Consider the following 71,838-nt stretch of genomic DNA (forward strand, 5'->3'; position numbering starts at 1 on the left):
TACAGAATGAGGTGATGTGGAATAGGTAATGTACAGTACAGAGTACAGAATGAGGTGATGTGGAATAGGGAATGTACAGTACAGAGTACAGAATGAGCTGATGTGGAATAGGGAATCTACAGTACAGAGTACAGAATGAGGTGATGTGGAATAGGGAATGTACAGTACAGGGTACAGAATGAGGTGATGTGGAATAGGGAATGTACAGTACAGAGTACAGAATGAGGTGATGTGGAATAGGGAATGTACAGTACAGAGTACAGAATGAGGTGATGTAGAATAGAGAATGTACAGTACATAGTACAGAATGAGGTGATGTGGAATAGGGAATGTACAGTACAGAGTATAGAATGAGGAGATGTGGAATAGGAAATGTACAGTACAGAGTACAGAATGAGGTGATGTGGAATAGGGAATGTACAGTACAGAGTACAGAATGAGGTGATGTGGAATAGGGAATGTACAGTACAGAGTACAGAATGAGGTGATGTGGAATAGGGAATGTACAGTACAGAGTACAGAATGAGGTGATGTGGAATAGGAAATGTACAGTACAGAGTACAGAATGAGGAGATGTGGAATAGGGAATGTACAGTACAGAGTACAGAATGAGGTGATGTGGAATATGGAATGTACAGTACAGAGTATAGAATGAGGAGATGTGGAATAGCGAATGTACAGTACAGAGTACAGAATGAGGAGATGTGGAATAGGGAATGTACAGTACAGAGCATATAATGAGGTGATGTGGAATATGGAATGTACAGTACAGAGTACAGAATGAGGAGATGTGGAATAGGGAATGTACAGTACAGAGTACAGAATGAGGTGCTGTGGAATATGGAATGTACAGTACAGAGTATAGAATGAGGTGATGTGGAATAGGGAATGTACAGTACAGAGTACAGAATGAGGTGATGTGGAATAGGAAATGTACAGTACAGAGTACAGAATGAGGAGATGTGGAATAGGGAATGTACAGTACAGAGTACAGAATGAGGTGATGTGGAATATGGAATGTACAGTACAGAGTATAGAATGAGGAGATGTGGAATAGCGAATGTACAGTACAGAGTACAGAATGAGGTGATGTGGAATAGAGAATGTACAGTACAGAGTATAGAATGAGGAGATGTGGAATAGGGAATGTACAGTACAGAGTACAGAATGAGGTGATGTGGAATAGGGAATGTACAGTACAGAGTACAGAATGAGGTGATGTGGAATAGGGAATGTACAGTACAGAGTATAGAATGAGGAGATGTGGAATAGCGAATGTACAGTACAGAGTACAGAATGAGGAGATGTGGAATAGGGAATGTACAGTACAGAGCATATAATGAGGTGATGTGGAATATGGAATGTACAGTACAGAGTATAGAATGAGGAGATGTGGAATAGCGAATGTACAGTACAGAGTACAGAATGAGGAGATGTGGAATAGGGAATGTACAGTACAGAGTAGAGAATGAGGAGATGTGGAATAGGGAATGTACAGTACAGAGTACAGAATGAGGTGATGTGGAATAGGGAATGTACAGTACAGAGTATAGAATGAGGAGATGTGGAATAGCGAATGTACAGTACAGAGTACAGAATGAGGAGATGTGGAATAGGGAATGTACAGTACAGAGTACAGAATGAGGTGATGTGGAATAGGGAATGTACAGTACAGAGTACAGAATGAGGAGATGTGGAATAGGGAATGTACAGTACAGAGCATATAATGAGGTGATGTGGAATATGGAATGTACAGTACAGAGTACAGAATGAGGAGATGTGGAATAGGGAATGTACAGTACAGAGTACAGAATGAGGTGATGTGGAATAGGGAATGTACAGTACAGAGTACAGAATGAGGAGATGTGGAATATGGAATGTACAGTACAGAGCATATAATGAGGTGATGTGGAATAGGGAATGTACAGTACAGAGTACAGAATGAGGTGATGTGGAATATGGAATGTACAGTACAGAGTACAGAATGAGGAGATGTGGAATAGGGAATGTACAGTACAGAGTACAGAATGAGGTGATGTGGAATATGGAATGTACAGTACAGAGTACAGAATGAGGAGATGTGGAATAGGGAATGTACAGTACAGAGCATATAATGAGGTGATGTGGAATATGGAATGTACAGTACAGAGTACAGAATGAGGAGATGTGGAATAGGGAATGTACAGTACAGAGTACAGAATGAGGTGATGTGGAATATGGAATGTACAGTACAGAGTACAGAATGAGGTGATGTGGAATATGGAATGTACAGTACAGAGTACAGAATGAGGAGATGTGGAATAGGGAATGTACAGTACAGAGTACAGAATGAGGTGATGTGGAATAGGGAATGTACAGTACAGAGTATAGAATGAGGAGATGTGGAATAGCGAATGTACAGTACAGAGTACAGAATGAGGAGATGTGGAATAGGGAATGTACAGTACAGAGTACAGAATGAGGTGATGTGGAATATGGAATGTACAGTACAGAGTATAGAATGAGGAGATGTGGAATAGCGAATGTACAGTACAGAGTACAGAATGAGGAGATGTGGAATAGGGAATGTACAGTACAGAGCATATAATAAGGTGATGTGGAATATGGAATGTACAGTACAGAGTACAGAATGAGGAGATGTGGAATAGGGAATGTACAGTACAGAGTACAGAATGAGGTGATGTGGAATAGGGAATGTACAGTACAGAGTATAGAATGAGGAGATATGGAATAGCGAATGTACAGTACAGAGTACAGAATGAGGAGATGTGGAATAGGGAATGTACAGTACAGAGCATATAATGAGGTGATGTGGAATATGGAATGTACAGTACAGAGTACAGAATGAGGAGATGTGGAATAGGGAATGTACAGTACAGAGTACAGAATGAGGTGATGTGGAATAGGGAATGTACAGTACAGAGTATAGAATGAGGAGATGTGGAATAGCGAATGTACAGTACAGAGTACAGAATGAGGAGATGTGGAATAGGGAATGTACAGTACAGAGCATATAATGAGGTGATGTGGAATATGGAATGTACAGTACAGAGTACAGAATGAGGAGATGTGGAATAGGGAATGTACAGTACAGAGTACAGAATGAGGTGATGTGGAATAGGGAATGTACAGTACAGAGTACAGAATGAGGAGATGTGGAATAGGGAATGTACAGTACAGAGCATATAATGAGGTGATGTGGAATAGGGAATGTACAGTACAGAGTATAGAATGAGGAGATGTGGAATAGCGAATGTACAGTACAGAGTACAGAATGAGGAGATGTGGAATAGGGAATGTACAGTACAGAGTACAGAATGAGGTGATGTGGAATATGGAATGTACAGTACAGAGTACAGAATGAGGAGATGTGGAATAGGGAATGTACAGTACAGAGTACAGAATGAGGTGATGTGGAATATGGAATGTACAGTACAGAGTACAGAATGAGGTGATGTGGAATATGGAATGTACAGTACAGAGTACAGAATGAGGAGATGTGGAATAGGGAATGTACAGTACAGAGTACAGAATGAGGTGATGTGGAATAGGGAATGTACAGTACAGAGTATAGAATGAGGAGATGTGGAATAGCGAATGTACAGTACAGAGTACAGAATGAGGAGATGTGGAATAGGGAATGTACAGTACAGAGTACAGAATGAGGTGATGTGGAATATGGAATGTACAGTACAGAGTATAGAATGAGGAGATGTGGAATAGCGAATGTACAGTACAGAGTACAGAATGAGGAGATGTGGAATAGGGAATGTACAGTACAGAGTACAGAATGAGGTGATGTGGAATATGGAATGTACAGTACAGAGTATAGAATGAGGAGATGTGGAATAGCGAATGTACAGTACAGAGTACAGAATGAGGAGATGTGGAATAGGGAATGTACAGTACAGAGCATATAATAAGGTGATGTGGAATATGGAATGTACAGTACAGAGTACAGAATGAGGAGATGTGGAATAGGGAATGTACAGTACAGAGTACAGAATGAGGTGATGTGGAATAGGGAATGTACAGTACAGAGTATAGAATGAGGAGATATGGAATAGCGAATGTACAGTACAGAGTACAGAATGAGGAGATGTGGAATAGGGAATGTACAGTACAGAGCATATAATGAGGTGATGTGGAATATGGAATGTACAGTACAGAGTACAGAATGAGGAGATGTGGAATAGGGAATGTACAGTACAGAGTACAGAATGAGGTGATGTGGAATAGGGAATGTACAGTACAGAGTATAGAATGAGGAGATGTGGAATAGCGAATGTACAGTACAGAGTACAGAATGAGGAGATGTGGAATAGGGAATGTACAGTACAGAGCATATAATGAGGTGATGTGGAATATGGAATGTACAGTACAGAGTACAGAATGAGGAGATGTGGAATAGGGAATGTACAGTACAGAGTACAGAATGAGGTGATGTGGAATAGGGAATGTACAGTACAGAGTACAGAATGAGGAGATGTGGAATAGGGAATGTACAGTACAGAGCATATAATGAGGTGATGTGGAATAGGGAATGTACAGTACAGAGTACAGAATGAGGTGATGTGGAATATGGAATGTACAGTACAGAGTACAGAATGAGGAGATGTGGAATAGGGAATGTACAGTACAGAGTACAGAATGAGGTGATGTGGAATATGGAATGTACAGTACAGAGTACAGAATGAGGAGATGTGGAATAGGGAATGTACAGTACAGAGCATATAATGAGGTGATGTGGAATATGGAATGTACAGTACAGAGTACAGAATGAGGAGATGTGGAATAGGGAATGTACAGTACAGAGTACAGAATGAGGTGATGTGGAATATGGAATGTACAGTACAGAGTACAGAATGAGGAGATGTGGAATAGGGAATGTACAGTACAGAGTATAGAATGAGGAGATGTGGAATAGGGAATGTACAGTACAGAGCATATAATGAGGTGATGTGGAATATGGAATGTACAGTACAGAGTACAGAATGAGGTGATGTGGAATATGGAATGTACAGTACAGAGTACAGAATGAGGTGATGTGGAATAGGGAATGTACAGTACAGAGTACAGAATGAGGTGATGTGGAATATGGAATGTACAGTACAGAGTACAGAATGAGGAGATGTGGAATAGGGAATGTACAGTACAGAGTACAGAATGAGGTGATGTGGAATATGGAATGTACAGTACAGAGTACAGAATGGGGTGATGTGGAATATGGAATGTACAGTACAGAGTACAGAATGAGGTGATGTGGAATATGGAATGTACAGTACAGAGTACAGAATGGGGTGATGTGGAATATGGAATGTACAGTACAGAGTACAGAATGAGGTGATGTGGAATAGGGAATGTACAGTACAGAGTACAGAATGGGGTGATGTGGAATATGGAATGTACAGTACAGAGTACAGAATGAGGTGATGTGGAATAGGGAATGTACAGTACAGAGTACAGAATGAGGTGATGTGGAATAGGGAATGTACAGTACAGAGTACAGAATGAGGTGATGTGGAATAGGGAATGTACAGTACAGAGTACAGAATGAGGTGATGTGGAATAGGGAATGTACAGTACAGAGTACAGAATGAGGTGCTGTGGAATATGGAATGTACAGTACAGAGTATAGAATGAGGTGATGTGGAATAGGGAATGTACAGTACAGAGTACAGAATGAGGTGATGTGGAATAGGGAATGTACAGTACAGAGTACAGAATGAGGTGATGTGGAATAGGGAATGTACAGTACAGAGTACAGAATGGGGTGATGTGGAATATGGAATGTACAGTACAGAGTACAGAATGAGGTGATGTGGAATATGGAATGTACAGTACAGAGTACAGAATGGGGTGATGTGGAATATGGAATGTACAGTACAGAGTACAGAATGAGGTGATGTGGAATAGGGAATGTACAGTACAGAGTACAGAATGGGGTGATGTGGAATATGGAATGTACAGTACAGAGTACAGAATGAGGTGATGTGGAATAGGGAATGTACAGTACAGAGTACAGAATGAGGTGATGTGGAATAGGGAATGTACAGTACAGAGTACAGAATGAGGTGATGTGGAATAGGGAATGTACAGTACAGAGTACAGAATGAGGTGATGTGGAATAGGGAATGTACAGTACTGAGTACAGAATGAGGTGCTGTGGAATATGGAATGTACAGTACAGAGTATAGAATGAGGTGATGTGGAATAGGGAATGTACAGTACAGAGTACAGAATGAGGTGATGTGGAATAGGGAATGTACAGTACAGAGTACAGAATGAGGTGATGTGGAATAGGGAATGTACAGTACAGAGTACAGAATGAGGTGATGTGGAATATGGAATGTGCAGTACAGAGTACAGAATGAGGAGATGTGGAATAGGGAATGTACAGTACTGAGTACAGAATGAGGCGATGTGGAATAGGGAATGTACAGTACAGAGTACAGAATGAGGTGCTGTGGAATATGGAATGTACAGTACAGAGTATAGAATGAGGTGATGTGGAATAGGGAATGTACAGTACAGAGTACAGAATGAGGTGATGTGGAATAGGGAATGTACAGTACAGAGTACAGAATGAGGTGATGTGGAATATGGAATGTACAGTACAGAGTATAGAATGAGGTGATGTGGAATAGGGAATGTACAGTACAGAGTACAGAATGAGGTGATGTGGAATAGGGAATGTACAGTACAGAGTACAGAATGAGGTGCTGTGGAATATGGAATGTACAGTACAGAGTATAGAATGAGGTGATGTGGAATAGGGAATGTACAGTACAGAGTACAGAATGAGGTGATGTGGAATAGGGAATGTACAGTACAGAGTACAGAATGAGGTGATGTGGAATAGGGAATGTACAGTACATAGTACAGAATGAGGTGATGTGGAATATGGAATGTGCAGTACAGAGTATAGAATGAGGAGATGTGGAATAGGGAATGTACAGTACTGAGTACAGAATGAGGCGATGTGGAATAGGGAATGTACAGTACAGAGTACAGAATGAGGAGATGTGGAATAGGGAATGTACAGTACTGAGTACAGAATGAGGCGATGTGGAATAGGGAATGTACAGTACAGAGTACAGAATGAGGTGCTGTGGAATATGGAATGTACAGTACAGAGTATAGAATGAGGTGATGTGGAATAGGGAATGTACAGTACAGAGTACAGAATGATGTGATGTGGAATAGGGAATGTACAGTACAGAGTACAGAATGAGGTGATGTGGAATATGGAATGTACAGTACAGAGTACAGAATGAGGTGATGTGGAATAGGGAATGTACAGTACAGAGTACAGAATGAGGTGATGTGGAATATGGAATGTACAGTACAGAGTACAGAATGAGGAGATGTGGAATAGGGAATGTACAGTACAGAGTACAGAATGAGGTGATGTGGAATATGGAATGTACAGTACAGAGTACAGAATGGGGTGATGTGGAATATGGAATGTACAGTACAGAGTACAGAATGAGGTGATGTGGAATATGGAATGTACAGTACAGAGTACAGAATGGGGTGATGTGGAATATGGAATGTACAGTACAGAGTACAGAATGAGGTGATGTGGAATAGGGAATGTACAGTACAGAGTACAGAATGAGGTGATGTGGAATAGGGAATGTACAGTACAGAGTACAGAATGAGGTGATGTGGAATATGGAATGTACAGTACAGAGTACAGAATGAGGTGATGTGGAATAGGGAATGTACAGTACAGAGTACAGAATGAGGTGCTGTGGAATATGGAATGTACAGTACAGAGTATAGAATGAGGTGATGTGGAATAGGGAATGTACAGTACAGAGTACAGAATGAGGTGATGTGGAATAGGGAATGTACAGTACAGAGTACAGAATGAGGTGATGTGGAATAGGGAATGTACAGTACAGAGTACAGAATGAGGTGATGTGGAATATGGAATGTGCAGTACAGAGTACAGAATGAGGAGATGTGGAATAGGGAATGTACAGTACTGAGTACAGAATGAGGCGATGTGGAATAGGGAATGTACAGTACAGAGTACAGAATGAGGTGCTGTGGAATATGGAATGTACAGTACAGAGTATAGAATGAGGTGATGTGGAATAGGGAATGTACAGTACAGAGTACAGAATGAGGTGATGTGGAATAGGGAATGTACAGTACAGAGTACAGAATGAGGAGATGTGGAATAGGGAATGTACAGTACAGAGTACAGAATGAGGAGATGTGGAATAGGGAATGTACAGTACAGAGTATAGAATGAGGTGATGTGGAATAGGGAATGTACAGTACAGAGTACAGAATGAGGTGATGTGGAATAGGGAATGTACAGTACAGAGTACAGAATGAGGAGATGTGGAATAGGGAATGTACAGTACAGAGTACAGAATGAGGAGATGTGGAATAGGGAATGTACAGTACAGAGTATAGAATGAGGTGATGTGGAATAGGGAATGTACAGTACAGAGTATAGAATGAGGTGATGTGGAATAGAGAATGTACAATACAGAGTACAGAATGAGATGATGCGGAATAGGGAAGGTACAGTACAGAGTATAGAATGAGATGATGCGGAATAGGGAAGGTACAGTACAGGGTACAGAATGAGGTGATGTGGAATAGAGAATGTACAGTACAGAGAATAGAAATGGGTCAATGATTTAATGAGCATCCCTGCCCCTTGGTATACATCAGCTTCCTGCTATATAGGATGACAGGTCTCTGTGGTCATTTCACATGCCAACCCCCATACAGTTAGTAAACACTCACCTAGGCTCACATTTAACTCTTTGATCACCCCTAGGCTAACCTCTTTCCTGCCAGTGTCATTATTACAGTAACATTGCATATTTTTAGCACTGATTACTGTAGTAATGTCACTGGTCCCCCAAAAGTGTAAAAAATGTCAGTTAGGGGTCTGATCTGCCTGCCGCAATGTTGCAGCCCAGCTAAAAATCACATATCGCCGCCATTACTAGTAAAAAAAAAAAAAAAATAAGAAAAATGACGTAAATCTTTCCCGTAGTTAGTAGATGCGATAATTTTTGCACAAACCAATCAAAATACGCCTTTTGTGATTTTTTTTTACCAGAAATATGTAGCAGAATACAAACTGGCCTAAAAGGATGAAAAACTTTGAATTTAAAATGTAGTTTTTGGGGAATGTTGTATAGCAGAATGTTAAAAGGACATCAATTGGATTTGGGTACAGTGTGGCACGACCGCGTAATTTTCCGCTGAAGTAACGCAGTGCCGAATTGCAAAAAATGGCCTGGTCATTAAGGGGGCAAATCATTCCGGTCCAGAAGTGGTTAATTGAAAATCAAATATAATACAATTATATATAAATATATATATTTAAAACTGTCAATTTCAATTCAAGCACCAACATTTCTAAAGTGTAAACCATTTTCTTACACAGATTTGTCAACATAGGTGGTAAAAGGGTGAGGGGACATTTTTAAAGGTGTAGCCTGGAATTCCCTTTGAAGACCTTTCTGTCAGTGGCATCTCCACCAGCAGGAAAAGCTCTTGCCAGTGCCAGCCCTGAGGGTCCCTTGAACACACAAGGCATTCTATGACTCCTTGCACTTGACTACTACAAAGCCAGGAGCAGGCAGGGCTGAAGGATCTGTATGACAAGGTCAGCTGATTGGCACAATGTCACCATGGCCTGTTCCCCCCACGTGATGACAAGGCATGATGGGAAATGCAGTCCAGGCCCAAGGTTCATACCATGCCTCATTGGTCGAGCGCAGCGCGATCCACGCCATGCAATGAAATGCGTATTGACGTTCGACTACGTCCGCCTGTGATTGGTCGGAGTCAGAGCAGGCTTGCCGGGACATGTAGTTTTCGTGGGCACGGTCGCTTTGTGATTGGTCGGCCGGTGAGCGGTGGCTGATGGGCGATGTAGCGTGTAGAGTGGTTTGAGGCCAGCTCTAGCGGCGGGTGTTGTTGCGATTCCGGCTGTTGTGAGCGCTCTGTTCCTCTGCATGGCCGGGAGCTGCAGGATCATCAGCGCCTCAATAGCTCAGCTAGTGCTGAGGGGCCGGGGAGCCGCGCTGCTGAGGAGAGGAGTGCCCGGGATACAGAGCTGTCTGCTGGAAGGGCTGCCGGGGAGAGTGCGGACCCCGGGGCTGGACAGGCCGCACAGCGCTGCCTTCTATACCAGTACACAGGTATGAGGGACAGGGGGGCCGCCTCCCCTCATACACTTCTTTCCTTACTGAGCAGAGCATTGGTAGCACATGGCCTTCCTATAGGGGAAGGATCCTCAAACTACGGACCTCCAGCTGTTGCGGAACTACACATCCCATGAGGCATTGTAAAACTCTGACATTCACAGACATGACAAGGCATGATGGGAATTGTAGTTCTTGAACAACTGGAGGGCCATAGTTTGAAGACCCCTGCAGGAGAAGCACAGCCCTCTTCTGTCACCCCTCATACATCTCCACCTGTCCTAGTCACTTATCTCTTCACTCACCTTCCTATAGGAGAAGTACAGCCCTCTTCTGTCACCTCTCATACATCTCTACCTGTCCTAGTCACTTATCTCTTCACTCACCTTCCTATAGGAGAAGTACAGCCCTCTTCTGTCACCTCTCATACATCTCCACCTGTCCTAGTCACTTATCTCTTCACTCACCTTCCTATAGGAGAAGTACAGCCCTCTTCTGTCACCCCTCATACATCTCCACCTGTCCTAGTCACTTATCTCTTCACTCACCTTCCTATAGGAGAAGTACAGCCCTCTTCTGTCACCTCTCATACATCTCTACCTGTCCTAGTCACTTATCTCTTCACTCACCTTCCTATAGGAGAAGTACAGCCCTCTTCTGTCACCTCTCATACATCTCTACCTGTCCTAGTCACTTATCTCTTCACTCACCTTCCTATAGGAGAAGTACAGCCCTCTTCTGTCACCTCTCATACATCTCTACCTGTCCTAGTCACTTATCTCTTCACTCACCTTCCTATAGGAGAAGTACAGCCCTCTTCTGTCACCTCTCATACATCTCCACCTGTCCTAGTCACTTATCTCTTCACTCACCTTCCTATAGGAGAAGTACAGCCCTCTTCTGTCACCCCTCATACATCTCCACCTGTCCTAGTCACTTATCTCTTCACTCACCTTCCTATAGGAGAAGTACAGCCCTCTTCTGTCACCTCTCATACATCTCTACCTGTCCTAGTCACTTATCTCTTCACTCACCTTCCTATAGGAGAAGTACAGCCCTCTTCTGTCACCTCTCATACATCTCTACCTGTCCTAGTCACTTATCTCTTCACTCACCTTCCTATAGGAGAAGTACAGCCCTCTTCTGTCACCTCTCATACATCTCCACCTGTCCTAGTCACTTATCTCTTCACTCACCTTCCTATAGGAGAAGTACAGCCCTCTTCTGTCACCTCTCATACATCTCTACCTGTCCTAGTCACTTATCTCTTCACTCACCTTCCTATAGGAGAAGCACAGCCCTCTTCTGTCACCTCTCATACATCTCTACCTGTCCTAGTCACTTATCTCTTCACTCACCTTCCTATAGGAGAAGCACAGCCCTCTTCTGTCACCTCTCATACATCTCTACCTGTCCTAGTCACTTATCTCTTCACTCACCTTCCTATAGGAGAAGTACAGCCCTCTTCTGTCACCTCTCATACAACTCCACCTGTCCTAGTCACTTATCTCTTCACTCACCTTCCTATAGGAGAAGCACAGCCCTCTTCTGTCACCTCTCATACATCTCTACCTGTCCTAGTCACTTATCTCTTCACTCACCTTCCTATAGGAGAAGCACAGCCCTCTTCTGTCACCTCTCATACATCTCTACCTGTCCTAGTCACTTATCTCTTCACTCACCTTCCTATAGGAGAAGCACAGCCCTCTTCTGTCACCCCTCATACATCTCTACCTGTCCTAGTCACTTATCTCTTCACTCACCTTCCTATAGGAGAAGCACAGCCCTCTTCTGTCACCTCTCATACATCTTTACCTGTCCTAGTCACTTATCTCTTCACTCGCCTCCCTATAGGAGGAGCACAGCCCTCTTCTGTCACCTCTCATACATCTCTACCTGTCCTAGTCACTTATCTCTTCACTCACCTTCCTATAGGGGAAGCACAGCCCTCTTCTGTCACCTCTCATACATCTCTACCTGTCCTAGTCACTTATCTCTTCACTCACCTTCCTATAGGAGAAGCACAGCCCTCTTCTGTCACCTCTCATACATCTCTACCTGTCCTAGTCACTTATCTCTTCACTCACCTTCCTATAGGAGAAGTACAGCCCTCTTCTGTCACCTCTCATACAACTCCACCTGTCCTAGTCACTTATCTCTTCACTCACCTTCCTATAGGAGAAGCACAGCCCTCTTCTGTCACCCCTCATACATCTCTACCTGTCCTAGTCACTTATCTCTTCACTCACCTTCCTATAGGAGAAGTACAGCCCTCTTCTGTCACCTCTCATACAACTCCACCTGTCCTAGTCACTTATCTCTTCACTCACCTCCCTATAGGAGAAGCACAGTCCTCTTCTGTCACCTCTCATACAACTCCACCTGTCCTAGTCACTTATCTCTTCACTCACCTTCCTATAGGAGAAGCACAGCCCTCTTCCGTCACCTCTCATACATCTCTACCTGTCCTAGTCACTTAACTCTTCACTCACCTTCCTATAGGAGAAGCACAGTCCTCTTCTGTCACCCCTCATACATCTCTACCTGTCCTAGTCACTTATCTCTTCACTCACCTTCCTATAGGAGAAGCACAGCCCTCTTCTGTCACCTCTCATACATCTCTACCTGTCCTAGTCACTTATCTCTTCACTCACCTTCCTATAGGAGAAGTACAGCCCTCTTCTGTCACCTCTCATACAACTCCACCTGTCCTAGTCACTTATCTCTTCACTCACCTTCCTATAGGAGAAGCACAGCCCTCTTCTGTCACCTCTCATACATCTCTACCTGTCCTAGTCACTTATCTCTTCACTCACCTTCCTATAGGAGAAGCACAGCCCTCTTCTGTCACCTCTCATACATCTCTACCTGTCCTAGTCACTTATCTCTTCACTCACCTTCCTATAGGAGAAGCACAGCCCTCTTCTGTCACCCCTCATACATCTCTACCTGTCCTAGTCACTTATCTCTTCACTCACCTTCCTATAGGAGAAGCACAGCCCTCTTCTGTCACCTCTCATACATCTTTACCTGTCCTAGTCACTTATCTCTTCACTCGCCTCCCTATAGGAGGAGCACAGCCCTCTTCTGTCACCTCTCATACATCTCTACCTGTCCTAGTCACTTATCTCTTCACTCACCTTCCTATAGGGGAAGCACAGCCCTCTTCTGTCACCTCTCATACATCTCTACCTGTCCTAGTCACTTATCTCTTCACTCACCTTCCTATAGGAGAAGCACAGCCCTCTTCTGTCACCTCTCATACATCTCTACCTGTCCTAGTCACTTATCTCTTCACTCACCTTCCTATAGGAGAAGTACAGCCCTCTTCTGTCACCTCTCATACAACTCCACCTGTCCTAGTCACTTATCTCTTCACTCACCTTCCTATAGGAGAAGCACAGCCCTCTTCTGTCACCCCTCATACATCTCTACCTGTCCTAGTCACTTATCTCTTCACTCACCTTCCTATAGGAGAAGTACAGCCCTCTTCTGTCACCTCTCATACAACTCCACCTGTCCTAGTCACTTATCTCTTCACTCACCTCCCTATAGGAGAAGCACAGTCCTCTTCTGTCACCTCTCATACAACTCCACCTGTCCTAGTCACTTATCTCTTCACTCACCTTCCTATAGGAGAAGCACAGCCCTCTTCCGTCACCTCTCATACATCTCTACCTGTCCTAGTCACTTAACTCTTCACTCACCTTCCTATAGGAGAAGCACAGTCCTCTTCTGTCACCCCTCATACATCTCTACCTGTCCTAGTCACTTATCTCTTCACTCACTTCCCTATAGGGGAAGTACAGCCCTCTTCTGTCACCTCTCATACATCTCTACCTGTCCTAGTCACTTATCTCTTCACTCACCTCCCTATAGGGGAAGCACAGTCCTCTTCTGTCACCTCTCATACATCTCTACCTGTCCTAGTCACTTATCTCTTCACTCACCTTCCTATAGGAGAAGTACAGCCCTCTTCTGTCACCTCTCATACAACTCCACCTGTCCTAGTCACTTATCTCTTCACTCACCTTCCTATAGGAGAAGCACAGCCCTCTTCCGTCACCTCTCATACATCTCTACCTGTCCTAGTCACTTAACTCTTCACTCACCTTCCTATAGGAGAAGCACAGTCCTCTTCTGTCACCCCTCATACATCTCTACCTGTCCTAGTCACTTATCTCTTCACTCACCTTCCTATAGGAGAAGCACAGCCCTCTTCTGTCACCCCTCATACATCTCCACCTGTCCTAGTCACTCATCTCTTCACTCACCTTCCTATAGGAGAAGCACAGTCCTCTTCTGTCACCCCTCATACATCTCTACCTGTCCTAGTCACTTATCTCTTCACTCACCTTCCTATAGGAGAAGCACAGCCCTCTTCTGTCACCTCTCATACATCTCTACCTGTCCTAGTCACTTATCTCTTCACTCACCTTCCTATAGGGGAAGCACCGCCCTCTTCTGTCACCTCTCATACATCTCTACCTGTCCTAGTCACTTATCTCTTCACTCACCTTCCTATAGGAGGAGCACAGCCCTCTTCTGTCACCCCTCATACATCTCTACCTGTCCTAGTCACTTATCTCTTCACTCACCTTCCTATAGGAGAAGCACAGCCCTCTTCTGTCACCTCTCATACATCTCTACCTGTCCTAGTCACTTATCTCTTCACTCCCCTTCCTATAGGAGAAGCACAGCCCTCTTCTGTCACCTCTCATACATCTCCACCTGTCCTAGTCACTTATCTCTTCACTCACCTTCCTATAGGAGAAGTACAGCCCTCTTCTGTCACCTCTCATACATCTCCACCTGTCCTAGTCACTTATCTCTTCACTCACCTTCCTATAGGAGAAGTACAGCCCTCTTCTGTCACCCCTCATACATCTCTACCTGTCCTAGTCACTTATCTCTTCACTCACCTTCCTATAGGAGAAGCACAGCCCTCTTCTGTCACCTCTCATACATCTCTACCTGTCCTAGTCACTTATCTCTTCACTCACCTTCCTATAGGAGAAGCACAGCCCTCTTCTGTCACCTCTCATACATCTCTACCTGTCCTAGTCACTTATCTCTTCACTCACCTTCCTATAGGAGAAGTACAGCCCTCTTCTGTCACCTCTCATACAACTCCACCTGTCCTAGTCACTTATCTCTTCACTCACCTTCCTATAGGAGAAGCACAGCCCTCTTCTGTCACCTCTCATACATCTCTACCTGTCCTAGTCACTTATCTCTTCACTCACCTTCCTATAGGAGAAGCACAGCCCTCTTCTGTCACCTCTCATACATCTCTACCTGTCCTAGTCACTTATCTCTTCACTCACCTTCCTATAGGAGAAGCACAGCCCTCTTCTGTCACCCCTCATACATCTCTACCTGTCCTAGTCACTTATCTCTTCACTCACCTTCCTATAGGAGAAGCACAGCCCTCTTCTGTCACCTCTCATACATCTTTACCTGTCCTAGTCACTTATCTCTTCACTCGCCTCCCTATAGGAGGAGCACAGCCCTCTTCTGTCACCTCTCATACATCTCTACCTGTCCTAGTCACTTATCTCTTCACTCACCTTCCTATAGGGGAAGCACAGCCCTCTTCTGTCACCTCTCATACATCTCTACCTGTCCTAGTCACTTATCTCTTCACTCACCTTCCTATAGGAGAAGCACAGCCCTCTTCTGTCACCTCTCATACATCTCTACCTGTCCTAGTCACTTATCTCTTCACTCACCTTCCTATAGGAGAAGTACAGCCCTCTTCTGTCACCTCTCATACAACTCCACCTGTCCTAGTCACTTATCTCTTCACTCACCTTCCTATAGGAGAAGCACAGCCCTCTTCTGTCACCCCTCATACATCTCTACCTGTCCTAGTCACTTATCTCTTCACTCACCTTCCTATAGGAGAAGTACAGCCCTCTTCTGTCACCTCTCATACAACTCCACCTGTCCTAGTCACATATCTCTTCACTCACCTTCCTATAGGAGAAGCACAGCCCTCTTCCGTCACCTCTCATACATCTCTACCTGTCCTAGTCACTTAACTCTTCACTCACCTTCCTATAGGAGAAGCACAGTCCTCTTCTGTCACCCCTCATACATCTCTACCTGTCCTAGTCACTTATCTCTTCACTCACCTTCCTATAGGAGAAGCACAGCCCTCTTCTGTCACCCCTCATACATCTCCACCTGTCCTAGTCACTCATCTCTTCACTCACCTTCCTATAGGAGAAGCACAGTCCTCTTCTGTCACCCCTCATACATCTCTACCTGTCCTAGTCACTTATCTCTTCACTCACCTTCCTATAGGAGAAGCACAGCCCTCTTCTGTCACCTCTCGTACATCTCTACCTGTCCTAGTCACTTATCTCTTCACTCACCTTCCTATAGGGGAAGCACCGCCCTCTTCTGTCACCTCTCATACATCTCTACCTGTCCTAGTCACTTATCTCTTCACTCACCTTCCTATAGGAGAAGCACAGCCCTCTTCTGTCACCCCTCATACATCTCTACCTGTCCTAGTCACTTATCTCTTCACTCACCTTCCTATAGGAGAAGCACAGCCCTCTTCTGTCACCCCTCATACATCTCTACCTGTCCTAGTCACTTATCTCTTCACTCACCTTCCTATAGGAGAAGCACAGCCCTCTTCTGTCACCTCTCATACATCTCTACCTGTCCTAGTCACTTATCTCTTCACTCACCTTCCTATAGGGGAAGCACAGCCCTCTTCTGTCACCTCTCATACATCTCTACCTGTCCTAGTCACTTATCTCTTCACTCACCTTCCTATAGGAGAAGCACAGCCCTCTTCTGTCACCTCTCATACATCTCTACCTGTCCTAGTCACTTATCTCTTCACTCACCTTCCTATAGGGGAAGCACAGCCCTCTTCTGTCACCTCTCATACATCTCCACCTGTCCTAGTCACTTATCTCTTCACTCACCTTCCTATAGGAGAAGCACAGCCCTCTTCTGTCACCTCTCATACATCTCTACCTGTCCTAGTCACTTATCTCTTCACTCACCTTCCTATAGGAGAAGTACAGCCCTCTTCTGTCACCTCTCATACAACTCCACCTGTCCTAGTCACTTATCTCTTCACTCACCTTCCTATAGGAGAAGCACAGTCCTCTTCTGTCACCCCTCATACATCTCTACCTGTCCTAGTCACTTATCTCTTCACTCACCTTCCTATAGGGGAAGCACAGCCCTCTTCTGTCACCTCTCATACATCTCTACCTGTCCTAGTCACTTATCTCTTCACTCACCTTCCTATAGGAGAAGCACAGTCCTCTTCTGTCACCTCTCATACATCTCTACCTGTCCTAGTCACTTATCTCTTCACTCACCTTCCTATAGGAGAAGTACAGTCCTCTTCTGTCACCTCTCATACATCTCTACCTGTCCTAGTCACTTATCTCTTCACTCACCTTCCTATAGGAGAAGCACAGTCCTCTTCTGTCACCCCTCATACATCTCTACCTGTCCTAGTCACTTATCTCTTCACTCACCTTCCTATAGGAGAAGTACAGCCCTCTTCTGTCACCTCTCATACAACTCCACCTGTCCTAGTCACTTATCTCTTCACTCACCTTCCTATAGGAGAAGCACAGCCCTCTTCCGTCACCTCTCATACATCTCTACCTGTCCTAGTCACTTAACTCTTCACTCACCTTCCTATAGGAGAAGCACAGCCCTCTTCTGTCACCTCTCATACATCTCTACCTGTCCTAGTCACTTATCTCTTCACTCCTCTTCCTATAGGAGAAGCACAGCCCTCTTCTGTCACCTCTCATACATCTCTACCTGTCCTAGTCACTTATCTCCTCACTTTGCTATAGGGGAAGCACAGTCCTCTTCTGTCACCCCCCATATATCTCTACCTGTCCTAGTCACTTATCTCTTCACTCACCTCCCTATAGGGAAAGTACAGCCCTCTTCTGTCACCTCTCATACATCTCTACCTGTCCTAGTCACTTATCTCTTCACTCACCTCCCTATAGGGGAAGCACAGTCCTCTTCTGTCACCTCTCATACATCTCTACCTTTACTAGTCTCTTATCTCTTCACTCACCTCCCTATAGGGGAAGCACAGCCCTCTTCTGTCACCTCTCATACATCTCTACCTGTACTAGTCACTTATCTCTTCACTCACCTTCCTATAGGGGAAGCACAGGCCTCTTCTGTCACCTCTCATACATCTCTACCTGTCCTAGTCACTTATCTCTTCACTCACCTTCCTATAGGGGAAGCACAGCCCTCTTCTGTCACCTCTCATACATCTTTTCCTGTCCTAGTCACTTATCTCTTCACTCACCTCCCTATAGGGGAAGCACAGGCCTCTTCTGTCACCTCTCATACATCTCTACCTGTCCTAGTCACTTATCTCTTCACTCACCTTCCTATAGGAGAAGCACAGCCCTCTTCTGTCACCTCTCATACATCTCTACCTGTCCTAGTCACTTATCTCTTCACTCCTCTTCCTATAGGAGAAGCACAGCCCTCTTCTGTCACCTCTCGTACATCTCCACCTGTCCTAGTCACTTATCTCTTCACTCACCTCCCTATAGGGGAAGCACAGGCCTCTTCTGTCACCTCTCATACATCTCTACCTGTCCTAGTCACTTATCTCTTCACTCATCTTCCTATAGGAGAAGCACAGCCCTCTTCTGTCACCTCTCATACATCTCCACCTGTCCTAGTCACTTATCTCTTCACTCACCTCCCTATAGGGGAAGCACAGGCCTCTTCTGTCACCTCTCATACATCTCTACCTGTCCTAGTCACTTATCTCTTCACTCACCTTCCTATAGGGGAAGCACCGCCCTCTTCTGTCACCCCTCATACATCTCTACCTGTCCTAGTCACTTATCTCTTCACTCACCTTCCTATAGGAGAAGCACCGCCCTCTTCTGTCACCTCTCATACATCTCTACCTGTCCTAGTCACTTATCTCTTCACTCACCTCCCTATAGGGGAAGCACAGCCCTCTTCTGTCACCTCTCATACATCTCCACCTGTCCTAGTCACTTATCTCTTCACTCACCTTCCTATAGGAGAAGCCCAGCCCTCTTCTGTCACCTCTCATACATCTCTACCTGTCCTAATCACTTATCTCTTCACTCACCTTCCTATAGGGGAAGCACAGCCCTCTTCTGTCACCCCTCATACATCTCTACCTGTCCTAGTCACTTATCTCTTCACTCACCTCCCTATAGGGGAAGCACAGGCCTCTTCTGTCACCTCTCATACATCTCTACCTGTCCTAGTCACTTATCTCATTACTCACCTTCCTATAGGGGAAGCACAGTCCTCTTCTGTCACCTCTCATACATCTTTACCTGTCCTAGTCACTTATCTCTTCACTCGCCTCCCTATAGGGGAAGCACAGCCCTCTTCTGTCACCTCTCATACATCTCTACCTGTCCTAGTCACTTATCTCTTCACTCACCTCCCTATAGGGGAAGCACAGGCCTCTTCTGTCACCTCTCATACATCTCTACCTGTCCTAGTCACTTATCTCTTCACTCGCCTCCCTATAGGGGAAGCACAGCCCTCTTCTGTCACCTCTCATACATCTTTACCTGTCCTAGTCACTTATCTCTTCACTCGCCTCCCTATAGGGGAAGCACAGCCCTCTTCTGTCACCTCTCATACATCTCTACCTGTCCTAGTCACTTATCTCTTCACTCACCTCCCTATAGGGGAAGCACAGGCCTCTTCTGTCACCTCTCATACATCTCTACCTGTCCTAGTCACTTATCTCTTCACTCGCCTCCCTATAGGGGAAGCACAGCCCTCTTCTGTCACCTCTCATACATCTCTACCTGTCCTAGTCACTTATCTCTTCACTCACCTCCCTATAGGGGAAGCACAGGCCTCTTCTGTCACCTCTCATACATCTCTACCTGTCCTAGTCACCTATCTCTTCACTCACTTTCCTATAGGAGAAGCACAGCCCTCTTCTGTCACCTCTCATTCATCTCTACCTGTCCTAGTCACTTATCTCCTCACTTTGCTATAGGGGAAGCACAGTCCTCTTCTGTCACCCCTCATATATCTCTACCTGTCCTAGTCACTTATCTCTTCACTCACTTCCCTATAGGGGAAGTACAGCCCTCTTCTGTCACCTCTCATACATCTCTACCTGTCCTAGTCACTTATCTCTTCACTCACCTCCCTATAGGGGAAGCACAGTCCTCTTCTGTCACCTCTCATACATCTCTACCTGTCCTAGTCACTTATCTCATTACTCACCTTCCTATAGGGGAAGCACAGTCCTCTTCTGTCACCTCTCATACATCTCTACCTGTCCTAGTCACTTATCTCTTCACTCACCTTCCTATAGGGGAAGCACCGCCCTCTTCTGTCACCCCTCATACATCTCTACCTGTCCTAGTCACTTATCTCTTCACTCACCTTCCTATAGGAGAAGCCCAGCCCTCTTCTGTCACCTCTCATACATCTCTACCTGTCCTAGTCACTTATCTCTTCACTCACCTTCCTATAGGAGAAGCACAGCCCTCTTCTGTCACCTCTCATACATCTCTACCTGTCCTAGTCACTTATCTCTTCACTCACCTTCCTATAGGGGAAGCACAGGCCTCTTCTGTCACCTCTCATACATCTCTACCTGTCCTAGTCACTTATCTCCTCACTTTGCTATAGGGGAAGCACAGTCCTCTTCTGTCACCCCTCATATATCTCTACCTGTCCTAGTCACTTATCTCTTCACTCACCTCCCTATAGGGGAAGCACAGCCCTCTTCTTTCACCCCTCATATATCTCTACCTGTCCTAGTCACTTATCTCTTCACTCACCTTCCTATAGGGGAAGTCCAGCCCTCTTCTGTCACCTCTCATACATCTCTACCTGTCCTAGTCACTTATCTCTTCACTCACCTCCCTATAGGGGAAGCACAGCCCTCTTCTGTCACCTCTCATACATCTCCACCTGTCCTAGTCACTTATCTCTTCACTCACCTTCCTATAGGAGAAGCCCAGCCCTCTTCTGTCACCTCTCATACATCTCTACCTGTCCTAATCACTTATCTCATTACTCACCTTCCTATAGGGGAAGCACAGCCCTCTTCTGTCACCTCTCATACATCTCCACCTGTCCTAGTCACTTATCTCTTCACTCACCTTCCTATAGGGGAAGCACAGCCCTCTTCTGTCACCACTCATACATCTCTACCTGTACTAGTCACTTATCTCCTCACTTTGCTATAGGGGAAGCACAGTCCTCTTCTGTCACCCCTCATATATCTCTATTTGTCCTAGTCACTTATCGCTTCAATTTGTAATATAGTTAGGAGTGGTAGTGGATAAAGAGGGGTAAATGGGGAAGAAAAATGTGGAAAAAAATTCTTCCAGACCTGGATATTTGGATTTTAATGTGCCTTAAGATTACAAACAACCATTTGTTAAAATTTTAAAATTATTTGTATTTATTGAACAGAATACATCATACATATAAAAAAAAGATTACAATCATATATATATATATATATATAACAGTGCATGTATTTTACATTTCATATACACTATATGTGAATTGGTTGTGGATCTACGCGTTTTGCTCATATTTTAAGGAGCTTCTTCAGGATCCATAACGTACATGCAGACCAGATAGACTATTATCATATCATAGTATCTAAAATGAACAATAATACTTATCAATATATGTTAAACATGGTACATTGACCATAGCATAACAAAAGAGAAAACAAACCTTTTTTCTTTAATATAAAGATAATACAAAATTAATACCAGATTAGTGATGGTGTTTAAAAATGGACGAGCAAATAATGGGTAAAAAAAATAAAAATAACACCTTTTAATTGGAGGTATAGAGAATCAGGCTTAGTCGGGCCATCATAAAAATAGAGAGAAGTTAAAAACCAGCAACCACAAAAAAAAAAGTGAGTGGACACCAGTGCAGAAAACAGGGCTAGAACCCAATAGGTGTATATAAGTAAATAAAAACTCCCTACGCTGGAACAAAAAATGGTATGGGAAATGGGAAAAATGCTTGATCCCAAGCCCATCAAACAGTGAAAATAGAATAGACGTTTTAAAGTACTGCAAACCATAAAAGGGAAGACTCCCAAAGTCCATAGCCATGGGAGTAAAACAATCCTGTCCCAGATTAGGTGTGTGTGTGTGTGTGTGTGTGTGTGTGTGTATATATATATATATATATATATATATATATATATATATATATATATATATATATATATATATATGTATGTATTTCAAGCACGCTAGAAGAGAAGAACAGACCTCAAATGCCACTGACTCCAATGCATAATATTGTAGACTTGCATGTAAAGATACACCTACCAGAAGTCCTCTATACCGCGAGGATGCCTTTCACTTTGACGGTCCCCTACACTAGAGGAGCGCCATCTGAAAGACCCTACATACAAGGTGCCTCTAAATAGGAAGAAGATCCTTCCCTTCTTCACGCCTCCCACCCCCCCACCTCCGCCCGCAGACTCCGCCAATACAGGCGTGAGTGCGGGGGATGTTCCTCCCAACTTGGATGACCGTTTCGGTTGGTGAACCTGGAAGTGATGTCATCCTGAACCTGCAGCTTAGCCGAGGTGATCCTTCCGGTGACCACATTCAATCCGGAAACACCACCGTCTTCCTGGCAGGCTCAAGGGCAAAACCACATAATCTGTGTAGGGGCCAGCGGGCAAAAGTACAGCCTACCCCTAGGCACTATATTATAACGTCTGTGACATACACAGAAAGCTGTGCAGCCTCCTAATATCTAAAATGTGTCAACAATGTGTCAACATTTCTCATATACCTCATCACCCGAGGTGCCAGAACGTCCGGGAGAAGAGGACAATCTTCAGACTGAGTCAATCCCCTACAAACACCCACAAAAAAAAAAAATTAAAAATAAATAAAAAAAGAGGGAAAAGGAGAGGAGAGAAAAATGTATGTATAGACAATACCAAATTTGCATATATTTTGGCACAAACATGTGTAGAATACTAAACATGTTAGAACTTCAGACATGTTCATCTCAATGCTCATCCATTTTAAATATCCAACACTGATGTACAAATTTCACAAAAGTATTAGAGGACCAGATACATTAAGAGGGCAAAAAAAAAAGACGTCATAAATCTACAAATTTATAACAACTGTGCATGGTTTAACTGTCCATAAAAGGAGCAAAACTCAATTGCTCATTGAGCCCCGGATTTTTGCATGCATTTAAGTTACAAATCCAGCAACGTTCACGCTGGAGGATTATCTTATCAAAAGGTCCGCCCCCCCCCCCCCCCCCCGAGGATGTGGGTGGATCCTTTCCAATGTAAAAAAATGGAAGATTTTTGAATTTAAATCCGTGGGCCCGTGCAATGTGTCGGGCTATCGAACTTTCCAAGTCACCAAACTCTACATAGGCAACATGATCACTTGTTCTCTCCCAGAACTGACGTTTAGTCTCCCCCCCCCCCCCCCCCCACGTAAAATGCTGGGCATGTACACTTCATCTAATAGACCACTCCCACCGTTTGACATGAAACAAAGTGTCGAGAGGACAATCTTTTTCCATTTGGTAAACACTGTTGAGATTTGTCTGCTATGTACAGTTGGGCAAAAAAAGTATTTATAGTCAGCCACCAATTGTGCAAGTTCTCCCACTTAAAAATATGAGAGAGAGGCCTGTAATTTTCATCATAGGTACACTTCAACCTTCAACTATGAGAGACAGAATGAGGGGAAAGAATCCAGGAAATTACATTGTAGGATTTCGAATGAATTGGTAAATTCCTCTGTAGAAGTATTTGGTCACCTACAAACAAACAAACAGGATTTCTGGCTCTCACAGACCTGTAACTTCTTCTTTAAGAGGCTCCTGTATTAATGGCACCTGTTTGAACTTGTTATCAGTATAAAAGACACCTGTCTACAACCTCAAACAGTCACACTCCAAACTCCACTATGGCCAAGACCAAAGAGCCGTTGAAGGACACCAGAAACAAAATTGTAGACCTGCACCAGGCTGTGAAGACTGAATCTGCAGTAGGCAAGCAGCTTAGTGTGAAGAAATCAACTGTGGGAAAAATTATTAGAAAATGAAAGACATACAAGACTACTTATAATCTCCCTCGATCTGGGGCTCCACGCAAGATCTCACACCGTGGGGTCAAAATAATCACAAGAACGGTGAGCAAAAATCCCAGAACCACACGGGGGGACTTAGTGAATGACCTGCATCATGCAGTGCCAGACGTGTCCCCCCTGCTTAAGCCAGTACATGTCCGGGCCCGTCTGAAGTTTGCTAGAGAGCATTTGGATGATCCAGAAGAGGAGTGGGAGAATGTCATATGGTCAGATGAAACCAAAGTAGAACTTTTTGGTAAAAACTCAACTCGTCATGTTTGGAGGAGAAAGAATGCATCCAGAGAACACCATACCTACTGTGAAGCATGGGGGTGGAAACATCATGCTTTGGGGCAGTTTTTCTGCAAAGGGACCAGGACCACTGATCCGTGCAAAGGAAAGAATGAATGGGGCCATGTATCGTGAGATTTTGAGTGAAAACTATCTTCCATCAGCAAGGGCATTAAAGATGAAACGTGGCTGGGTCTTTCAGCATGACAATGATCCCAAACGCACTGCCAGGGCAACGAAGAAGTGGCTTCGTAAGAAGCATTTCAAGGTCCTGGAGTGGCCTAGCCAGTCTCCAGATCTCAACCCCATAGAAAACCTTTGGAGGAGTTGAAAGTCCGTGTTGCCCAGCGACAGCCTGAGGAGATCTGCATGGAGGAATGGGCCAAAATACCAGCAACAGTGTGTGAAAACCTTGTGAAGTCTTACAGAAAACATTTGACTTGCCAAAAGTATTGAGATGAACATTTGTTATTGACAAAATACTTATTTTCTACCATAATTTGCACATAAATTCTTTAAAAATCAGACAATGATTTTCTGGATTTTTTTTTTCTCATTTTGTCTCTCATAGTTGAAGTATACCTATGATGAAAATTGCAGGCTTCTCTCATCTTTTTGAAGTGGGAGAGCTTGCACAATTGGTGGCTGACTAAATACTTTTTTGCCAAACTGTATGAGCAATACCCACAGTTTCCTCATGCAAAGGTACCAAGCGGCAATCTGACATGGATCTTTCTTTCTGCCTCTCCGATAGTGACTCAAGGTCACCAAATCTTTGATTGCGTTTATATGCAACATTAGGTCTAGAATCTACAAACTCAGTAAGTATTTTGCTAACAGTTGCCAATGCTTTGTCAGGATTTTTTTAATTTGCTCTGAATGTGCGTTAAATTTTGTAATCAATCTGGTTTTACTTAACGTTATATCCTCATAGTCACAAGGACTACCTTTTGCTCTTTTTTATATGCCCGTTTTCAGGCTTCTTTTACTGTAACCTCTCTGTGAGAAACGTAGTTGCAAGTCTTGGGCATGTAGCTCAAAATCTGTATCTTCTGAACAGTTTCTGCGAATTCTGCAGTATACCTATAGGTATTTCCTTAATCACATGTTTCGGATGTCCACTATTGTCATGCAATAGGGCATTGGTTGATGTTGGTTTCCTATATAAGGTGGTGGCTAGAATGTCTGTCATTGGGGCCTCTGTAAATATCAAGATCAAGGAAAGAGATTCTTTGATCGTCAAACGTAAATGTAAAGTGCAAGTTGAATGTGTTCCTATTCAGAGTCTGAACAAATTCCTTCAGGAGGCCAATCGGACCCGACCAAAGGACAAAGATATTGATATATCGCCGCCACATATCAATGTGGGTGACCTATTGAGACAGACTCCTGAAGAGAAGAGCCTCTTCTGTCACCCCTCATGTATCTCCACCTGTCCTAGCCACTTTTCTCTATTGTTCATTGACGGACGCAGTCCTCTGATGTATATCAGTAGGGTTATACCGCCCCCTACAGGAGTAGGACACTAAGCAGAAAAAAATTCTGGCTATGCCTATGGGCAGTCCCTGGGGGTATACCCTCTCTCTTCCTGCATAGGATGTAGGTTTTATTCTGCCTAGTCAGGAGTAAGGACCAAGTTCCTTGCTGGGATCTTTGGTCCTGGCATAGAAGTATTTTTTTATGTAGATTTTTTTTTTTTTTTTTTTTTAGCTAGCCTTTTTCTCCGGAATTTTTTCATGTGAGATCTTCAAGCAACCATGCCGGACTGGGCAACGGGCTGGATATCTAGATCCAGGGGTCACCCCCCAGTGAGCGCGTGCAGACCTTAGCTCTGCTCTGGGTCGGCCAGGACATAGTCCCACTGGACGGGGACTGGCCCCGCGAGTTAAACGTCTCGTCAGGTCGCACACGACAGGGTCTAGGCCCATGTCGCAGCATTACTATTTGGTTGACAGCCCTCACACTTCAGTGGAGAGGGGTCCTGTCAGGAGATGGCGCCCGCCTGTGTTGCGGGTACAGTGAGTAAACCTCCCCCCCCCCCCCCCTCTTTCCTGGTAGATTGTGGGGTGGACACGGGCCCCTCCCTGGGATGATTGGACCCTCGCACTCCTGGGTTTCCCTGTGTCCTGTTGTGCCCCCCTCCTCCTTCCCTGCTTTCTGGGGGCATAATCTCCCTCTCTGTGGGGTTCATTGGCGCCTGCCTGACCTCTGGGGGGGGCACTGTAGCGCTGTGGGGACGCTCTTTTAATAACAAAAAAGTGTTTTCTGTCATTTTTCTCAAAGTTTGCTGGCGTGCTCTATTAGTGCAATATTGACCCCTGAGACCATGTGTCCCCACCTGACCCCCACAGGGCCTTCTGGATCTCAACTGTCCACCGATGCGATTTCGGCGGTCCTGGAAGCATTTGTGTCCCGGGTGGAGGTGGCCTTTAGAGGGCGGGGTGCGAAGAAACTACTCGCACCTACCCCTGCCTCCTCTGATGTCTCGGAATCTGAGTCTGACTCAGCCATCACAGACGTGGGTACCCCAGCTGGGTCTGGTACCCCGCGCCATGCCTCCTCTGATAGGATGAGATCTCTACCTCTACTGCTGCGCAAGATAAGACGCTGGTGGACATACTGGTTGTTTCTGTGCGTGAAACCCTAAAATTGGAGGATGCGGCTGTCGTTGCAACTGGGGCACAGGTTGCCTTCGGCACCCATGAGCCTTCCAGGGTGGAAAAGTGGTTTTCCTTTCCCCACTTATTTTGCTGGCTTCCTCGCAAAAGAATGGGATTGGCCAAAACGTTCCCCTGGGGTGTCTAGACGGTTTACGAGGCGCTACCCCTTTTCGGGAGTCTCTGGTGGGAGAAGTGGTCGGTACCACCTAAGGTGAATCCCCCGGTCTCCAGGCTTGAGGCTACCGTTATTCCAGTGGGAGAGTCCCCGTGCTTTAAGGACCCAGAGGATAGGAAGGCGGAGGCTGTGGCCCGCAGCATGTACTCTCTGGCGGGGACTGCACTGAGGCCTGCCTTTACTGCGGCCCTTGTCACGCAAACGGTGACTAAATGGGTGAAGCTGCTACGCTGTGATGTGGAGGGCAAGCCTGTCCCTCCTGCCTTTGGGGAACTGTTGGACCAGATGGTGCAGGGGCTGCAATTTGCTTGCGATGCCACGCTGGACACTGCTTCCCTATTGGGTCGCCTGTTGGTTTCGGCGGTGGTCATCAGGCGTATGCTCTGGGCTGAATCGTTGGTCTGCGCATCTGGCTCCTAAGAAGGCCTTGATGGAACTCCCATTTGAAGGGGACCGTCTGTTTGGCGCTACCCTGGATGAATCATGAAATCATTAAAAGTCTTACAGGGGGGGGGGGGTAAGAATACTTTTCTTCAGCAGGCTTACAAGGGTAAGGACCCTCGGCGTAGTGGGGTCCGTCCTTTTCGGCTCACAGAAAATATTTTCGTACCTCGGGGGCAGCCGATAAAGCAAAGCCCTTCAAGGCTCCCTCGGGTGGTTCCAAGCGTCCCTGGTCTGGAAAACCGAAGTCTGGTTCCTTTAGGCCTGTGGACAAGGCCCCCTCGGCTTGAAGGTGCGTCCTCACCCGTGACTGGGGTGGGGGCGCCTTTGCCTGTTCCCGGACTTGTGGCTGGCTCGGATCCCAGACAAGTGGGTCCGGGAGGATGTGCAGTCCAGGTGGAAGATCAAGTTTCTATCCGTTCCTCCGGTCAGGTTTTTCCCTTCCAATGTCCACCTGTCCCCGGATCGCTTGTGAGCGCTCTATGGGGCGGTGCAGGACCTGCTACAGCAGGGTTTGATAGTGTAGGTTCCCCATGCGGAACGCTTTCACGGGTTTTATTCCAACCTGTTCACGGTTCCCAAGAAGAAGGGCAAGGTGCATCCGATCCTGGATCTGAAGGCACTGAATGTGTTCGTGTGCACTCAAAAGTTCAAATTGGAAACTATTCGCACAGTGGTGGCATCCCTACGTCAGGGGGATTTCCTGGCTTCAATAGATATCAAGGATGCCTACCTTCACATACCAATTTGTGCCGCTCACCAATGTTTTTTTTCGTTTTGCCTTGGTAGAGGATCACTATCAGTTTGTGGTGTTACCCTTTGGTCTCGCCTCCGCTCCTCGGGTTTTCACAAAAGTGTTGGCCCCGGTCCTGACGCTGTTACGGCAGCGGGGATATCGGTCCTGGACAATCAGATTCTCCTTGCGGAGTCCCCTGTGTTACTGACGGAAAACTTGGGGGCTACCGTGAGATTTCTGGAGGAGTCAGGTGGGTTGTGAATCTTCAGAAGTCGTCTCTGACCCCCTTCCATGCGACTGGTCTATCTGGGTCTGACTTTGGACTCGTCCTTAGCCAGGGTGTTTCTTCCCCCGGAAAAACTCCAGAAGCTCCAGTTAGCGGTTCAGCTGTTGATGTCCAAGACCGGTCATCCCTTCAGACCTGTATGAGAGTGCTGGGATTGATGGTGTCCTCCTTAGAGGCGGTCTCTTTCGCTCAATTCTACACGATTATTCTTCAAAGGGAAATTCTTCACAAGTGAAACAAACACCCGATTTCTCTGGACCTTCGGATTCAGCTAAGCCACAGGACCAGGGAGTCCCTGGTCTTTTGGCTTTGGTCCCTGATGCTTCAGTTGGGAAAATCCTTTCTCCCTATATACTGCAAAATTGTCACCACGGATTTGAGGTCTGTCCGGGTGGGGGGGGGTCCTCAGTCAGGACTCGGCTCAAGGAGTCTGGTCCCTGGAGGAATCTCGGTTGCTGATCAATGTCCTGGAGCTGACAGCAATGCGGCTTTGCCTGGCGCACTGGACCGAACGTCTGAAGGGTTGTCCAGTGTGCATTCAATCAGACAATGCAACGGCTGTGGCTTACATCAATCAATCAATCAATCAAGGGGGCACCAAGAGTGTCTTTGCGGCCCTGGAAGTAGTAGGCATTCTACGTTGGGCGGAGCACCATGTTCCAGCTCTCTCTGCTGTCCACATTCCGGGAGTGGAAAATTGGCAGGCGGATTACCTCAGCCACCAGGCCTTAGATGCAGGGGAGTGGTCCCTGCATCCGGAGGGGTTTCAGCAGTTGTGCCTTCGTTGGGGCACTCCGGACGTGGATCTGTTGGCGTCTCAAATCAACAGGAAGGTACAGAGGTTTGTGGCACACTCTCGGGAACTTCTGGCAGACGCGCTCGTGTCCCCCTGGGGCCAGCACCGACTGATGTATGCTTTTTCCTCCTCTCAAGTTGCTGCCAAGACTTTTCGCAGGATAGAGGCGGAAGGGATTCCGGTCATTCTGGTGACTCCGGACTGGCCTCATTGAGCTTGGTACGCCGACCTGGTCAAGCTTGTCGCAGACGCCCCATGGAGACTTCTCTCAGGGAGGATCTGTTGTCTCAGGGGGCCAATCTTCCATCCTGCTTTACGCTTGCTGGCTTTGACGGCTTGGCTGTTGAAAGCCAGGTGCTGAAGGACAGGGGATTGTCTGCTTCAGTAATTCCCATTCTGCTGAAGGTGAGAAAAGCAACTTCTAGGAAGATTTATCATCGCACATTGAAGGCGTGGTGTGAGTCCCTCAGGACCCACCCTCGCTCCTGTTCAGTGGCTCGGGTCTTGGCTTTCCTTCCTTCAGTTGATCAAAGGCTGGCCTTGAATACTATCAAGGGCCAGGTCTCGGCCTTGGCTATTTTCTTCCAGAGACCATTGGCCACCCATTCCCTGGTGCGTAACTTCATCCAGTTGGTGCGACACTTGTACCTCCGGTGTGACCCCCCCCCCCCCGTTACCACCTTGGGACCTTAATTTGGTGCTGCCAGTTCTCCAGAGACCTCCTTTTGAGAGTATTCGGGAGATTCCCCCTGCTTACCTTGTCTCAGGTGGCCTTCTTGGTGGCTATCACTTCTGCGTGCAGGGTGTCGGAACTGGTGGCGTTGTCCTCCTTACCTAGTGGTTCACAGGGATAAGGTGGTACTTCGGCCGAGTCCATCTTTCCTGCGGAAGGTGGTTTCCAGTTTTCACTTAAATTAGGACATTGTGTTACCTTCCTTATGTTCTAAGCCTACACATTCTAAGGAAATTGCTCTCCATACCCTGGATGTTGTTTGGGCGATCAAGGTGTATTTGGCGTCGACTGCGTCTCTTCGCAAGTCTGACTCGCTCTTTTTGCTCATGGATGGCCCAAAGAAAGGGCTGCCTGTGTCTGGTACGACTATTTCCAGATGGATCAGACAGACAGTGGTGCAGGCTTATTTCATTAAGGGTCAGGTTCCACCCTTCCCTGTCAAGGCGCATTCTACTCGGGCGCTTAGTGCCTCCTGGGCTTTTCGCCATCAGGCATCTGTGCTTCAGGTGTGCAAGGTGGCAACCTGGTCGTCTGTTCACACCTTTTACCAAATTTTTTAAGGTGGATGTGCTGGCATCTGCGGATGCCTCTTTTGGCCACAAAGTTTTTCAGGCTACTGTTTAGAGGGCCCCTTGGCCTTCCTTGAGAGTGTTCATGTTTGATTTTCAGGTGAATCTCATCTGGTTGGTCTGATGAGTCCTATGTTGCCTGGTTGGCCTTGTTGGCTTTGGGGACTGTTTTTGTTCTACTGTTCCCACCCCTCATTTGGATACTGCTTTGGGATGTCCCTACTGATATGCATCAGAGGACTGCGTCTGTCAATGAAGGATAGAGAGAACTGGATTTTTGACTTACTGTAAAATCCTTTTTCTCTTAGGTTCATTGACAGACGCAGTACCCGCCCCTCTAATATTTTGGGTGGGTTGGTGTTTTCTCTGACACTGCTTTGATACAAAACTGACATCCTATGCAGGAAGAGAGCGGGTATACCCCCAGGGACTTCCCATAGGCGTAGCCAGAAATTTATAAGGTAAGTATAGACATCTTTCCATTTACAGGGTAGTTGGAATAGGTTTAGAATTGGGGGGTTAAAGTGGAGTTCCACCCAAAAATGGAAGCTAGTTTTGACAAGTACTCGCTCCCTCTTCTGTTCGGGCCGCCTATGTGGTTTGAGTCAAAGTTCTCCTCTCCCCCTCCTTTCCTGTAATCCTTTGGGAAATGTCACAGGTCCCAGAAGATTGCTCGTCCACTCACGACACACAGAGCGACATGCGCAGTGCGCACCTGGCTGTGAACCCGGAAGCTGTCACAGCCATGTACCCACCCGCTCCCTCTTCTGCTTGGGCTGCCTAGGTGTCTTGAGTGGAAGTTCTCCTCTTCCCCTCTCTCCCTGTAATCTTCTGGGAAATAACACTGGTCCCAGAAGATTGCCAGTCCACTCAGTACACGCAGTGCAACTCGCAGCTTGCGGCTTCACAGCCAGGAGCCCACACTAGAGATGCCGGCGCCGCGGGGAGAAGAGGGAGAGAACCGAGGCTTCCCACCAGCTGCATCGCTGGACCATGGGACAGGTGAGTGTGTGTGTTTATAATGTCAGCAGCTTGTTTTTCCCTTTTAACTTCCTAACGACCGCAGATTTACTGTGGCAGGCAGTCCCTCCTGTGCAAACCGAGGTAGCTCTACATCGGCCGGGCGCCTGCAGCTAGGGGGCAAGCGTGCGGGCTCCCGCCCCCACTCGGCAACAGGGATTACGATGCACGAGGCTGGAATGATCCCCGCTGAGAGAACGGTCAGCTGTTGTAACCACAGCTGACCGTTGTTCTTTCCGGAATGATCACAGGTCTCTGTGCTCGTTTCACAATCCCCATCCCCATACAGTTAGAAACACTCCCCTAGGCTTGCATTTAACTCCTTGATCACCCACTGTTAACCCCTTCCCTGCCAATGTCATTATTACAGTAACAGTGCATATTTTTTGCACTGATTACTGTAGTAATGTCACTGACCCCCCCAAAAGTGTAAAAAATGTCAGGGGTCCAATCTGTCCGCTGCAATGTCGCAGTCCCGCTAAAAATCTGAGATCACCGCCATTACTAGTTTTAAAAAAAAAAGACAAATCTTTCCCATAGTTATTAGACGCGATAATTTTTGCGCAAACCAATCAAAATATGCTTATTGCGTTTTTTTTTTTTTTTTTTTTTTTTTTTTTTTTTTTACAAAAATAAAAATCGCAGAGGTGATAAAATATCACCAAAAGAAAGCTCTATTTGTTGGGGAATATGATGTATTTAGGTACAGCGTCGCATTTCCGTGCAATTGTCCGTTAAAGTAATGCAGTGCCAAATCACAAAAAATGGTCTGGTCATTATGGGGGCAAATCCTTCCGGTCTAGAAGTGGTTAAAAAAAATATATATATATTTTAAAACAAGGATTCAAGTTTCACAATCAAGCTCAAGTAGTATTCATAGCAAATCATGAAAAAAAAAAATATAAATCAAAAATGTGTTCTGGATCCTCAGGTTACATTATATTTACTTCTAAAAAAATTGCACTCCTTTCTGACTAGTGGTTAGAGTAAGGAGCCATTTTGAAAAGGATCAGTTCACCCAAAACCATTATTTCAATTTTTGGCAGAACCTGGAAGCTTACTAAACCCAGGACCCTGCATTCACTTTATCTTGTCTCTCCCACAGAAAATGAAAATGCAACTATTTTAGTAAATATCAACTGCTAAGAGTCGGTTCACACTGGGGCGACACAACTCTTTACTACTTCGGGGGCGACTTGTGCATTGCCATGCACCACGACTTCGGAGCGACTTGCATGGACTTCACATAATGGAAGTCTATGCAAGTCGCTCCGAGGTCGCCCTGAAATAGTACAGGACCCTTTTTCTAAGTCGGAGCGTCTTGTGTCGCTCCTATTAGAACGGGTCCTGTAGAGGTCAATGGACCGCGAGGGAGCGCAACTTGTCAGGCTGACAAGTCGCGCTAATGTGAACCGAGTCTAAATTGTCAGCAGCTTACTTTTAACAACCACAAAAATGGGTGGAACTCCGCTTTCAGTAAAGTTAGGATTTGACTGGACTTCCCTTTCCCATCCTGGCTCCCCCAACATTTGGATGATCATTCCCAATTTCTTAGAACGTTTTTGACCGTTGTTGCCTTCATAAGAATGACATCTGCCTTCTGGGATGTCCACATCTCACATCATAGTAGACGCTTTTACTGGCATGCGTGTTGTGGAATTCCTCATGTATGCAGATGTGTCTCAAAACCTGTGACACATCTGCCCTTGTGTGGGCATTTTCTATGCCTGTGTGCAGTACACCTCCATGTGTGAACAAATGTCACAGGTCTCTGCTGGGTCCTGAAAACCTGTGGCGTATCTGTGCACACTCAAGATATATAGAGATTGCAGGGGGAAGATGGGGCATACTTGGGGGTACTGAAGAATGCCTTACAGCGGATCTATAGTCTCCTCTCCAGCCCTTACGGTGTCCCAGAGCTCCACCCTGGCAGCTGTCATCTTGTACCAATCTTTGGTCATTTTCATTGGCCCGACCGAGATGACATATACATGGGAGTTCATTCATCTCGGCATTTCCTAAAATTTGTACAATGAGCTGCGTGTGCACTTCAGGGCATACAGGCAGGTAATGGAACTTAGGGTTTATTTACTAAAACTGAAGAGTGCAATATCTGGTGCAGCCTCTGCATAGAAACCGATCAGCTTTCAGGTTTTAGCCCACGTTCCCATTGGTCAGATTTGGCTGTCCAAATTTGTGCAACCCTGACTTTGTGGCTCTGCACCGATTCCTAGAAGTAGTTTCTGTACTACTTTTTGGTGACTTCAGGGGGCGGTTTCAATAGACATCTGTGCAGGAACCCGCAAATCGCCCCCGAAGTCGGACTGAAAGTTCCGGTTCGAAATAGTGCGTGTTCAGCTATTAAACCGGCCTCAGTGTGAATCTACACTTATTGTGAAAGCTGAAGTTAGAAGCTGATTTGACTACTATGCACAGCTGCACCAGCTTCTGAGTGCTGCAGTTTTAGTAGATCAACCCCAGTATTTCTCTTCTGCATTAAATATCCTGGCGGTTTGAAGATTTTCTCATTGATTTGCAAAATGATATGGTCACACTGCTACACTTGCCATTGTGAGCATTATTAAAGATATCTAAAAAGCTGACTGCCAGCTGTCAAAAGGAAGTGATCTGGTAACTGGGCAACTGCCTGGTCACTTCCAAACACCCCAGAAACATCCTCCCTAGGTCCTGTTGTCATTACTGAGAAAAGTCAAACAGTCCTTGACAAATTCGATGGCTTTGTTCATCCCTACCTTTCCTGTGTCTAACTTTTTGGATTGCTGTAGTGGTCATTCATAAGGGACAGTAACACAAGTAGAATAAAATTGCTGTTTTGAGACTTTGCCAACAAGTTGATTGGCAGTATTGGGCCCTTACCATCCTTTACCCCTCCAGGCTAGAAGTGCTTCTCCACACAGTGCTGAATCTCTTGGTCTTTAATCTTATCCATGTTTTATGTTTTTGTTTTGAATCCTTTTAGAAACAATATTAAGAAATATTCCTCACATCATTAAACTGTTTAGAGAAAATATCCTTTCTAATCTGTGACCTTTTTCCTTTGCTAGGATTTTGGTGAGTCAAGTGCAGTTGATGAGTATCCTCCCTTACCAGAGTATGATCCACATGCTGTAACTGGAGACCCAAAGAAGATGTTCATTGTGCGTGCTAGAGGGCTACCTTGGTCTTGCACTGCAGAGGATGTGCTTAATTTTTTTTCTGGTACGTTTTTCAATATGTTCTACTGCATGGCTCGACAAATCCCTGGGATTTCGTCAGCCCATTCTCTGTTGGCATGGGCGTGAGCAATTCATGATTCTGCATTTCCGGGTATGGAGTGTGCACGCCCACACAGCTGCGGTCTCACTGGCTCTTTTTACATGCCGATCACTGGGTCCCGGCCAAAGATTCAGGGCTGTGATCCACCGATCGTTGGAGAAAGTGACACGAAATCTCTACTGACAGCAGGGATGTACCAGTTTGTCTCCCTGCAAAGGCACATCCCTTAGTAAAATGGTACACAGTGCAGTGACATTACACTCCCTAGGCATATAGTTAACCGATTGATTACCCCATATGTTAACCCCTTCTTACCCAGTGTTGCTGAACGCCGCCATTACTAGTATAAAAAATTCCAGTATATATATCGTCATTTGTAGACTATAACTTTCATGAAAACCAAAGACGTAGCAAAATACATTTTGGCCTAAATTTTGAAGTAAAAAGTGAGAAAAAAAAAAAAAGATCGATTTTCTCTATATCGCTTATTGACAGACGCAGCTCCATATAATGCCCCCTACAGGAGTAGAACACTAGGCAGGAAAAAGCTTTACCACGCCTATGGGGCCGTCCCTGCAAGCATACACTCACACACTCTCCTGTAGGCTTCAGTTTGTTTTTGCCTAGTTTAGCAGTAGGACCTAGTTCCCTGCTGGAACTTCGGTCTTAGCTGTGTTTTCACTCTGCATTTTTACATTGATGCGGAGTGAAACTACAGCAAAATGGTGGCCCCCGTGGTACACCATGCGGTCTCCAGGATCCCCCAGGGGGGTCATTAGACAGTGGCATCGGGGGGTCCCCAGGAGGGGCCGCTACCAGGATAACCCCCCCCCCCCCCACCATGCCCCGCAGAACTGCCGCAATACATCCACCCCCGTATAGCAAAAAAGATTTGTTAAAAAAAAAAGACAACTTTTTTTTTTTTTTTTTTAAGCTGGCTCCTAGATTCAAAGCAGATTTGTTCTTCTGTTGAATGATAATGGACTAGATATGGGCTTGGACATTCTCTGGACCCATCTTTATCCATACATCAAAATCACGCTTTTTTTGTTTCTCCAGTTACCTGAGTCAGGTCATTTCCCACACTTCAACACACAAACAAAGGGGCAGGGTGCTGGTGATGTCAGTGCCCTTGTATGGACTCATGCCATATTTGGTCAACAACATAGTTTTTTTTCATTTTTGAAAATTTTATCTTTTAAATTTTTGTTTTGGCACCCAAGGGGTTTTCACAAGTGTGTTTTTGTGTGTGTCTGTCTCTGTGTAGGTCTTTAATGATATGCTCTTAAAAGGGCTTACCTCTGTAACTATATTAAATAGTTGCTGCTGTACAAAAATAATTTTAATGCATTTGAGAATCTCTGAAACGGTACACCTAAAATGCTTGTTTTTCCCATACTTATGTTTTTGCTCAGGAAATTATTAGTGTTTAGGGTATAGGAAGCAAGCAAAGGAAATCATTGCTGGAACAAAGTGGCATGTTGATAGTCATTTTTAGTTTTACTACAAATAGTTTTTACTACAATTTCTGCAAAGGTGAACTTGTGTTTTTTCTTTTTTTCTGCTTTGGACCTATTGTTTATGATATCTTAGATTGTAAGCTCTAACGAGCAGGGTCCTCTGATTCCTACTGTATTAGTGTATTGTATTTGTACTGTCTACCCTCAAGTTGTAAAGCGCTGCGTAAACTGTCGGCGCTATATAAAAAATATATTATAATAATATATGTTGTTTCGGCCATCTATATTTTTTTTTCTCCAGAATGCAATGTATGTAATGGTATAGATGGAGTTCACTTCATCTTCAACAGAGATGGCAAGCCACGAGGAGATGCAATCATTGAATTTGAAACAGCAGATGACTTGACGAAAGCTTTGGAACAGCACAAAAAGTACATGGGGCAACGCTATGTGGAAGGTGAGCATGTGAGGACATTTTCTAACTTTTGTCTTTGAAGCATATCAATGGATTCTGATGCAAAGAAAGCAGAAGGGCTTTTTAGATGCATTTTTTATTTCTAATGGGGATTGTTCACATTGCAGCTTTTTTTTTTTTTTCAAATAAGATTCAAAAACTGTTGCATGTAATTGATCAGTGCACAGCTACACACGGCATTTGTTTATCGATTTTCAAGTAAACAAGTGATCTAAACTGAATTGGAAATGTATTCAAAATCCCTTTCATTTGAAATAATGGTGGTTTTGATCAATGTTCATAGTGAAATTTGTTGCTTGAAAAATGGGGAAAAAGAATTGTGGGTCTCAGTTTGCAGTAAGCTGGTTGGCGGAAATGGAGATCTTGATAGATAGATAGATATAGATATATAGATATATAGATATATATATATATATATATATATATCTATAATTTTCAATGGAAAACAAAACTGCCAATTGTTTGGCCAGCAAAAGGCATAAAAGATCTCCAATCCTACAGACAAGGACTCACTGCTCAAGGTGGTGTAATTGCCTGATGACTCACACCGGTGCATGCCCCGGCTCGCCTCCGTGAAAACTTGATAAAGGAAAAGGAATTGGCAGCACTCCAGGTTGAGTCAAAATCCAGATTTATTGACTGGACATCCAAATTATTATGACAATCGTGACAAGGTAGACGCGTTTCATTACAAAAGTAATGATTAAGTACACAGTGTGTGAAACGCGTCTACCTTGTCACGATTGTCATAATTTGGATGTCCAGTCAATAAATCTGGATTTTGACTCAACCTGGAGTGCTACCAATTCCTTTTCCTTTCTCCAATCCTAAATAGGTGTTTTTCTTGTGTGTTTATCATTTTGGCTTTCAATAGTTCATTTCATTTGTGGTGTTGTGGTTTTTAGTATTATGTCTGAATAGGAAAATCGTGGGCTTACTTTAAGCAGTCCGTTTGGTATATTGCAGTGTTTGAAATGAGCCACAAGGATGCAGAGTTACTATTGCAAAGAATCCAGGCTTCTACATCACCGACTAGAATGTCATCAATGTCCCAGTCTGCACAGGCATTGCCTGCTAGCCCAAATGATGCCACAGTGAGGCTTCGTGGTTTGCCCTACAGCTGTACTGAACAGGACATCATGAATTTTTTTTCAGGTGATTTTATCACTGTTTTATGATATTGATTTGACAATTTATGTATGTTTTTATTTTTCTGTGTATTCTGTTAATATAGTGTTTTAGGTGAAGATTTCTTGGAGATAGCGTATGTCTTTGCCAAAGCAAATGTGCTTAAACAGCTGAGTCAATGCTGCCTTCATTACGCAGGGCAAAATGACAATGTCTCTGCAACAGACTTTACCCGACCCCCTTATTACTTGCCTTACCTTGCAGCTCCCTTCTCACAGCATCTAAAATGGATCTGCAATAGGGAGCAGGTAAGGCAAATATAAGGGGATTGCGGGCTGCCTCATGCAGAGACAGTCACTCTGTCTAACATAGAAAAGATGGCAGTGTCTTTCAAAGTAAACCTGTGCACTGCCCTTGCAAACCCCCCTTCCCAGCAGCACATACTCCTCTCCTTTCACTTCTCCACTGCTTTATTCAGCTGCTGGGAGAGCAGAGAAATACATGGTACTACTGGATTATTGGACTTGCTTACATTCCTGCCACATAACACTGTTTCTTAGTGATCTGGTCCACTGTTGTCACATGAGGGCTAGGAGCTTTCTTCATTCTCCCAGTGGATGAGGTGTGCATAAGGGGATCCGAAGGAAGGTTAAACTATGTGGAGGGGAGGAATTTAGGTGAACGTGTGTATTTGCAAAGCACAAGTTCACTGTAAAGATAGATACTTTAGAGAAAGCATGGGTAACTAAAACACACTTTTTTTTTTTTTTTTTGCACACGGAGGAAAGTGTGGTAAGTTGCAGGCATACATCTCCAAAGAAAACCATAAACCCTTGTATTTGTCCAACTGATATTCTAAAAAAACACACCACATCAATGACCCCTCTTGAAATACTGCAGTTCTAAAGAATAAGTCCACCCTAAAACTAAAATCCCTGCATCTATAGAGCTCCACGTTCTAACCCTAACCTATCTAGCCCTGTAAAGCCCCGTACACACGTACTGATCGTCGGCCGAACGATTGGCCATCTTTTGTCCAGGGCTGTCGTGTCTGTTGAAAACTGCAAAAGACTGCACATGAATTTTGTCGGCCAACAACAGCCGACTGCAGAAGTGATGTCATGTGATGGTTAACTTTCTGTGTCTTTTTTTTTCTTTTCTGAGCATGCCCAGTCTTGCTAATCTGCTGTCTGTCGGCCGAAATCTGTACTGACTGGCGAACAATCGGCCGTTCTGGTGACGGCCAACAAATATTTTAAAGTCTGCACGACAGATTCTGTTCGGCCGAAAATACGCTGTCGGAAGCATCATACTAACAAGCCTACAATCGGCCGATCGGTCGGCGGCCGAATATTTACGGCCGACAATCGGTACGTGTGTACGGGGCTTTAGGACAAAATCAGTATACTTAGCTTTTTTGAAGCTGATCTGACCCGATCCCACGCTGAGCTCTCAGCGGTGGCTTCACTGTGGAGGCAGGTGCAGAGGACACAGCTGACAATGAAAGCCCAATTGTAACTATGGGTGACATCACTCAACCATTCATTTTACAGCCGTTGTCGGCTGTGTCCTCTGCAGAGCTTCTGCCAATGGAGAATCTGGTCAGATCGGCTTCAAAAAAGGGTAAGAATACTGATTTCTTTTCTTTCCTTTACAGGGCTAGATAGGTTAGTGTTACAACATGGAGATCTGTAGATGCAGGGATTTTAGTCTTAGGGTGGACTTCTCCTTTAAGAATTTCTACAGAAAGGTTTACAGCTCCACACTTGCTCAATCTCAGACATGTTAGAGTCCCTGATCTTGGTGGAGAAAATACAAATGGTAGTGGTATCTTTTGCTTAGGTAAATCTCTTGGCACTAACGAGCTGCTAGTAGTTTTAGGGGGCCTCATGAGAATGCCTATTGTGCAGACTGTTAGAGGTAGTTAGTGGTATTAAACGCAAAAACAAAAATCAAATAAATTGCAGCCTACCGATTCTTTGATGTGGTGGCTGTATTTGTCTTTTTAGGTTTTTCCTTTATTCTCCTATTGGGATCTGGCCAGTAAGTCTGTTATTTTTCAACTTCCTTTAAAGGCTAAGTTCACCTTTGTTCGTTTTTTTTTTCTCTAAGTTCCAGCTCCCTTATGTACCAATACAGCATTAATGTACTATTGCAAAAATAAAAAAGCTTTCCATTTTATTCTACACACGCTTACCTCACTGTCCTCATGGCTGTTTGAAAACACTGCACCATCACTTCTGCCTTACTTTCTAGACAGACTTTAGGTCAAGACACAGAAAGGAGTTGACCACCTGACCTCATTAGCACACACTCTACTGTATCTACCCTCAGCTGGTCAACTGCTTCCTTGCCTTTTTAAAGGCCTGTACACACTTGACGGAAATCGGACAAAATATTCTCAGATTTTTCTCTCTCTTGCTTGGCGTTCATTACCGTTTTTAGTCGACAGTGCATAAATGTTCACGAAATTTCTCATCCGATTTTTTTTTTTTTTTGGGACATTCGTTCCTAGACTTCTGGGTCGTCAGCAACTTCAGATCATGCGCGGTCTTTTGTATCCAATTTTTTGCGGACATACTGCATACACATTAAACGAAAAATGGTCGCCTGGGGACATAGGATAAAAATTTTGGTGTTTGTCCCTCGTTGAAAATGTCGGCATCGGCTGCTTAAAGTTGTGTACACCCTAGCCGAAAATCGTACGATTTTACCTCGGACGGGAATTTTCGGGAAAGATTTTCTACTAGTGTGTACCCCACTTAAGAGACAGATCTGTTAAGGCAAAGTTGGTTATGTTTTGAGACAAACCAATTACCACTGAGCGAGATGTTTACAACCTTACAATCTTTATCCCAAAAGGAACAAAACTGTTGCTGTAACTGCCTATAAAATGTTTCCTGGACCTTGGCTTCAATTTTTGTTAGTCAAGTCAATTTGAATCTGTTAGTCTAAAGCCCCGTACACACGTACCGATCGTCGGCCGAACGATCGGCCGTCTTTTGTCCGAGGGCTGTCTTGTCTGTTGAAAAGTGCAAAAGACTGCACACTAATTTTGTCGGCCAACAACAGCTGACTGCAGAAGTGATGTCATGTGATGGTTAACTTTCCTTGTGTTTTTTTCTTTTCTGAGCATGCCCAGTCTTGCAAATCTGCTCTCTGTCGGCCGAATTCTGTATTGACTGGCGAACAATCGGCCGTTCTGGTTTTGGCCAACAAAAATTTTAATGCCTGCACGACAGATTCTTTTCGGCCGAAAGTGCGCTGTCGGCTGTCGGAAGCATCATACTAACAAGCCGAAAATCGGCCGATCGTTCAGCGGCCGAACATTTTCGGCCGACAATCGGTACGTGTGTACGGGGCTTTACACTAGTTTTTGCCTTCAGGCTGAACAGTTATTCATTCTGTTGTTGGTCCAAGTCAAACTGTTAATCTGGAAAAGAATACTGCTATAAAAATTTGACTAAATCTTCATGCTTTGCACATTAATGTGATGTGGTCTCTGTGGAAGCCGCCAAAGCATTTGACCTTGTAGAGTAGAGATGCCCATGGTTGGTGCTCCAGGTCTTTAGATTTTGTCAGCAATTTATGAAAAGCATCCAGTTAGTATATTAAAGTGGAAGAAAAATCAAGTTTGACAAAATCCACTGACAGGCAGGGTTTTTAGAACAGAAGAGACCATTACCTGTAACGTGATCTGAGCCACACATGCACAGCTTAGACCACATTTATGGCTCGCTCTGTGTGCTGCGGTGATGTGACTCCTGCGGGTGTGCATGGGAGTGACGTCACAGCACTCTGGCCATTCAAGCCACCGAGTGTATGAAACCTGGAAAAGACTGGGTGAAGTTGGAAGCCGCCAGGGACCAGAGAGAGCAATGTCAGCGCAGCGCTGGAGGTCTCTGTGGGTAAGCCCGTCATAATATATGAATATGCAGTACATACTAGTACATTTTGACTTAAACCTGTTGGGGGGCTCTTTTTTTGCTTTTAGCAAGAAGACTTTATTACTGCTTCAAGCGCCATCTTTATTAATTGGTGGACATCCATTTACCAAATCCTATGCAGGGATACTCGCTGTCCCCACTATTTGCAACTCATAAAGCAATTTTTGTTTTTTGAAAAAAAAAAAAAAATATATCAAAACATTAACTAATCTTAGTATTTTACGGAAAGTGTAGTTGATGCTTGGAAAAGACTTCTAGCAGAGGTAGTGAGTAGTTCATCAGTAAGTGGATTCAAACATGCTTGAGACAGACATAGAAACCATAAAATAAAATGGGCAGACTCAATGGACCATTTGGTCTTTTTTTTTTTTTCTGCTGTCACTCTTTTGTCTCTAAAAATCAGGCAGTTTTCTAAGACATTTCAAACTGTTAGTTCCCCAGAAATCATCTTTGCTTGGCATTAGTGTTTTCAACATTAGGCAAAAGAAGTGTGTGTGTTTTATTATTATTATTATTATTATTATTTTTTGTATTCTAGTATAATTTTACCATGTTATGCTATGTTTACAGGACTGAGCATTGCAGATGAAGGCATAACTTTTGTTTTGGACCAGAGAGGACGTAAATCTGGGGAGGCATTTGTACAATTTGTCTCGCAGGAAAATGCTGAACAGGCACTTCAGAAACACAAGCAAGAAATTGGCAGCAGGTAATGGTAATGATCTGCTGGTACCTAGATTTGGTCAGAAGTCTTTGCCTCCGATACTATCAGGGAGCAAGTATTATTATAATAAAATACTAAATAAGCACTCATACTTGCCCATTCATTACCTTTTTTTTTTTTTTTTTTTTTTTTTTATAATTTATTTATTTATTTTTTTACATGTTTTGTTCCATTTTTAGGTATATTGAGATATTTCCAAGCAGAAGAAGTGAAATTCAGAATGCTCGTCTGAATTTTAAAAGAAAGAAAGCTGTTACATTTGCCCCTACCATGAAAGACTTTTATGAACCAGATATCTCCCTTAACCATGGCAGTAAAGATATGCATGCTGATGTAGCCACTGAAAATAATGACATAGATGGTAAGATGCTGTACATTTTTATTTTTGTCTTTTTTCCTCACTTCGGTTTACCCAGGTAATACAGCATACTGCCTAATGTTCTGCTTTCTGTAAAATGTGGACTGATTCTAATCATGCATTCTTCCTTATATAGTGAAAAGGGTAAAAATATTGCGCTTAAACACTTAAAACACAACCAAAAAAGTGCTTGTGTGCATAAACATATAAATAATAAATATATATACTAGTGAATAAATAAATAAATATATATGTTGTGAAAAGTCCTTAGTGAAATATATCAACAATCCTTAAAGTGCCCAGTGCAATACGGATCTCTCAGCAATGATTGAAAATCACTTTAGCTTCAAGTGAGGGACCTCCACCATAGGGACTTTCTCCACCCAGTGCTCAGGGTAAATACTTCTTACCGAAGCTGGTGGACCCCTTAATTACAGGGGGTCTAAAACAGCATATAAGGTCCACAAATGCCTCCAAGCTATCCTTCAGGTCCCTTAATAAGGCTCAGCTCGCACAAGGAACTCCAAGTATTTCCAGGGTGGTATGGTATGGAGAAAAAGATAAGGAAACTCCGATAGTGTAGTATGTTCTATTATAGGGGTTTATTAATAGAAATGCACTTACTCAAACATCATATACAGAATGCCTTCATGGGGTAAATGCAGCATGGGTTCGGTGTACGGGACGCTCCTCTCTTCCTACGTATCACCAACCCGGAACTCCACGGTCTCACGTTCCCGACGCACGTTTCGTCAGACGCGCTGACGTCATCAGGGGATCATCAGGGATGATCCCCTGATGACGTCAGCGCGTCTGACGAAACGTGCGTCGGGAACGTGAGACCGTGGAGTTCCGGGTTGGTGATACGTAGGAAGAGAGGAGCGTCCCGTACACCGAACCCATGCTGCATTTACCCCATGAAGGCATTCTGTATATGATGTTTGAGTAAGTGCATTTCTATTAATAAACCCCTATAATAGAACATACTACACTATCGGAGTTTCCTTATCTTTTTCTCCATACCATACCACCCTGGAAATACTTGGAGTTCCTTGTGCGAGCTGAGCCTTATTAAGGGACCTGAAGGATAGCTTGGAGGCATTTGTGGACCTTATATGCTGTTTTAGACCCCCTGTAATTAAGGGGTCCACCAGCTTCGGTAAGAAGTATTTACCCTGAGCACTGGGTGGAGAAAGTCCCTATGGTGGAGGTCCCTCACTTGAAGCTAAAGTGATTTTCAATCATTGCTGAGAGATCCGTATTGCACTGGGCACTTTAAGGATTGTTGATATATTTCACTAAGGACTTTTCACAACATATATATTTATTTATTTATTCACTAGTATATATATTTATTATTTATATGTTTATGCACACAAGCACTTTTTTGGTTGTGTTTTAAGTGTTTAAGCGCAATATTTTTACCCTTTTCACTATTTATGCGTATACACGTTTTTATTGCAGCTTGCACTATGGAAGCAATTCCTCACATATAATCAATATTTGACTAATAATTTATTATCGAATATCACCATTTGCGCAGTTTCTTTTGGGTTACCAATTCGTTTTTTATTCTTCCTTATATGATACAGCAGTTATGGAAGCTGTACTCTAGCCAAATAAAAATAAAATGCTATTTGAGCTTTGTGGTCATAATGGAGACCATATTAGGACTTCATGCTGCCTTAGGCACACCTGAATAATCATGCCTTTTGACCAAGCTCTGCCCCTTGTGTAATTTTGAATATTTTAGTAAAAGCTATGTATAACTATTAGTCGGTTCACACTAAGGCGACACGACTCCTTACTACTTGTGCATTACCATGCACCACGACTTCGGAGCGACTTGTAGGGACTTCACATAATGGAAGTCTATGCAAGTCGCTCCGAGGTCGCCCAAAAGTAGTACAGGACCCTTTTTCTAAGTCGGAGTGACATGTGTCGCTCCTATTAGAATGGGTCCTGTAGCGGTCAATGGACTGCGACTTGTCAGGTTGACAAGTCGCGCTAGTGTGGATCGGCTCTAAAGCTGTATAGACCACTAAATATTTTCTTCAAGGATGCGTAAACAAAAAAACATTTTTGCAATTGCCCTGGGCATGGCAGAGATGGCTTTGTTTTCTTAACGGTAAAGAGCCATCTGGCACCGCTCAACATCCACTGCACTCCATCCTCCCTACACTTCCATAGCCAAATTTACCTAAATATTACACAATTTGTACATTTTAAGGTTTGATTCTGCCCCCTTTAACCCTTCTGCCCCCTAGGCATATATTCAGGAGTGCCCTTATGGTAAATGCCGCTCCTGAATATCATGAAAAAAAAATGTATGTAAAATAGCAGCTAATGTAATGAACCCTTGATTTGTATCCAGTGTTGATCTCAGGGGTTCCCCCTTTTGACCTTCACATCATTTGTATATAATGATGTGGAGGTTGAAGTAAGGTACCAGTGAACAGTGCAAGGGACCAAAGAGAATGACACTTCGAGAAGTGTCAGTTTCCTAGCCTAGAAGCTTTATTTCTCATAAATGGGTGGCATTCTGACAGCATGGAGTATCAGGAAAATAAGTATTTACGTTTTTCTCAAATATGTATTGTTGGATTTTTTTTGTTTATGAAAGGGTTGATTTATTGAGTTGCAATTCAGAAGGTGAAGGCAACAGTATGGTAATAGATACCATAAGAAACTCTCACATTTCCAGAGCCCTGTAAAGTATAAAAGATATATAAATGCCACACACACGCGCGCACACACATATATATATACACACACACACACACACACACACCTCCCTCCTCGTTTGTGGTGGTATAAAACAGTAGTACCTAAGCATCCAAAAGTGGTAGGAAGGTGCTAAGAGACCGGTTACTAGGCCAATGTTCTGGTACCCTGGCTTGTGGGTTCAGAAGTTGAATATTTTTTTTTTTTTTTTAGTTCAAAAACAAAATGCCAAAGGAGAACAAAATGTGCACTCCTGACAGGCATAGCATGATCTGGTAAAGCCGACGAGTACTAGGTGAGTGGCTCTCGCGAAGAGAAGGGGGGTGGGGGAGTTACTCACGTAATACTCGGTCGGCTTTACCAGATCATGAGAAGCAGGTTCCATCGGGCCTTTTGGCTAGGTGTACATAAGTATGCCCTGCTTGTCAGGAGTGCATCTTTGTGTGTTCTCTCATACTTTTTGCCTCTTCAAGTCAGGGAATCTCGGTCAAAAATCTCGAGCCGAGCGGCAGCAAAAGAATAGCAAATATATTGGCTTCTGCAGCTAATATAGTTTTCCTTTTTGATTTTTACACCTTTTGAACAGTCTTTTGAATCTCTTCGGTTGAAATAAGCAGCAACTCCATTTTTTCATCATCATGTTGATCTGTTTGTTTTTCCAGAATATGTAAAGGAGATGTCTGGAAAATGTATGGATTCTCAGGATTTCACAGTGGGATTGCCTGTCCATGATATCCACATCAGAGGGCTCCCATTCCATGTATCTGGGCAGGATATTGCCAATGTAAGTTAAAGTTGCTCTAGAATAATATTTGTGTAAACCTCCAGGTAATGGCCTAAAATGCTTAGAAATGCATGTAAATGCCTGCCAATAGTTTGCAAAATAATACAGATTTGTAATCACCCAGTTTAGCAGGTTCCCTGCTGAAAGAAAAGAAAACCCATTGTCGGTAATACAAAATTGAGAAAAAAAAACAGCGTGGGGGTCCCCCCTCGATCCATTCCATGCCCTTTCAAGTCTGGTACAGATTTTAAGGGTAAGGCCACTCCAAAAGTAAAGTGGTTGTAAACCCCAGTCATGGAATTTGAACTAAGCACCTATATCTGTAGTGTTTACTTAACTCTTTCCAAAGCTCTAGGTGTTTTCTTTTTGGTGCTTCATTCCTCTGTTATCAGCATAAGTCACTTCTGAGGAGTTTTCCCAACACAAGATACATTTGTGTAGGGGAGGAGTGCTTAGGACAGAGCTTTCTATTCACAACAGTTATTCTGCTGTGTGGAAAGAGGTGTGTTCCTTTCCTTCAATCAGCTCTCACACAGTGTACCTGCAAACTCTCCACCCTCTTCTCTGGGCTGCTGATAGATGAAGAAAGATTTTAAATACGATTTGCGCAGGCCGGGAAAGGAGGGGAAACTTGTGCCTCTCATAAGTATGGGGTGCATTGTACCCCTGCTCATTAACCAAAAAAAAGTCACCAAGAAAGAGACAGTTTTTTGACACTTGATGGCAAAAAAAAATGTCCCCCGTTGTAGATTCATCGTCAGTCAAAAAAAAAAAGCTCTACTTGTGCTGAAGGCTTCTGCCGTCTGCCAGTTCTTAAATGGGTAATGGGCGGGGCCACCTGGCAAACGTCACCTGGAAGCACCGCTCCCCTGGCGATGTCACTGACCCAGCATACAACGGTTGATGACCTTTCAAGGGGGCAGTGCCACAAGTAATTTAAGAACTGGCAGACGGCAGAGCAGGCAAATGGCTGGAGCCTTTGGCACGAGCTGAGCGTTTCTTTTTCCAGGTTGTCGATAGCGGCAGGCGTCGTGATTGACAATGGATCTACACCAGGGGACATTGTTTTTGTTTTTTTAATTCTTTCACGCCAACAATATTCGACCCCACTGGACTGGGCTTTTTTCTGTGGGGCTGCATTTTTGCATACCTCACCCCCGAGCCCCGTTCTAATGATCGGGACCCTGAACGGCTAATTCTGGGCCACCTGATCGCTGTTATGGCCTCTGATTGGCTATCACAGTGATGAGTCATTGTGAAGCCTGCCCTCGTGTTTTCTGTTTCTTGAATGGCTACATTGTATCACTCTCTGTCCTTGCAGAGATAGAAAAAATAAATAAAAATTGTGTGAAGAAAAAAAAATTATAATAATTAAAAAAAATAGTATAAAAAAAATACCTAGATCAAGGTTTGATCTAGGTCAGTGCAGTTTCAGTGTTTGGGTCAAGGTCAGGGTCAGTATATTTTGGACAGGATTCTTTTTTTAAATTAGTATCAGTATTTTTAGGTAGGATTTAAAAAGCAAAATGTGCACTATTTTCTTTAAAAATTGACGTAAGGGTTTCCCTCAAAATCCATACCAGTTTTGAGGGTAGGGCTAAAGGTGTGTGTGTGTGTGTGTGTGTGTGTGTGTGTGTGTGTGTATATGTGTGTATATGTGTATGTATGTGTGTATGTATGTATGTATGTGTGTGTGTGTGTATATATATATATATATATATATATATATATATATATATATATATATATATATATATATATATATATATATATATATATATATATATATATATATATATAGTACAGACCAAAAGTTTGGACACACATTCTCATTCAAAGAGTGTTCTTTACGAGTGGCCATCATTACTTTAAGAAATGAAGGTCAGTCAGTCCGAAAAATTGGGAAAACTTTGAAAGTGTCCCCAAGTGCAGTCACAAAAACCATCAAGCGCTACAAAGAAACTGGCTCACATGCGGACCGCCCCAGGAAAGGAAGACCAAGAGTCACCTCTGCTGCGGAGGATAAGTTCATCCGAGTCACCAGCCTCAGAAATCACAGGTTAACAGCAGCTCAGATTAGAGACCAGGTCAATGGCACACGGAGTTCTAGCAGCAGACACATCTCTAGAACAACTGTTAAGAGGAGACTGTGAATCAGGCCTTCATGGTAGAATATCTGCTAGGAAACCACTGCTAAAAGGCAACAAGCAGAAGAAACTTGTTTGGGCTAAAGAACACAAGGAATGGACATTAGACCAGTGGAAATCTGTGCTTTGGTCTGATGAGTCCAAATTTTTTTTAAATCCGATTATTTTTATTGAATTTTTTTACACACAACACAAAAACAAAACCAACAAACTGGCGATTATGCATCAATAGTACAGAACAGTAGCCAAGTGGAAACAGTGAGAACAGCATAATGAGCAAGAAACGACTAGAGAATGTTGCAAAAACATACCCAATGGATAAAGTATAGTAATATTAGCGCAACACAGTATGCATGAACTGAGCAATAACAGAGTTATACAAATTGACACCATCGCCAACAAAGAAACAAAACAGGTGAATTCCATTGAACTACCCAAATGAAGTATGTTAACATCGGTGTCCTGCTGCTAAACGCAAGTGGGAGGTACGGAGCATCAAGCATGTTCCCCCCCGCCTGCCTGTGCGGAGGAGTAGAGCACAAATCCATACTATGCTGAGGAGATTACCCCACCCATAAGCCTGTTGGAGACCAGGTGAAGAGGAGCCAGACCCGGTACATCAAGCCAAGGACCCCAAATGCGATCAAATTTTTGGGCATTCCCTCTGTGTTTATACGTAAGATGTTCCCTATTCAGAAGCGCCTTAACTTCCTCTATCCATTCAGCATGAGTAGGTGCAAGGGCGGAAATCCACCTCCACTCTATCAGCTTCCTGGCAAGAAAAAGAACCCTGAGGACCGCAGTGTGTACCGCTGGGGGGTAGAGTTCTTCATCCAGCCAGCCCAGAATACACAGTTTTGGTTCTACAGAGAGAGAGAACTTCCAAATATCCTTGATTGAGCACAGAACTGCATGCCAGTAGCGAGGCAACTTCGGGCACTTCCAAAGCATGTGCAACAGGTCGCCTGTGTGCACCTTGCACCGAGGGCAAAGGGGGGAATCCCTCCTCTGCCAGCGATGCAAGCGCTGCGGAGTCCTGTACGAGCGGTGCAAAATAAGAGTTGCGTAAGCTTGTGCGAAGAAGATAGAGACCTTGGGTATATTATCAAGTATGCCAGTCCACTCTGAGGAGATGGGACCCAGATCCTCAGCCCAGGCCTCTCGGCACTTAAATGTCATATCCCTAGAAACTTGTTCCATAAAAGCTGTGTATAGTGAATAGATTTGCCCCTTTTTAATGGTAGTGCTCACCAAATTAATAAGTATAACAGGATGGCATAGACCCCAGGGAGAGACTTTAGATTGAGAGGCAAGGGCGTGCCGGAGCTGCAGATATTGGAAAAAAGAGGGAGTTGGGTAGACCGAACTCCTCACGGATAGTCTGGAATTCTTTAAGAACACCTCTCCTGTACAGCTGTGAGATAAACCTTACTCCATAACCATCCCACCTCAGAGAGCCCCGTAGTTTATCCAATTCGGGATAATTGACATTTGACATTGTTGAGAATGCGAGAGTACCTTAAGAAACCATTATAAACAAAATGCTTCTTAGCCCTCTGCCAAATCCTATCAAGAAGCACCAGGGTGAGACAACCAGGAGAGTCCCGCAGGACGCCAGCCTCCAGTGACTCCACCAGCGCCCCACCTGCCAGATGCGTCCGGATGACCCGCTGGACAGGATCAGAGTCACTGTCCAGCGACCAACCTGTCGTGCTGCAGCTAGGACGACAGAAAATAATAGTAGGGTTTTGGAACAGCCAATCCGCCACTATCTTTAGCCTCCTCAAGCGTCTCTAAACGAATTCTAGGTGACTGCTTCCTCCAAATGAGCGCACGGTAGACCGTGTTGAATTGTTTGAAAATGTGAATGGGGATCCACACCGGTGCGTTATGCAAGGCATACAGCAACTGCAGATTCCAAATCATCTTGATCAGATTGCATCTGCCAACCACCGACAGAGGCAACCGGATCCAGCTGGCCAACTTCTCACGGAATTTATGTAGGAGAGGGAGAACATTAAGTATAACATACTGCCTCAGATCAGGGTGGATCACCACTCCCAAATAGCGGAACCGGTTCACCACCATGATCTGTGACGCAACAGGAGGTAAAGCGACCTCAAGGGGGTCCAACGGTAGCAAGACGGATTTGTCCCAGTTGACCTGAAAGCCCCGAGAAGGATCCGAATCTGCCAATCAGGTGCATCAACGCAACCAGTGAACCCGATGTGTCACCTAAAAATGTCATCAGCATATAACGCAATTTTGTCCTCCGCCCGCACCCCTGCGAAAACCAATAATAGCCGGGTCGGCCCTAACAGCTGCCTCCAGGGGTTCCACCGCCAGGGCAAACAGCAGGGGCGACAGCGGACACCCCTGCCTAGTGCCCCTGTGCAACGGGAATGACTGGGAAAGCGAATTGTTAACCCGGATACAGGCCACAGGCGCCCTATACAGCAATTTAAGCCATTTAATAAAGGAGGGACCGAAACCAAAGCTCCCAAGGGCCGCCCATAGGTACTGCCACTTCACGCTATAAAAAACTTTAGCAGCGTCAAGTGATAGTATTGCTCTATGACCACAATTATCAGGAGGCAACTGCATATTCAGATACAATCTACGTATATTGGGAGCTGTGGACCTACCTGGAATAAACCCAGACTGGTCCCCATGAACCAAGTTAGCAATCACCTTGGACAAGCGGTTGGCCAACACTTTAGCGAATAGTTTCAAGTCAGTGGGCAATAAAGAGACTGGGCGATAAGATTCAGGATGAATCGGATCCTTCCCGGGCTTTAAAAGGACCACCACCACAGCGTCATACTTAGATTGTGGGAGCTCCCCTTCCTCAAAAGAGGCTTGAATAACATGAAGCAGCTCAGGTAACAAAACCCCACCAAAGGCTTTATACAGTTCGACAGGGAGCCCATCCTTCCCCAGTGCTTTAGAGTTAGGGAACGATGCCAATGCCTCCCGGAGTTCTTCCAACTTAATGGGGTAGTCCAGCATGATTCGGTCTCTGGAGGAGACCTGCGGCAACTGAAGCTCCCTAAGAAAGGTCTGTAGGTCCTCCGGGTCATAATCCACCTTGGAGTACAGATCCTCAAAAAAAGACCGGAATCCCTGCAATATATCAGCCGTGTCAGCAACCACTCGAGCAGAAGGAAGTACCAACCTATGAATAATGGATGGAGGGCACTGTGCCCGAGAGATAATAGCAAGCATGTGACCGGTTTTCTCCCCCTCTTCAAAGTGAGCCTGAGAGGTGAAGAAACGCTTATGGTCCGCCTGCTGCTGCTGTACAGAACGGTAGAAACGCTGTGCTTCCAACCAGCGGCCCTCAGCGTCTGACGTGGGGGAGTTCAAGTAATCGCGTTCGGCACAAAGCACTGCCTCACCGGCATCCCGTGCCCAATGCCTGCTCTTAGATTTAATAGTAGACACCTCTTAATGCATAAACCACGTAAGAACGCCTTCATAGCATCCAACACCATACCAGGAGCTGCAGAGTGTCTGTTGTCAGTAAAAAAGTGTTCCAGTTGGGCACTAAGGGAGGTAGGGTCAGAGAACAGCTGCAGCCAAAACGGATTCAGCTTCCAATGCATAGGCAGCCTGGTTCCAGGGAACCGAAGGCGGACCAGTACCGGGGAATGATCGGAAAGACCCCTAGCTAAATACAAACTTCGGGCGTAAGAACGTGAACTAGATCCGAGCCAAAGGCTAGGTCAATGCGAGATAATGTGGAATGGGACAGGGAATGGCAGGAGAATCCAGCCTCAAGGGGATGCTTACTGCCCCAGAGATCCACAAGCCCTAGCTTCCCCATAAATCTGGCAAAGGGAGTGGATGTCCTGGATCCTCCAGAGCAGAAACGTTAATACACATCTAGGGTCGGGTCAAGGATGTTATTAAAATCACCCAACACTAGTACTGGAACCTGAGGGTGCTTCCCTATAAACCGAGACACACTCTAGCACCTCAAAAGAGAATGGGGGAGGAAGATATACATTTGCAATAAGACATTTAAAGACATTCCACATACCAACCAGAAAAATAAACCTGCCTTGAGAGTCTATCACAGAGTCCAACAATTCAAATTTTGCAGAGGCTGAAATCAAAACAGAAACCCCCTTGAATATTGGCTGTGAAAAGAATGAAATTGAACCGGATACCTCCGAGAGCGGAGACACCCGGTCGTGTCCATGGTAAGGTGAATTTCCTGCAGGCACACCAGGGCAGGAACATGGTGCGACAACAGGGTCAGCACAGCCGTGCATTTACGAGAGTCCCCCAGTCCTCTCACATTCCATGAGAGCATAGATACCTTAGTGTCAGTCATGGGGAAAGTTCAGCATGGGATAGGGGCAGGGGAAGTTGCCGACAGATGAGCCAGATCCCAGCGGGGGAACGTGTCCCGGAGCAGCAGGTGAAAGGACCAGTGGACACAAGCAGCAGTACCAGGGTGACAAGGTACAGTAGGAGCAGGTAGAGCATCATAGGGGAATTCACCAAAAAATAAACCAGTTAAGAAAAAGACTCGCAACAACAAAATCTGATGGAGAGCAGCCAGCAGAGCCACTTCCATCCATGCCCAGCAGGGAACAGTCAGTAGGCCCCAATGGGGCAGGGGGGTAGGAGAAGAGGGCCCGAACTTGGACAAACTCAGAAACCCGGCACTTCCCTTCCACGGGCTTCAAAAAATGAGAGAACAGTAGAGCCATACAATTTCAAACAGAACTCTGCGCCATGGCTCCAAACAGGGGACTAATAGACCCATCAAAGCAAAACTCCTCAACTTGCTTGAAGATAGTATTATTCCACAGCTGCTCTTAGGTGCCATTCCTGACGATCCAACCAGTTAGCTACCAAGGTGGCGTTCTCTAAGAAGTGCACTGTGCCATTCGCAACCAATCGTAGTTTAGCTGGATACATCATGGAATAAACCAAGGGAATGGCACGCAGGCGTTTCTTAACATCAGTAAATCTCGCCCTCTGCTTTTGCAGGGCTGCCGAAAAGTCAGGGTAGATGGAGATCTTGGTGCCCTGTATCTCCATACGAGGTTGCTGGAGGGCTTATTTCAAAATAATGTCCCTGTCCTTGTAGTGCAGCAGCTTCAATAGAAATGGACGATCAGGGCCCCCAGGCGGAGGAGCCCTGAAAGGCACCCTGTGTGCCCGCTCCACTGAAAAGAATGGTGAAAGGTTGTCCTTCCCAAAAGTGGAAATCAGCCACTGTTCAATAAATTATACAGGCGCTTTACCCTCCGATTTTTCGGGGATAACCACTAAGCGCAGATTGCTGTGGCGTAATCAATTCTCCATATCTTCCAATCTGTGCATCGCCTCAGCAACCCCTGAGAAATTCATACGCACATCTTGCATAATGGGGGGTAAATCATCCTCTACGGCACTCGCTCGTCCCTCCAGGGCCGTGGTACGTTCCCTCATCTTCTGCATATCCTGCCGGATGTGCAACAGGCCCTCCTTCATGCTTTTCACTTCAATAGAAAGTTCTGAGAGGGATGCACCATACGTGTGCACCGCCGTTAAGATATCTTGTATGGTGGGGAGAGCCTGCTCAGTGTCCCCCAGGGATCCATGCCTGTCAGCAGGGGCGGATGGAGTACTCACTGCGGTCCCCTGGGAAGACCCAGCCGGGTGATTGTGGCACGGAGACATCGCTGCCGAGGGAGGAGACGGAGTAGTCCTGGAAGCCGAGGAGGAGGCCGTCGGTGAGGTGAGAGGTTGGTGCTTCGTGGGGTCGCAGGCGCATTTCCCCAGTTTGGCTATTGCCGTAGGCTGTCTCTCGCGGCCCGCACGCTGAGGGAGCGGGGCGCCGCTATCTTGGGCCTGCTTATGGGCAGAGGCGCCGTCCTCCTTCTTAGTCATGGCAGATCTAGGCAGCCGGGTGTTCGGAGCGGTCACTGGGGCGAGGCAGACACAGGAGTGGAGCACGGGAGCGGAGCAATCGAGCAATTGTAGGTCCAAAATACAGGATAATTACGGTCAGGATCACGGAGCCAGCTCAAGACACGTCTGCTCACATGAACCGTTCAGCCACGCCCCCGATGAGTCCAAATTTGAGATCTTTGGTTCCAACCACCGTGTCTTTGTGCGACGCAGAAAAGGTGAACGGATGGACTCTACATGCCTGGTTCCCACCGTGAAGCATGGAGGAGGAGGTGTGATGGTGTGGGGGTGCTTTGCTGGTGACATTGTTGGGGACTTATTCAAAATTGAAGCCATACTGAACCAGCATGGCTACCACAGCATCTTGCAGCGGCATGCTATTCCATCCGGTTTGCGTTTAGTTGGACCATTTATTTTTCAACAGGACAATGACCCCAAACACACCTCCAGGCTGTGTAAGGGCTATTTGACCAAGAAGGAGAGTGATGGGGTGCTGTGCCAGATGACCTGGCCTCCACAGTCACCGGACCTGAACCCAATCGAGATGGTTTGGGGTGAGCTGGACCGCAGAGTGAAGGCAAAAGGGCCAACAAGTGCTAAGCATCTCTGGGAACTCTTTCAAGACTGTTGGAAGACCATTTCAGGTGACTACCTCTTGAAGTGTGACTCTACAATTTTCATAGTCATGAAAATAAAGAAAACTCTTTGAATGAGAAGGTGTGTCCAAACTTTTGGTCTGTACTGTATATGGGGGAACCCACTATAGTTTTTTTTTTTTTTTTTGATCGAATTTGTGTTCAAAACTGATCAGATGTGCTATTTCCATGCGATGAACCACACCGTAGTGCTCAGAAAACGAACAGGATTCTTGTTTTGTTTTTTATTTATCCACTTAAGCCCCGGAGGATTTTCCTGCTAAACGACCAGGGGGTATTTTGCGATTCGGCACTGCGTGACTTTAACGGACAATTGCGCGGTCGTGCAACGCTGTACCTAAACGAATTTGGCGTCCTTTTTTTCCCACAAACCAAGCTTTCTTTTGGTGGTATTTGATCACCTGTGCGATTTTTACTTTTTGCGCTATAAACAAAAAAAGAGCGTAAATTTTGCAAAAATAACAATATTTTTTACATTTTTTTATATGAAATTCCCCCCAAAAAAAATGTAAAAATCAACATTTTTTAACATTTTCAGCCAATTTGTTTTATCCTACCTATGTTTGGTAAAAAAAAATCGCAAAAAGCGTATTTTTATTGGTTTGCGCAAAAGTTTACTAACAAAGGGAAAGATTTTTGTCATTTTTGTTGTTTTTTTTTTTTAACGCGTAATGGCGGCGATCTGCGATTTTTTTTTTTTTTTTTTTTTTTTTTTTTTTTTTTTTTTTTGCGGTACTGCGACATTGCGGCGGACAGATCGGACCCTTGACTGAAATTTTTGACACTTTTGGGGTTACCAGTGACATTTCTACAGTAATCAGTGCTATATATATGCACGGTTACTGTAAAAATACACTGGTAGTGAAGGGGTTAACTTTATTTGGGAGGGAGGGGCTGTGTGTGTGTCCCTAGGGGCGTGCTTTCTACTGTGATTGGCTGTGGCTTGAGGTGAAAGGACACTGATCAACAGATCTACATAGTAGATCTGTCTGATCAGTGTTTTAACACCGAGGAGAATGACAGGCAGCTTGTTTACACTAGCTGCCTGACTTTCTCCCTCTCCCCGACGATCGCGAAGTGAGCGGCGGACATCGGGTCCGCCGGTCACACGCGCGGGGGGGGTCCGTGACCGCGCAGGGCGCGCCTCCGGCGGCGCGCGCTCGCTCCCCAGACCCTCCCAGGCTAGTGACGTTAATTAACGTCACTCTGCCTGGCAGGGGCTGACCGCCGCAGTAAATTTACTTGCGGCGGTCGGCAAGCGGTTATTTATTAAATATTTGCAGTGAATTTGCACTGCCACTGCCCCGCATATATGTGAACTAGCTCCATAGAAAGCCGGTATGATAAACGTCATGCGAATCGGATGCGGTTCAAAACGCATCCAATTTGCATATATGTGAATAGAGCCTAAAGCTGAAATAGTAAAAAAAAAACTAATTTTGCTTCCTAGCTAAACATGATAAAAGTAATTTAGAAGGTAAAGAGGTTTAAATTTATTTTAGCCATATAGTTACTTGTTTTTCTGGCATATGAAGACCCTGCTAGGTAAGTAATGTTTTTGGTATATGTCTGTACAGTATACAAAAAGCAGTTTTCTCTTTTTAGTTTTTCCATCCTGTTATGCCTCTGAAGATTAACATTGAGTTCAGTGCGGATGCAGGGGGTACTTCTGGCGAAGCTGTTGTAAGATTTCTGACTCATGAAGATGCCATAGCTGCAATGGCCAAAAACAGATGTCATATGCGTAAGTCGATCTGCCATCTTCAAAAGTTATTTCTACACTGCTTATTGAGTGGTTGTTATATCGTGGTTGCAGGTTATATATTTTCACATCAACCTACTGATTTAGTCCATTAAAATATTTTTGATATACATGCACTTTCTTCTATTTTTAAAGGTCTAGTAGACAGTGTATGTGTTTCCTACCTTACCGTGATTGGATTTTCCATACCCCTATTTCTTTGAACTGACAATTATATATATATATATATATATATATATATATATATATATATATATATAATGTTGTTTTATAATGAATATGGGTTCCCCTTGTTGGGACTTTTTAGGCACATAAAATTATATAGAAAATGGTTAATTAGAAAAATTATTTTATTTGTAAACATATATAATAGTAAGTTTAAGAACAGTGCAGGCAGAGAGAAGAGACAGGTAAATCAACCACAATAGTCTGAACTGAAACCCGACATGTTTCGAAGCCAAGGGAATTTGCTTCTTCTTCAGGGGATGGTTCAAACGGTACTCTAGTGAATAGATAAATTAACATATAAAAAAACGTAAATTTTAAAGGTTTTTTGAGAACATTGCAACGTGACTTTAGAAATTTACATAATGAATACAATGACATTAGCGAGTACTTACAGGGTTGAAACATAACTGTGCTCAAGTAGCCTGCACGATTAAAAGCATCTGGTGGGTGCGAGTGTCCTTGCGACAGAATGCAATAAAGTAGATGGTAAATAGATATACCAATTGGTAGACCACAGCTGTTAAGGTCAGGTGTAAATAACCCCCAAAGTACTGGACGACTTAAGTCCTCAAATTGAAGAAGCCAGGGACAGCCTTTAACATAGGTGGATATCTGGAGCGTAAGTAGCACCGATCTGAAAGATAGACAGATCAGGGCTACATTGGTTAATGTATTTAGTTAATAGACAAGGGGATTTATTTATTTAATTAGTAGCACTTTGGCAGACAAATGTGCCATAGGTGGCCCAACAATAGGAGGGCATATAAAGAAGCAATTATAAAATGTAGCGGCTAAATACAAAGCCAAAAAGGAACAATTGAAAATGCTAAATGGTGAAGAAGTCTATTGGAAGAAAAAGATCAGTACCTGTATGTTGAAGATGGTAAAGCAAACGGCGTCCTCTCTGCACCACAGCCAGCAAACAAATGCGCTGGCTGTGTGTTGTGAGAGGTACACTATAAGAGTGCTGGCCGATTAGTGAAAGATGTGTGTCAGCTGGCTTCAAAGGGGAAGGGCTTCCCGGAACGCTGGTGCCGGACCCGCCCTCAACCAACGTGCGTCACACGTGACACGATGTGGGCGGGAGCGGCATCTGCGCTCCACCGACACGGGGATCAGAGCCGGAAGTGTAAGTACACTGCGGCTCCTAATTGGTCCAAACTGATCCACAAGGGGCCAGAAGATGGAAGGGAAGGACCAAACTACCACGCACACAGCGCGGTGTATGTCTCCCCGTGCCGGGACGCCCAGTGAAGGAGGGGCACAACCCGGAACCAAAACAGAATGCTGGAAAAAGTTTGTACTAGCAAAGTATTGTATTGATAGTCAATACTCTTCAGACATTTTTTTTTCCCCCATGAATGGCTGTATTAAGAGCAGTCTGCAAATTTCTTGGCTACCTCTGTGTGGAACTTGTGTTCAGGCAGCTTCATTAGGTGACTGGATGTTTGAACCTGCCAGTTGGACAGAAGTGATAGCAAAAAACTATGCGCCAATGCTGTTACAGGAAATAAGTATCTAGACCTGTTGTAGACATTTTTGTTCGCTTTAGGCCCCTTTCACACTTGTGCGGCCTAAAAGCAGCGTGATTTTGACTGGACTTGAAGCAATGCCTGTGTATGTCAAAATGCATCAAAGTCGGACCAAAGTAGTGCAGGGACTAATTTGAAGTCGCACAGATGTGAACGGTACTCATTGGAAATCATGGAGTATGACTGACTTATCGTGCGACTTTACAGTCCCCAGTTGCAGGACAAGTCGCACAGCAAGTCTCACGTGTGAAAGGGGTCTAAAAGTAGGGTTTACATTCCCTTACAGGATTTGAAAAACCCACTTGAAGTATCTCAGAAGGTCAACTGCCCCTGTCGGTGTATTTTGAATGATCTCAGGGGTGTTTCAAACTGATGTCAAATGACATTGATGCAACTCCTAGAAAGCTTTGCCTAGTAGACTGTGGTTGGGGTAGCAGGAGGGCTTAGGTTCACTTTTAATGCTTTTTGCCAAGTGCAGTACATAGTTTTACCAAAGCCATTGTAAAATTCAATAAATGTTCTCTTTAGTTGTAATGTATTTTATTTTATTTTTTTTCTTTTTCTAGAACAAGGATATTTAGAACTTTTTCTGAATTCGTCACCAGATGCTAAATGAAGCCCATGTTGTTAGTGATGGTATTGGCACATAAAAAAGGCAAGTTTCAAAGACAACTGTCTCTCAATTTTTTATTTTTTATGTTTTTATCTTGCCTTCATTCATAGACCAAGCTTCTGATAGAAGACCAATCAGGACCAGTGGGTGAAATAACAGGCAGCTAGGAAGACCGCACACCTGGATGCCCCCCTCCCCCAGCTGTCAAGGAGCGGCGGGTGTTTTTTTTTTTTTTTAAGGGGGGTTGGATCGGGTATAGAGGACCTGTGTGGGGTTTTTTGTTTGTTTTCTTGCGGGCCCAGAGTCACCTTCATAGACTATTTATTTTATCAGGATGCTGACTGGTCGACAAATCTGGCTTTTTCCTTGCAATCCCCCAAGTCTAGATGTATGCGCTTTTGTGCTTTAATGCTGTAAAACGCATATGACAGGTAACATTGGCTTGCCTGTCACGGTTTCTTTGGTAAGGCCCAATGCGTGCTGGGTGTTTAGCCCCTAGTGCATAGGGCTTTGGCATTCAGCTGCGTGCGAAGGGCACAGGTGTTCTATCCAGTCCTACTGTCAGCAGCCTGTAAAACTGAGATTCTGACTGCCTGGACGATGCACAGAGCAGTATGAAAGTGTAGGACTGTATGCACTCAGGGACAAATGCCCGTAATACAAGAAGTCTTCTGAGCGTTCGTCTATGGGCGCATCCTGCCTTATACATATGGACAGCTAGGTGCACTGTCTACCTAAAGCAGCTGTCGGACTCTCATACAGGCTGCCAGCAGTTGGGCTAGGGCCCTCAGCCCGCAGCTAAATTATCCTGGAGGCTGTCTGCAAGGCTATTATTGTGGTCTACCCCATCTGTAGTATTGGCTCCATTTTCACGGTTTTCTCCTGTGTGCCATGGGTGTTTTTTTTTACCCTGTTTTTCTTGCCACTTTGGTGTCAAGTGTGTTTTTTTTTTTCCTGTTCACCACTGGCTGCGCGTCTTTGGGCAGCTACAGCTGACAAATTCTGTTTTGCCCTCAGCTGCCTGCGTGTCTCTGCATAGCTTGAGCCAACAGATTGCACTGTGAAGGTGCAGCCCTGTCAGTTCTATCTGTGCAATCTTTGCTCCTGCCGGATCACTGGGATGCAGTGAACTTGTGGTCCCTGGACCCCGTAGCTTTCTACTTTTGACGTAGCTGTGCTTTCTCTTCACATTGCAGAGGTGAAGTCCTATTAGAACCAGTGGATTATTTTTTCTTTTTACTGATGTCAGCCTTTTCCCATCTTCCTCTTTTGGGTGGCTGTCGGGGGTACAGCTAGCACTCCAGTATAGTGGTTTCCTGCTGGTGATTTTTTAAATTTTTTTTTTTTTTATTTGTTTGTACTTTGTCTACTTGTGCCTTTACTGGGTAACATGTCTGATGGCAAGAAGAGGTGTGTCTCTCTCCCCCCCCCCCCCCTGCTCAGGGTACCACTGTGTGTATTGTCATGTTACCATGAAAGCTAACCAGGTAGATTAACTTCCTGCTTCTATTCTTACCCTGACTTCAGTTATGAATTGGTTTATGTCTGATTATTCAGGCTATTTCTGCTCCTGACAGAGTGACACGGAAATGTCTTTCAGAGTCTTCTTTCAATTCATACTTGTCTGAACGTTTGTTAAACTCTCAAAATAGAGAAATTTTCTGCCTCCTCTTAAGAACTGTTGGTGGTTTTTAGATAGCATCTCGCTTCTGCATAATCTAAGGTATTTTCATATTATGGAATTGGTTGCTTGTTCCATTTAAGCAGTCGCTGGAACTCTGAGACCTGTTCTAGCACTGGTTCTGTTTTCTCAGACTGCCACAGAGTGGGCCAGACTTGTGCAAGGCTGTTGCATCAGAACAGAATTCCTGTACATTACTGGTGTTGATAGACCCAATGGTTCAGGCCCTAACATTTTTGTGAAGGTTCTTTTGTACTCCAGTTCCTTAGTGTCTTATCTGCTTCTGCTCAGAATGCTACAGCTCAAATGTCAGTCTGTCGATTAAAATTCTTAAAAAAAAATAAGCCTTGACTCCTCTTCTTTTGTGGATGAACACCTTTTTGGAGTAACTTTGGATGATCTAATCAAAAACCTTACCGGAATCAAGAGTACCCTTCATCCCCAGTTTAAAAGGTCTCGCAAGAACAAATGTGAGCTTTGTTCCTTTATTCCCATGGGAACTCTGATTAAGATATCTAGACAAGTCAAGTCCTCTGATTCCTTGGAATCCAAGTGTCTTGCAGAAAGGTGCTTACTGTTTCTTCTGCCATCTCTAGGTGAATTTGACAAACTATACCTTTAGACTCCTGCAGTTAGACATAACCTTCTCCTCCTTTTAACTGCTCGTTCTACTCCGTCAATTGGCTTTTCTTGGGCTTTCCGTCTTCGGGCCTGCTTTTTGCAAGTCTGTAGGGCCACGAGCCGGTACGGTGTTCATCCTGTCACTCTCACAAAGTTGTTTTTTTTTTTTTTTTTTTTTATAAGCTAGATATGGTTGCATTGGCCAACACTACAGCTTTGACTGCAGTTTTACAAGCAGCAGTGTAATTTATCTTTGTAGGGTAAGAGCTTTTTTAGTTGTGTGGGTGTGTTACCCACTTCTCTTGTTGGGTACTGCATGTTGACATTCTGCTGGTTCTGATTTGTCTTCAATCAAACGCTGTCTTCAATGAACTCTGATTAAAAAAAAAAAAAAAATTATGGCAAGTATACATAATTATTTTTTATTTTTTTTCTCCCATTGTAAATTTGGACATACGATTTGTTTACCGTGATTTACTTTTTTCAAGTATTTTCTTGTCTGTGAATCATAAAATGATGGCAATAAATGATGGATTGTACAGTTACGGTAGGGTTGTCAATTTGAGTTGACAACTGGAGTTAGGGATCATTCCGATGATGTCTTCTTTGAATTATTTCTGGTTTTCTTTGTAGCTCCTACTATAACCATTTGCAATGCCCTGAAGAAAATACTTTCTGACATTTACCATCTGCAGCCACTCTTCATGTGATTACCTTCACCTGGTGCTGTTTGGAAGATGGGGGGCCTTTTGACATTCTGATGGGGTCGGTACTGCAGCAGGCCCACAGGATACAAATTGTATACATTGAATACAAATTGTAAAACGTATCTGTGCTTTGAACAAAAGATTAAAAAATTGATCATTCACATAAAAAAAGCCATCAAAAAAAATTCATTTGATATAGAACTTCAAATAGTACTAGACACCTTTATGCGGTCCATTGACAAATTGATGAGGCAAATGTCAATGGTAGATGAATCCACATGCAGAGTGAATAAACACCAACCATGCTGGTGATAACTATGTTAGCACTCAACATCAAGGTGCAATATATCCAACTGCTTACCAGAAAGCCAGGACCCTCAAATTATAGAGTTGTCTTAAGCGCCTTTTCAAGGGACAAATGAGAAATATAAAGGATCTGGGGTGCCTGGACTCCAAGGACATTGAGCAGTTACCACACAGTCAGCATCAGTAATTGCAGAGTAAATGTAACCTCACAAAAATAAAAGGCTTCCGTAGTGTAGTATGTTCAAATTCAAACTAACTTAATGGTACAGATTACACTCACATGCAGTTAGGATTACAAGCACGGCGTGTTTCAAACCGTAAAGATGGTCGTGTCGTCCAGCGTGCTGATGCCATAGGTCCCATCTAGCACGTTTCGTCATAAAATTGTCATCAGAGGCCGTGACTGTAAGGCAGCAGGCTATCAAATGCTGGGAAAAAAAAAAACAAAATAAAATGGCGTTCCAAAGGCCTGATACGGCCTGAGACTGCGGTGATCAGCGGAAGTCTCCGAATAGAACACAAACCAGAAAGGGATGTGCGTTCGACAAGCAGGATATGGCTGAAACCAGCATCAATATTGCTGTGGACCGCAAGTCAGCGAAGCTCAAAAGCGTTCAAAAAATTAATATACATAAAATTTCAATTTTTTTATAAAGTCCTATGAAAATACTGAAACTTTATTAGGAAATATTAAAAAATTGAAATGCCTTAAAAAATAGACTTTGCACCATCTTGTGGTTTACACATAGAATGACAACGTAAATCGAGAATTGCCTTAATGGCTGAAAGAAACAGAACAATTCATTATACGCAGATGGGGGTAAAAGAATTTCATAAATCATGTGAACTGACCAATAAATAAGTGTGTGTGTATATGTATATATATATATATATATATATATATATATATAATGTATGTATGTGTATATATATATATATATATATATATATATATATATATATATATATATATATATATAATATATTTGGACACAGCACTATTTTAGTTTTTCAGGTATTTACCAAAACCAATTCAAGCTATAGTTATATAATGGATATGGGCTGAAAGTGCACACTCTCAGGGTTAATTTGAGGGTAAGTACATCCAAATCTGAGGAAGGGTTTAGGAATTACAGATCTTAATAGCCATCCACCCTTTTTCAAGGGACCAAAAGTAATTGGACAATTAAATCAAAAGCTGTTTCATGGCTAGGTTTGGGCTACTCCTTTGTTGTTTGTTCATCAATTAAGCAGGTGAAAGGTGTGGAGTTGATTCTAAGTGTGGTATTTGCATTTTGAATCTATTAACTGTGAACCTACATCATGCGTTCAAAGGAGCTGTCCATGCAAGTGAAACAGGCCATTGTAAGGCTTCAAAGATGAAACAAATTCATCAAAAAGGTAGCAGCAACATTAGGAGTGACCACATCAACAGTTTGGTACATTCTGAGGAAAGAAGCACGCATTGGTAAGCTCAGCAACATAAAAAGACATGGACGTCCATGGAAGACCACAGTGGTGAATGATCGTGGGATCCTCTCTATGGTAAAAAAGAAAACCCATTCACAGCATCCAGAAAAGTGAAGGATCCTCTCCAGGAGGTGGGCGGATCATTGTCAGTCTACAATCAAGAGAAGACTTCACGAGAGCAAATACAGATGGATCACCACAAGGTGCAAACCATTAAGAAGCCTGAAGAATAGAAGAGCCAGATTAGACTTTGCCAAAAAACATTAAAAAAAAAAAAAAAAAGCCAGACCAGTACTCTTTAGACGGATGAAACTAGGATTATTCTGTACCAGAATGACAGAAAAAAAAAAACGGGGAGAAGGCTTGGAACAGCTCATGATCCAAAGTACACAAAGTCATCTGTAAAGCATGGTGGAGGCAGTGTGATGGCATGGGCATGCATGGCTTCCAGTGGCACTGGGTCATTGGAGTTTATTGATGATGTGACCGAAGACAGAAGCAGCCAGATAAATTCTGCAGGTTTAGAGATATACTGTCAGCCCAGATTCAGCCAAATGCAGCAAAGTTGACTGGACAGCGCTTCACAGTACAGATGGGACACTGATCCAAAACACACTGCAAAAGCAACCCAGGAGCTTTTGAAGAAAAATAGTGGAATATTCTGTAATTACTGAGTCAATCACCTGATCTCAACCAAATTTAGCATGTATTTCACTTGCTGAATGCAAAACTAAGGTCAAATAGACCCACAAACAAAGAACTAAAGACAACTGCAGTTAGAGCCTGACAAAGCATCAGAACGTATGTATGTATATATATGTATATATCTCTGATATATATGTGTGTGTGTGTGTGTATATGTATATATATAATGTGTGTGTGTGTATATTGAATCCTCAAGATGCAATAATTTTAAAAGCTAGCCAATTCATTATATACCCATGGAATTCCAATCCTAAACACTGATCACTAATCATAGATTGCCTAAAAAGGTCAATTTAAACATAATGGCTAACAATTACTAATAAAACATCCCATTCGATGTTTAACCCAAAAGGGGTATATGTTATGAGCTCATATATCCAACGGGTTAGAAGTCTGGCTATTTCCCACCAGATATGCCCCCCCCTTTTCAATTTGGAACATTTTTATCAATACTAAGAAACAGAGTTCATTTTTGATTCTTGTTATGATGCAGCGCATACTGCTTTGAAACACTGTCTGGGAAACCCACTTCTGGAGCATGTTGATAGCATTAAGGCCCGTACACACGTACCGATCGTCGGCATACAAACGTCGGTGGACGAAGGATCTGCCGATTGTACGCGTGTTAGTATGGTGCCTCCGACAGATGTCTGCGCACAATCCGCGGACAAAAGTCTTTCGTGCAAACATGAAAATATTTGTATGCCGACACCAGAACGGACGATTGTTCGCCTGTCAGTACACAATTCGGCCGACAGACCGCAGATTTGCAAGACTGGGCATGCTCAGAAAATAGAAAACACAGGGAAAGTTAACCATTACATGACATCACTTCTGCAGTCGGCGGACAAAATTCTTGTGCTGTCCTTGTGCTGTCTTTGCACTTTTCAGCAGACACCGACATCCCGGGGAGAAAAGAGGAACATTTGTAAGCCGACCATCGGTACGTGTGTACGGGGCTTTAGACGCGAGTTCCCCATGAATTGGTCCAGCCACGATTTATTTATGAAATATTTTAGATATTTAATTTACCCCATTTTCGTAAAACGGATTGTTCTGTTTCTATAAGACATGAAGGCAATTCTCGATTTGTGTAACCACAAGATGACGCAAAGTCTATGTTTATAGGCATTTTGATTTTTTTTTCTTTTGGTTTGGTATTTTCATATGACTTTTTATATAGAACATTCAGTATTTTTTATACATTCCTTTTTGTTAAGCTTTTCAGTTTAGGTGGCTTGCAGTCCACAGCGATATTGATGCTGGTGTGTTTCAATCATTTCCTGGTTGTGGAACGCACATCAGTTTCCGGTTTGTCTGTTTACTTTCCATAAGGAGACTTCCGCTGACCACCGTGAGTTTGAGGCCTTATCCAGGCTTTGAAATGGCAATTTATTTTCTTTTTTCACTATTTAATAGCGTGCTGCTGCCTTACAGTTACGCTTCTGATGGCATAATTTTATGACGAAATGCGTTACGGCAGGGACCTATGATGTCAGCATGCTGGACACCGGAGCCATCTTTATGGTTTTGAAACAAGTGCTTGTAATCCTAACTGGATGCGAGTGTAATCTGTATCATGAAGTTAGTTTGAATTTGAACGTACTACACTTTGGAAGCCTTTTATTTTTATGAGGTTCTGTTTACTCTGCATTTGCTGATGCTGACTGTGAGGTAACTGCTCAATGTCCTTGGGAATCCTGGCACCCCACATCCTTTGTTTGTCCTGTCCCTTGAAAAGGTGCTTGAGACTACTCTCTAATTTGAGGGTTCGGGCTTTCTGGTAATCAGTTGGTTATATATTTTGCAACTGGGTGTCGAGTGCTGACATAGTCATCGCCCGCATAGATGATGTTGGTGTTCATTCGCACTGCATGTGGATTAAATTTACCAGAGACATTTGCCTCATCAATTTGTCTATGGACTACATAGTTTTCTTAGCGCTGCATAAACGTGTTTACCACAGAATGTATGCACAGAACCCTTGCTTTTAACTTGCTTTGCCTTGGAGGTTGTGGAGGAGCATTCCGTGCAGAATTCATATTCACCACCATGTTTGGCTTTGGATCCCTATAAAGTCTCATTCAGAGATGGTTGTGGTGCTATAGATTGGGTGTTTGTGCTAAACTCCAGGGCTCACAGCACTCATCTTCCTTCATGGAATGATGGCGGCTGTTCGCCTTTAAATGTGTCCAAAAGTTTCTTTCTAGGCTTTGGAAGCCCAGGAGGGACCCACAAATTGTGCAACATGTAGACAGCAAATATCTAGAGTGCTCTTTCCTATCAAATCGGTATTAAACCCAAAACCAAAAAAGTTATATATTGCAGCTTTTACCCGTTATTGGCTGTAGAGGATGCATTTGTTTTCTTTTTCGGCATTATTCCCTCTTTGCACTGGATGATCTGGTCAGTAACACACCTAGATTACAGTGCCCAGTTCTCTGGATGAAAGAGCACAGGGGCACCTTTTGGACAGCAGCATTGTCCGTCTGTGGGGAGGGGAGTGTTAGGTGTGCTAGCAGATTTAGATACACTATCCAATTGAAGCCAAACTCCAGCTAACTCTTTTTGAGCAGTTACAGCAAACAGTTTTTTGTTTCCTTTTGTGATAAGTTTTACAAAAATGAACGCTGACCATTGTAAGCACCCCTGTTTGCGGTAAATAGTTTGTCTCAAGTCTGTAACTGATACATTTGGAGGAGAGCTTGTTCTTTTGAAATACCTGCCAGACTACCAGGTAAAAATGGCCTAAAAAAGAAAACTAATACTGCCAACACAACTAAGAATTGGTAAGCTGCAATGAAAAAAAAAAAAAAAAAAATTCCTTTGAGTTTAATAATGCTTTAATTTAAATGTGTGACAGAATGAAAAAAAGGAAAACTGCATGTGGCATGAGTTCAGATTAGCTCCTCTTGTAATCATTGCCATCACTGTTCAGGTCCTGATGAAATTAACTGACAACATTTTTTTACTGTGTTCTTTTATCTCTCTGATCTGTTATATAGAAAGGATAGTAACCAAAAGGAAAAAAACACATCACACTGCACTGCGAATCCCAGGTATAACTTTATGGTTTTGTGTCAGGTCTTCAGTATTATCTGAAATGTTTGCACTCCGTCCGCATGTGGCGGCGGGGGCGTCCTGGCTTGGCTGAGCGTGTTAATAACAGAGCCCATCGAGCTACCCTGTCTAGGGGATAATTTATTCCTTTTTTGGATAGCCTCTTCCCCTGAGGTCTTGGGCTTTGATCTCCTCCAAAATAAGGGGCGGGGCTCGACACCCCATCTTTTGGGACAATTCTTCTTGCCCCTTCGGGGGCCGGAGGTGCCCAGTCTGTGCTTCCTTGAGCGCGAGTGTGGAATTGTGCATCGGGCTGTATGTGGAACCCCCTGGTCACCAACAACTATCCTCAATCTCTTTGTGTCCACCCGGGACTGGCTATGGTCTTTGAAAAAGCCCATCCAAGGGCGAAACGCGTCAGACCTGTCCCAGGGCACATGTGAGACTTATCTGGACTGTTGTACCGAATGTATCATGGAAAATGTTCTTTCTCTTTTTAAATGTCTGTTCATTTTATATTGATGACTTCAAAATTTAATAAATGATGTGTTTTCAACATGTGAAGTGATTGTCTCATGCTCACCCATCAGGAGCCCTCCTCAGCATATCCACTATTTTTATCTCTAGGTACCAGTATCCAATTACCCCTTGGGGTTATGGATCAGAGTCCTTGGTTCTTTTATCTGTCTATTAGGATTGGAGGTCTCCTGTATGACTAAATCACACCCACTAAGGCTATCTTTGTTTGATGAAATGTTTGCACTGTAATCACATTAGTCTTTCAAGTAGTGTTAGATTTGTAGTAGTAGTAGATATGAGTATCCGAAGAAAAGGAGTATTCATTAAAGTGGTTGTTACCCTAAAAAGAAAAAAAATCCTGTTTACTTATAGCAGGTTAAACCGCTCAGTGCTTGTGCTGTCCAACGTGTTCCTCTAGAAACTGTAAAAACCTGGCTGATCCTGCCACTTCCTGTGACCATGATAATCAAGGCTAATGAGCCCTGATCACCATGGTCTGCCTCCGTTATTTGCTGTGTCTCCGCTCTGCTCTCCCTGTCCCCTCCCCCCCTCCCTGCCTGTCAGGCTGGAAGTCTGTGTCTGAGTCTCTGCCTCCGTCCCCCCTGCTGCTGTTTGTAAAAAAAAAAAAAGTATAAGGTCACTGCCAGCCCCTCTTTTAAGCTCCCATCCTGCACTGTATAAGTGTAAGTATAAGTGTAAAAAACTAAGCCTCTACCTTTTTGTCAAGTATCTTCAAGCCGCTCACGTGACTCCCGGCTGCTCCGATACTCCGATCCAGGGCTACAGCAGGAGGGAATACTAAGATGTCAGTTTTATAGGAGTTCCATGCAAAGTTATGATACGAATGTTACTATTTCAATTCTGGTGTAGATAAGGGGATCCTCCTAAACCTTTTTAGGCCAAACCCGGTTCAGAATACATGTGATGGGACACTTTTAGCCTATTTTAGTTTAAAAAAATTTCATTACGTGATCCGTGGGGGTCTGCAATATTCTGTAAATCCCACTTTTCTTGTTCGGAAGGTTTAGCACTGGGTACTAGAAAGGGAGACTAATCGCAGGCAGCAGCTGAGAAGTTTATCTCTCTGAAAAATTGGATCTGGGTTCCACACACTGCCAGCAACACAATGGTTGTGTCACTGCTACAGTTTTGGTTGATTATCAGTCTGGAGAGTGGAAATGAATCCTTGTACTACACCCAGAATCAAATAGTTGTGTTCTAACATTTTATTGAACTCCTAAGATGTGTATTTTGAGTATCCCCTTAGAAAATGGAGCATGTGTTTTTGTCTGATCCACATAGGGTTTGATTTACTAAAACTAAAGACTGCAAAATCTGGTGCAGCTCTGCGTAGAAACCCATCAGCTGCCAGTTTTTTTTTTTTTTTGTCAAAACGTATTTGAACATATTTGAACAAGCTGAAGTTAGAAGCTGATTGGCTACCATGCACAGCTGCACCAGATTTTGCACTATCCAGTTTTTAAAAATCAACCCCAATGTCTACCTATTACTGCAGGTCCACCGCTTTAGCTGTAGGAATTCAATGTGATAACTTTACATTGGAAAGTATCGGCTAGGTCTTGTGGACTTGACACAGAACTTTATATAGTTTGACCTGGGATTAGTAGTGCAAAGTGATCTGTTATTTTGGTTTGTATTGAAAATGTGATTGGACTTTTGCAGAACTGCACACTTGCAGCTATATAGATCATTTCCCTCCTGTGATGTCATTGTGTAGAAAGAATATTAATGTTAAGTATTTTTTTCCTCTTGTAGAGCAAAGAATGATTTCTCCACGTCCCATCTGACTTGATTTTTATCAACCTGGAATCCTCCTAAAAGCATACATAGGTGGTACCTGCGGAAAAAAATAAGTGGTACTCGTTCAGCAGGAAATCATTCCACGTACTACACAATAGTTAATGTTAAAGATGGAAAACACCATTCCTGGCACGCTGGTTGAACTATTGCAAACCAGCCTTTTTGTTGTTGCATCAAAGTGCCTAAGTTCATGCAGAGAATGTGACTTTCAACTTGAGGCTTCCTGCTGGAATATTGAAAATTAAAGCCAGAGAAAAGAAGCTGGTGAAGAATAAAATATTAGATTTATACAGTAGTTTATACGTTGTGCAATGATCCCATTTTTAGTTGTTAAATGGCTGCTGGTAAGAAGCACAGTGGACAGTCAGTTTCCTAGCGTCAGTGTTTTATTTTTTTGCTTATTTGAGAACACCACTTTGGGATCCGTTCCTTGCATATTTAATGTGCGATAAAAGTCTAAATATATTAAAAGCTGTTCCATGATTCCAACGTTTTTTTGGGTTTGCAAAGGGATCAAGAAGAATAAACTTTTTCTGTTGTCTTGAATTGATTTTTTTATTGTCAGCTGTACTTCTGTGAATACTATTTAAGCTACCTGGGTTAAGTAATGTTCAAATTTCTAGCTCAGAAATGCAGTTACAGCTACCAACTAAGGTAATTGTTTGCGAATTTGTAGCCAGGGATTCCCAGGAAAACTATATGTAACTTACATTACAGTTAACCTTTACCAAATACAGCTAAACCTGCCACTGGTCTGCCAAAGTGTTTATTTTTATTTGTTTTGTAAAGCAAAATTACAGAAAACAAGGCTGTGCAGGGCCTATATTGATGTAAACTAACCAACCCTAAAACTCAAATCTCCACCCAGATTCCCATGCAATTATATTGTAAGAGAAAATAGTTTCCTAATTGTATATTACAGGACATTGTGAAATACAAAATTACCAAAAACAAAGCTCTGCAGGGCCTATAGTGATAAAAACGAATCAGTCCTACAACTAACTTCTAGCTTCAGCCCACCCCCACCCAGCTCCCTGTTCAATTACAATGTAAGGGAAAATTAGTTTCCTAATCGTACATTACAGGACACCGGAAGAGTAATTCGGCTACATTGGGTAATGCTTTTATGAGACAGGACAAAGCTGTACGAACAGCCTCTTTTGTTCCTAGTGTACCTTTCTTTTTTTAACCAATA

The 71,838-nt window shown here is 43.9% G+C and overlaps 1 protein-coding gene across 1 annotated transcript; it reads left to right on the forward strand.

Annotated features, from left to right (window-relative positions):
• The first annotated feature begins 9,874 nt into the window (after nucleotides 1-9,874).
• GRSF1 (G-rich RNA sequence binding factor 1) lies at nucleotides 9,875-59,796 on the forward strand. Its single transcript, XM_082244206.1, has 9 exons — nucleotides 9,875-10,184; nucleotides 35,095-35,248; nucleotides 37,067-37,222; nucleotides 38,207-38,395; nucleotides 42,886-43,024; nucleotides 43,219-43,400; nucleotides 46,784-46,905; nucleotides 57,224-57,362; nucleotides 59,707-59,796. The coding sequence occupies exons 1-9, from the start codon at nucleotides 9,999-10,001 to the stop codon at nucleotides 59,754-59,756; spliced, it is 1,317 nt and encodes a 438-aa protein (XP_082100332.1). The 5' UTR covers nucleotides 9,875-9,998; the 3' UTR covers nucleotides 59,757-59,796.
• The last annotated feature ends 12,042 nt before the right edge of the window (nucleotides 59,797-71,838 follow it).

The sequence above is a fragment of the Pelophylax lessonae genome (assembly GCF_965119305.1).
Source record: "Pelophylax lessonae genome assembly, chromosome: 1".
Taxonomy (NCBI): domain Eukaryota; kingdom Metazoa; phylum Chordata; class Amphibia; order Anura; family Ranidae; genus Pelophylax; species Pelophylax lessonae.

What these genes read in the sequence shown, in the direction of transcription:
- GRSF1 (XM_082244206.1), top strand. Translation starts at nt 9,999, where the DNA reads ATGGCCGGGAGCTGCAGGATCATCAGCGCCTCAATAGCTCAGCTAGTG. An exon ending in CATCATGAATTTTTTTTCAG is followed by an intron (nt 38,396 to 42,885) that starts GTGATTTTATCA and finishes CTATGTTTACAG; the next exon opens with GACTGAGCATTGCAGATGAA. An exon ending in CTGGGCAGGATATTGCCAAT is followed by an intron (nt 46,906 to 57,223) that starts GTAAGTTAAAGT and finishes TTCTCTTTTTAG; the next exon opens with TTTTTCCATCCTGTTATGCC.